The 72,089-nt window shown below is 47.8% G+C and overlaps 2 protein-coding genes across 2 annotated transcripts; both read left to right on the top strand.

Annotated features, from left to right (window-relative positions):
* Positions 1-32,783: 32,783 nt before the first annotated feature.
* Positions 32,784-35,491, top strand: LOC109738693 (monocopper oxidase-like protein SKS1). The gene is made up of 5 exons (XM_073495921.1): positions 32,784-33,361; positions 33,423-33,711; positions 33,785-34,245; positions 34,344-34,703; positions 34,803-35,491. Exons 1-5 carry the CDS (start codon positions 33,114-33,116, stop codon positions 35,092-35,094), a joined length of 1,650 nt encoding a protein of 549 aa, XP_073352022.1. The 5' UTR covers positions 32,784-33,113; the 3' UTR covers positions 35,095-35,491.
* Positions 35,492-53,595: 18,104 nt separating this feature from the next.
* Positions 53,596-57,295, top strand: LOC109775929 (beta-glucosidase 32). The gene is made up of 13 exons (XM_020334633.4): positions 53,596-53,742; positions 53,827-53,890; positions 54,035-54,093; positions 54,268-54,343; positions 54,420-54,491; positions 54,574-54,661; positions 54,745-55,000; positions 55,081-55,196; positions 55,324-55,538; positions 55,637-55,659; positions 55,782-55,875; positions 56,058-56,160; positions 56,754-57,295. The coding sequence occupies exons 1-13, from the start codon at positions 53,617-53,619 to the stop codon at positions 56,971-56,973; spliced, it is 1,512 nt and encodes a 503-aa protein (XP_020190222.1). The 5' UTR covers positions 53,596-53,616; the 3' UTR covers positions 56,974-57,295.
* The last annotated feature ends 14,794 nt before the right edge of the window (positions 57,296-72,089 follow it).

The following is a 72,089-nucleotide window of genomic DNA, read 5'->3' as shown; positions in this document are numbered from 1 at the left end:
GAGACAAACATTAAATCTATTTTAAATGCTCAGTCCTAATTGCCTGAAACCCAGAGAAGCCAGAACGACCACCCGACAGTCCAGGCGCGCGTGGGAACATGGAACAACTTCCAAAGTGTTGCATGTTTGCCACGTGTCCCTCAGATGTGAACCGCCAGGGGCACCTGCGTAATTGCACTGTGTTGTCCCTCTCCCTATAAATGCACATCACATCGCGGTCAAAATCTTTCTTCCACCTCTCCACCTCGACAAACCCTAGCGCCACCGCTAGCTCTTGACGACGCTGGCGACGAAGCGCTTAGCTGCCGCGACCTCACCGACGTCGTCCTCACGCCGGCCGCGGACATCGTCTTCTCCGCCACCGCCGTAGGTGTCCTCCGTCGCCAAGTTAGGGCACAGAAGATCGAACTGCTCGGCCTCCTCTCTACTCCGTCTAGCAGTTCTTCGTGTGGTAATTAAAACTCACTTTTACTGCCTTTTTGATCCGATTGATTCATCCTTTTTCACCGAAAGTGGTTTCTATGGCTACATCGTTAGATCTATCCTGTTCTGCATCTCATAATATGCCTAGTATATTCACTTATGCTTCACATATAGTTAGATTCCTCACTTGTACCTATTCTTGGATTCGTACAAATCTGGAACCAACTCTCAACATATAAGTGAATGTCTTCGCGCTATGAGGTCAATGTCTTCTAAACTGATTTATCTTCAAAATCTTCTGAGAATGCATATGACCTCTTCCCCTTCCCTCGCATCTCTAATGCTGTCATAGGTACATGTCCGTGGGAGAATCCCTTGGTTCTCATAGTCTGCATTCATTTGCAGAATTCTTACAGCATCACATTAACTCTCCCGAAGCTAGTTCCTGTCTGGCCAGCAGACGGAAGCCATTGCCAGTTTTGAAGCCATTCAGTCTTAACTTCATGGCAACAGAAAAATCAGCAAGGAAGGGAGGCAGACAGCGCCGTGGGGGGGACATCAAGAGATTTGCCACCAGACCTCTATGAGCTATACAAGGCAGATCCAAAAGAGGATTACAATCAACGCAAAACAGGAATCCAATGGATTCGAAGATATTGGGCTGAGCAATGGTTCAAATACAGGTTCGTGACCCAGGAGTATGCTGAGAAGAATGCCATCAAGCGACCCTGGGGAGACATCTTGTACAAAAATCTTCCACCCAGGTCCAAAACTGAAGCCATTGATCAAGGCTTCTATCCTTGCATGGTTTGTGGACCACAGCCAGAGAATGCTGACCCATCTTCTCTGCTATGGTGTCGTGACGACAATCTGTTCAAGCGCAACTACAAGTTTGCCAAGGACTCTGCCGCGAAGAACAAGAAGTCGCTGGGATTATACTTCAACCCCGGTCCGTCTGCTCCTCGTGTCGATGGCTCACGTGATGCTGAACCCAATATCGCCGGGCCCTTCTATAACCTTGAAGGTCTCATCACTCACATTAAGGTTCAAGGGGCAGCCCTGGAGCCCTCCGCAGATGACGCTGATTCTGATGAAGCGCCTGCTCCACCGAAGCCTCAAAAGCAGAAGAAACCCAAGGCTTCAAGGCTCTCCACTGCACCAAGAGCTTCGCGTGCGAAGCCGCTGGCAACTGCTCCTCCTGCACCAAGTGTGCATTCTGAAGATCTCTCTCGCATCTCCAAGTCTGAGAAGAAGAAGAAGAAGCCCATGCAGACTACTGGTCAAGCACTGACTCTAGCTGCCGTTCTGAGGAATGAGAACGAAGCCATTGATCTGTCTAGTGACAACGATCTTGGCGACGATGCTCTTGAGCTGCTAATAAAGAGCAAGCAAGAGGCAGAAATCTTCAATGTTCTTCCCCTTTTTGATGTGGATATCCTGAACAAGTTCATTGATGAGTGGTTTGATAGCCCAAACCTCAGTTTTGATGATCTTCAGCTTCCTGTTGGCCTAAGCGTCTCCTTCCATGGAGCCATTGCTCCTGAGCTGGCTCTTGCTCAGAGAATTGTTGAACAGAAGCATAAAATTGACTATGAGAAGGCTCAGTTCAAGAAGCATATGGCCAAGCTCAGTGTGACTGATGTCCAGAACTTCAAGCAAATGATGCATGAGCTCAAGGAGGCGTTTCAGAAGAAACATGACGAAGCTAAAGGATCACGCGAGCGCATGAAACTCCTCGCAGCCAAATGTGTTCAAGCTTACAATGAAGCCGAGAAGTGCAAGGCACTTGGGCGTCCCGGCATCGACCCCAAGATGGCTGCCAAGAAGAAGAAGGAGCCTGCTGTGGACCAAGCTGAAGCATCCAGGCGGGAAGAACCTCGCATTGTCTTCCCCGCCAGTATGACAGGCGTGAAGCCTAAGGTCCCCACAGTGGCTTCGGAGCTGAAGAAAACAAGGGCAGCCGAAGCCGAAGCCAGAAAGCGCAAGACCAAGAACACCTCTGATGATGCTCCACCAACCAAGAAGAGAAAGACTAAGAAGAAAGATCGGGCTGCTCCCACAGAGCCCCTTGTCGTCGAGCCAAATTCAGTTGCTCGTCCTGCGTCAGAACACCGAGAGCGTCAGTTGATTGTTCACGAGCCTGCTACCACAGAAGCTCCTAAAGCTCAAGAAGATCCAGCTGTTGACCACACCGCAGCTAAAGACATTGGCCCCCATGACAATGTAGATGATGATGAAGTCCTTCCTCAGATCGAGCACAACATGGTATCATTGCCTGTTCTCACGAACAGCGAACTCATCAGCATTGGTCGTCCTTTGACGCCAATCGCTCAGGATGATTCATGCGCTGATCACCCTCAAGCCTCTCCCCGTCAAGAAGAATCACCACGTACTCCCCCAACTCAAGTCACCACTCCGGTGCTTGATGATGAAGACTTTGTGGCCCAGACAACTCCATCTCCACAAGCGTCGCCAGCGTCTCGCAGGCTTTGTAAAGGACCAAGGCCACAAGTCACTCTTTCGAGTGTTCCAGAAGGAGAAGAGCACCACCACTCAGTATCACGCCAAGTGTTTCCTGAAGCCAATCCAACTGTGAACATCTCGAAATCTGAAGCCAAAGCTGCTAAAGACATTCCGGCTGCATCAGCCGATGAACAAGAAGAACCTCGTCAAGAAGAAGAACGTGTTGCTACACCCCCGTCCAACCCTGAAGTTGTTCTTGAGGAGAACGTGTCCGACCCTCCAGCTACTCAAGTGAAGGTTAACAATACTGAGGCGGCAACAAACAACTCGACTGAAGGCAATGACGTTGTCATCGCCGAAGCAAATGTGGCGCCTAAAGTTAATGTGGTGCCAGAAGTAAATGCACCTGAAGCCAATGCTGCACCTGATGCAAATCTGCAGCCTGAAGTTAATGCCAATGCCACTGCTCCTGTACCGCCTCCAAGGCCACACACCATTGAGCAAGCATTTGATCGTGGTCAGCTGGTTACTGTCCGATGGCCCATTCTGGTTCCTCCACCTGCTGCCGGTCCACAATTTTACTATCATGTAGAGCACAGGCCTCAGGTCCAGAAGCCTAAGCCAAGGTTTCCAGGTACTGCAACTTCACCAGGATCTTTCAATGCAAATGGCTTCATTGCACACAACACCTTCTTTGATAGTGCCAAGAACCCCTACTCCAAGCCAAGAATTTCATCTGATCGGTTCTGGAGCTATCAGCAGCGCAGTTACTATTCATGTGTTCTCTGTGATCAAGGGCGCATCTTTCCCCATATGCGTCTAGACTGTGAAGCCATTGCTGGACTGCCCTGCTTAGAAGAAGCTCTTGATTGTTTCCGTGATGCTGGTCTTCTAAACTTTGTGACTGTTAAAGAGAATTGGAATGAAGAGCTTCTGCTACAATTCTACGCTACCCTCCACATTCGCGGCTACAACAGGGATCTGAAGACTTGGATCCTTGAGTGGATGACAGTCAATACACACCACGAAGCTAAAGCTCTTGATATCATTGAGCTAACTGGCCTGCCCACTCCAGGTGAACTCTTCGAGCCTGGTTGTCAGCTTCACCGCAATGCTTTGGAGAGCATCTTTCAGAAGCCAGAGCCCAACATGAGCCAAATGTTGAGCATGATGAAGCCACTACCTCGCGACGCTGAATATCCGAGGGAATTCTTCATTGAAGACCTAGAGTATCTTCCCCGCACTATTTATCATATTATCAGGCAAACTCTATGGCCTGTCAAGGGACATTCTTCTGCAGCGAAGCTAGAAGGAGCAATGAAGACATTGGTCTTTTATATCTTCAATGGCATCAGCTTCAATGCTCAAGACTTCTTTATCAGGCAATTGGCTGCATCCAGCTCTGATCTTTTTGGATTGAAATTCTATGCTCCATGGGTTATGCGCCTTATCAAGCTTCACTCTGCCGTCAACTATCAGCCGTCTGCACGCAACCATTTGATATTCTTGCCAGAGGTTGATATGTCTGTCGAAGCCATCTATCCAGAGCCTGCCAAGGAGCCAATTTATCTTCAAAATGCTGATCACCAAAGCTTCACTCAGCCCATTGAAGGAGTTCTGGCTGCCACTCGTGTTTATCCTTTGGCTGGCAATACTCGTGCACCTCATCATGCCCATACTGAAGCCACTGAAAGCACAATAGCTCAAAGGCCTCGAAAGCGTTCTCGTGTTCTCAATGACCGAGAGCTTGTCGTTGCTTTGCATCAAAAGCAAGATAAGCATCACTACTGGCTGAAGCATCAGATGCAAAGCCTCTTGGTGGACGTCAATCGCATTCGCAACCTTGCCACCAAGAATGCATTTGTCACTCACGAAACCTGTCTGAGCTCATGGAAGAGTCTGACATTGCTCAGTGCTGAAGCTGATCTTCAAGACGATGGCTTCACAGAGGGATTCAAGTTTGATTCCACTCCTCCCAGGAACGCTGTCTTGCGTCGGACTCCCTCTCTTGAAGACTCTGACTATTCATCCTCAGCTGCAACTGTTAATGCCAGATTCATTGATGACAAAGATGATGCTACTTCACCACCTCCAACTTCGGCGCGTATCGACACTGCACCAAGTTCGTCTGCACCACCAAACCTCAACGGCGACCCTACTGCTTCACCTACTCCTCATGGGAACGAGTAGAGGCTCTATGTCTTCAAACCTTTTTGGTCCTTACTGACAAAAGGGGGAGAAGCATATGAGTTGATAGTCTTCAAGCGGGTCCTTATGGGTGGTTGCTATACTTTTGACAAGTGTTTACAACTCTCACTTTCGATACTTTTGGTTCTTTGAGTTGTAACACTTAAACTTGATAGTCGTCTCTACTTTTTCTGCAATTCTGTGATGCGATGATAAATTCCGCATATGCGAGGATAAATCCCGCACGAAGTCATATTGCAGACGTCCATTTTTCATTATGCATGTCATTATCTTCGTTATATCCTTTCATGCATGATGAGTTGCCTTCATAAGTTGAAGAGGATCTCCACAAGTACAACCTGCCATGTGTATTTGCATTCAAAAAGCAAAATACGTATATACACATCTTCAGGGGGAGCCTTTTGCTACTTATGAAGACAATACCTTAATCCTTTACAATTTAACATACTTTTATCCCCGCTGAAAACTTCAACCAGTTTGTCATCAATCACCAAAAAGGGGGAGATTGTAAGTGCATCTAGTGCCACCCCTAGTTGGTTTTGGAGTATTGACGACAAACCTGGTTGAGGGACTAATGTGTTTGTGAGAATGGCAGGATAACACAGGTAGTAGTCCCTCATTGATTCGGTTTACCTACCAGAGATGACCCCTAAAAATGTGTGAAGACATTGAAGATAATGGTGGTATGTGAAGACAATCACATCGAAGCTTATGACTCGAGAAGACATTCACGTGAAGACCCCGGAGTGCGAAGACATAGTTGTTTCGAAGTTTCCTTTTCTTCTTTGTTGAGTCATAGGAACCACCGTACTGTTAAGTGGGGTCCAAGTGCACAAAGTCAGAGTGACTGAAGTAATGCTCAACCAAATCCTATGTCTTCGAGCGAAGACAATGAGAGCAAATCTTATCCAGAGTTGGATGAGTCAGCTTTACTTGTAGCCCAAGTCAAGCTGCCGCGTGTGTTTGAAATCTGATCGTTGGAACACGTGTCACTTCCTTAGTGACCCAGGGTCATTTCGGACAAATCAGCTCGGGTTGCCTAGTGGCTATAAATAGCCCAACCCCTACACCATAAATTGGTGGCTGTTAAGAGTTAGTGCACGACGTTTGTCGTTTGAGAGCAACCCACCTCGAAGCTTTTGAGAGAGAGAAATCCTTGCGAGGACAAAGCCCAAACACCCAGAGCCAAAGAGTGTTAGGCACCACTGAAGTCTTTCTGTCTGCGTGACCTAAAGACTTGTTACACTTGAGGACTGTGAATCCTCCAGCCGGTTAGGCGTCGCGTTCTGAGCATCCAAGAGTCATTGTGGATCACCGGTGAACGAAGTCTGTGAAGGTTTGGAAGTCTACCTTGAAGACTTACCAGAGTGATTGGGCGAGGACTGGGTGTCCTTAGCTCAAGGGGAATAAGGTGAAGACGTGGTCTTCTGAGTTGAGTCTCAGCCTCCCTAACCAGACGTATAGTTGTCACACCAACTAGAACTGGTCCAACAAATCCTTGTCCTCACCAAGCTACTGGTTCTATCCTCTCCCTCTCTTTACTTTCAGTTTGTCTTCGTGAAGTCATTGCCTGTCTGTGCTACCTATTTGACTTCACTGTTTGACATCTATTATTGTTTGGCTTCATACTATCTTCCATCCTGATCATTACTACCTAGCTGCTATTAGTCTTCGTGCTTTCACTTCATTGAATACTTGACTATGGCTTGCCTAGTGTAGTCTACCTTCCGCTGCATCTTAATAGGTTCATTTCTATCGTTTGTCTTCGAAACTTTCATGTTTTGAAGACTTTCATAAAAATCGCCTATTCACCCCCCCCCCCTAGTCGATAACTAGCACTTTCAAGGTGTCATCGTTCTGCCACCTCGTATTGTTGTGAATTTAGATGCACTGGCGGATGCATCTCCACAAAGGCATATCCAAAGTAAAATACACTGCGCTTATGAAAATAATTTCTTATTATTATCCATTGACGGTGATATAACTGAAAGCGCGCTTCACATGCACATATTCTGACTTTGTTTGGAAGGAATTGATGGCACAACAGCAAGAAAGTTTGTCTTCTTCAACCGAGTTGCACAACAAATTGTTGGAAAAAATGTGATGTCTCTCCTAAGATCATCTTGCCTACCTTGCGAAATTGCGGTAGTGGTCTCGCAGAAATACACCCTTGCTGATTCGGTCATATACAAGAGCCTGTCAAAGAGTAATATATCGTTCCAGGTCACTAACATCGAAACTTCCTTTGGTAGATAGAACATTATGGCGCACAATGCTCGTACTGCCACTATCATGCCTCTGCTCACTACACCTGAATCTTCCACTGTTGCTACACCCGCGACACCAACTAAGTGTAGTTCCGTGCAAAAGGTGCCTGACTTGTTGATACGTCTCCAACGTATCTATAATTTATGAAGTATTCAAGCTAATATATTGTCATTCTAGGATGTTTTACAATCATTTTATAGCAACTTTATATCATTTTTGCTGTTTTTTGCTTGTTTTTTACATCGCAGGAAATCAATATCAAATGGAGTCCAAATGCAGCGAAACTTTTTGGATATTTTTTTGGACCAGAAGACATCCAGTGGGCCAGAGAAGCACTTGGGGGCTGCCCCGAGGGGGGCACAACCCACCAAGGCGTGCCTGGGGCACCAGGCGCGCCCAGGTGGGTTGTGCCCACCTCGGTGTCCTCCCGTACGCCCTCTTCACCCTATAAATTGTCAAATATTCCAAAAACCCGTGCGGGGACCCTAGATCAGAAGTTCTGCCGCCACAAGGCTCTGTAGCCATGAGAAACTAATCTAGACCTCGTTCCGGCACTCCGCCGGAGGGGGGAATCATCACCGGTTGCCATCTTCATCATCCCGGCGGCCACCATGATGAGGAGGGAGTAGTCCACCCTCGGCGCTGAGGGTTTGTACCAGTAGCTATGTGTTTAATCTCTTTATCTCTCTCGTGTTCTTGAGATGGCACGATCTAGATGTATCATAGACTTTGTTAATATAGTTGAATCATATGGTGTTTTCCCCTCTCTATCTTGTTGTGATGAATTGAGTTTTCCCTTTGAGATTTCGTTTTATCGGATTGAATACTTCTATGAATTTGAGAACACTTTATGTATGTCTTGCTATGAATACCCGTGGTGACAATCTGGTATCGTATTGATTCACTTGATATATGTTTTGGCAGTCAACTCGCGGATTCCCGAGGTGGCATTGGGGTAATCTATGCATAGGGGTTGATGCACATTCTTGTCTTTGTTTCTCTGCTAGAAATCTTGGGGCACTCTTTGAGGTTCTTTGTGTTGGATTGAGTATTATGAATCTGAAATTATTTGGTGTTATTTTAGTACGAACTCTTGGATAGATCGATCGGAAAGAATAACTTCGAGGTGGTTTCGTACCCTACATACAATTTCTTCTTATGTTCTCCGCTACATAGGAACTTTGGGGTGATTCTTCATCGCACTTTGAGGGATGGTTATGTGATCCAATTATATTAACATTGTTGAGAGATTGCACTAGCGAAAGTATGGACCCTAGGCCTCATATTCAAGCATTGCAATACCGTTTGTGTTCACTTTTATCGATTGCTACCTTGCAGTTTTTATTTATTCAGATTATAAAAAAAATATTTCTACCATCCGTATGACACTTTTATCACCATCTCTTCGCCGAACTAGTGCACCGATACAATTTTCCATTGTATTGGGTGTGTTGGGGACACAAGAGAATTCTTGTATTTGGTTGCAGGGTTGTTTGAGAGAGACCATCTTCATCCTACGCCTCCCACGGATTGATAAACCTTAGGTCATCCACTTGAGGGAAAATTGCTACTGTCATACAAAACTCTGCGCTTGGAGGCCCAACACGAGTATACAAGAATAAAGTTGTGCAGTAGTCATCAAGCTCTTTTCTGGCTCCGTTGCTGGGGAGGTTAGGTAAGCGGCACTCGCTTCCCATCAACGAAGCTCTTTTATGGCGCCGTTGCCGGGAAGGTGAGTGCATGAAGGTATATCTTTAGATCTTGCAATCGAATCTTTTAGTTTCTTGTTTTATCACTAGTTTTTTTTATAAATAGAAAAGTACAAAAAAATGGAATTGAGTTTGCATCATATTATTCATCTTTATATTATCTTTCGTGAAAATGATGGAAAGGAAAATTGTGCTCAATTGTTAGAAGAAGAATGCTATAAAATGTTTGGCATAGAATCCATGAATGACGAGAATGATTGCAATGTTGCTAGTACTAATTCTTTGAGTATCTATGATGCTAGTGATATGCAAAGCCATAAGCTTGGGGATGCTATGTTTGATGAAGATGATATTTTTATCCCCCCAAGTCTTGATGTGCAAATTTGTTATAATGGTAGCATGCCCCCTGTTTTTGATGATTACAATGATGAATGTGGGTTTGGAAGAGTGTCAACACTAGGTAATCATCCCACTATTTTGGAGGGTGTTGAATCTTATCACAATGATGAAAGTGGATTTGGAGAGGTCATGACTTTATTTAGTGATGAATCCACCATTTTGGACCAGGCTTCAATTGACTGTGATAACAAAGTTCCTATCTATGATGATTGTGGTGATGACATGTATGCTATAAAGAATAATGATAATCATGAAACTTGTCATCATGATTTTAATTTTCAATCTCATGATAGTTATTTTGTAGAGTTTGCTCCCACTACTATTGATGAGAATAAATTTACTTATGTGGAGAGTGAAAAAATCTCTATGCTTATGCATCATAAAAAGAGTACTTTATGTGATAGCTATATTGTTGAATTCATTCATGATGCTTGTCGTGGTGGGCGCACGGTAGATGCCAAGGGATGGCTAAAGAGAGGAGGAGGCTCAAGGGCGCTGGTGGACTCCAGAGGCGAGGTTGGCATGAGTGGGTGCGGGACGCCGGACATACCCAGGTTCGGGGCTCTCCGGAGAGATAATACCCCTAGTCCTGCCGAGTGTAGTTGGATGATCGATAGTACAATGTTGCTCCTGGAGCTGTATGGAGGAGGAAGGAAGCTGGCCAAGGCTTGGGCTGCTCCTTCTCTCCGGTGTTGCTGTTTTGTGGCTAGTCCTCCCGCTCGCCCCTCGAATGATCATGGGCTCCCGGGGGGTTTTATAGTCCAACCCCCCGGGGGTACAATGGTAATGTTACAAGTCGGTGGGTCCGTATTGTCGGTGTCCGGGGACCCGGGCTGGGTCCCGCTGAGGGCTTGTGGTTCGCCGGGTTCCCCTAGGTGCGGGCCCCGCAAGCCTAGGGGGACTGTGCACCGTCTTGTCGATCGTCAGGGCGTGGCCGAGTTGAGTCGCGTACAGTGCTCTCCGTCAGGTTGCCGCTTGCTGTCATCAGCGGTGAGGGTGGGGGCACTGTAGCCACGCCGGCCCTGGTCAGCGGGTAGGTGAGGGGCACTGTTGCCACGTTCCTGCTGACCAGAGGCATGGGCGGGGCACTGTTGCCTCGGTCATCGTTGATTGAAGTCTCGTCCCCATCATACGCCCTGGATGGGACGGGAGTTGACCCGCGGCTGGATTGCGTAGCACGCCATGGGTGGCGCTGGCTTGTTGAGAAGGCTTTGGCCGTGCCGGGTTCGGCTGTCTTGCGCTAATTGTTGAGGCCGAGTCGACATGCCTTGCCGGGTCGGCTAGTCTGGCCGGCTTGTGGGGCTTGGCCGAGTCGAGCGACCCGGCCAAGCGCGTGCCGGTATTGAGGGGCGGTGCCAGCCCCGTTGTTTTTTCAAGAGGATCCGGGTTCCGTTGCCTGCCCGGGGTCCATCCCCCCGACAGTAGTCCCCGAAGCTGTGAAGGTCTGCCGTCTTCAGATGAGTGGGCCTTCGCAGTTTCCCCCTTAAGCAAGGTGGATTCTGCGAGCGCCGGGTCCGGCAACACCCACTGTGTGTCGGTTGTCTCGGAAACCGGATCGCGGCATCTCAGCCGTGGCGGGGACCGAGAAGTCCGCCAAATCTTGGGGCAATCCCTCGGGCTTTGCGCGGGTGCCACGTGGTGCTCGGAAGTCGGAGGGGCCTGACAGGCCACGCGCGTGACACGACTGGGCGACGGGCTGGGGCCCACCGCCGCGCGCCCTCGGTTTTGGACGAGGCACCACGGGCGGCGGTGCCGGAGGCCACCCCGGCAGTTGGGCCGGAGACGGCGACGCAGGGCGTCCCGGCGTCCGGGTCGTCGTCGGCGTTGGGAGGGGCGTCAGAGGAGGTGCTAGCCGCGTCGCGAGCGGCCAGCGGGGAGTACGCATTGGTGCCCCGGCAGGGAGGGCGCCGAGCTGCCGTGCCGCAGCCGGCGCGGAGCGGGGGCGCCGTTGTCTTCGGGCCTCAGACCCAGGAGGAGGCGGTGCTGGACGCCGCCAGTCGCCGCCTGCGAGGCCGGACGGAACGGCTCGAGGCCTTCGCCCAGGCCGAGGTGGAGCGGACGCGCGGCCTGGAGCACGCCGTTCTGGTAAGTCTTCTTGTAATTTCTTCTTTGTGGGGGCGCACCAGCGCACCCACTGGGTGTAGCCCCCGAGGTTCGGGCCAACTACGTAGTAGTTGGGTCGAATCTTTAGAGTGTTGGCCTTGTTCTGATTTCTGCTTTCTTCAGCATCTCGACGCCTTCCGGGTCACCGCCTACAATCGTCTCCTGGGCAAGCACCGGGAGCTCATGGAGCAGCTTACCGCCAAGGAGGAGGAGCTCCGCGTCGCTGCAGGTATTCTTGTGCTCTTTTCTAGTGGGGGCGCGCTAGCGCACCCACTGGGTGTAGCCCCCGAGATTCGGGCCAACTGTGTAACAGTTGGGCCAAATCTTAAGTCTTGCTTTTTTCTTCTGCTGAGTTCTTCTTTTTCGCAGCCGAGGTGCTATCCTGGCGGACTCATCTGCTCCGGGCCGGTCATCACTACGACCGGCTCGTTGCCGACACCGGCCGTCTTGGCGTCGAGGTGACGCAGGCGAGGGCGGAGGCGGCCGCGGGTCGGCGGTCTCTCGACGAGGCCAACCGGCTGCATGAGCAGCTGGCGGGTCACAAGAGCCGCCTCGAGGCCGAGGTGGAGCTCCTTAAGGCGGAAGCCGCCAAGGTGGCAGAGGCGCAGCAGGCCCTGGTGGAGGCAGACCAGCAGCGCGGCCAGCTGGCCGACGACAAGGGTCGGCTCCAGGCCGAGGTGGATCGCCTGCGGGGGCAGGTCACCATGGCTGAGGGGGCCCATCAGGACGAGGCCCGTCGCCGCGAGGCGGCCGAGAAGGCGGCCGAAGACAAGGATGCCGAGCTGAAGACAAGAGAAGGCGCTTGAGGAGCGCGACCGCGCCATCGAGCGGGAGCGGCGTGGTACGTTGCTTGAGGCGCAGTACTTGGAAGAGTCCTTCTCCAGTAAGTGCTTTTTCATGTCGTTTGCCGGGTCGGGATCCGGCTTTTCTTCCTTGTTCCTCTGCTTCTAACTAGCTTCTTCCTTTGCGGCAGGGGCCTTCCCAGAGATGCAGCGGCTGGCGGAGGAAGCCGCCCGCTATCAGCGCGACCCGACCGGCGTCGTTGGGTCCGGGACGGATCCTCGGGTGGCCTGGACCTTCCCGGAGATCATCGCCGCCGCTGAGGCCCGCCTGCAGGTCCTGGGAACGCAGTTGGGGCGGCTGTCCCAGGGCGGCACCGCATTGACGGTGGCCCTATGGCCGGACTCCGTCCAACCGAGCAGCTTCTCGCGCCTGGCGCGTTGGTTGGAGATGGGGCCGGACCGGCTTGGCGAGTGGCGTGTCTCTGCCGCTCATGCCGGTGCTGAGATGGCGCTCCGATTCGCGCTGTCCTGGCATCCGTACCTGCAGCTGGACGCGTTGATGGGCCAGCGGGCCGGTTCGGAGCAGCTCTTATAGGAGCAAGCTGGCCGGATCGCCTCCCGGGCCAGCTACATTGCCGAGTTCACCTTCCACGACGAGTTCCATCCGGAGCGGACGGAAGACGGCAGGGCCGTGGATGGCGACGACTACGGCTTGCTCCTCCATGATCCGGAGGGGAGCTCGGAGGAGACGGACGTCTACCGCGACGCGGGTGCTGAGGAGGACACCGGCACCTCGCTGGACCCGGAGGCCGCCAGGGGAGAGCCGTCGATGTCGCGACGCGGTGCTCGAGATGCCTGAGACACTTTGTGTAAAATCTGTTAAATAGCAGGTCCACCCACCCACTGGGGGCTTTAGGGTGTAATGAACTCGGGCCGTGGGCCTTTTCTTAAATACTTGTGTAGATGTCATGGGTGCTTTTGCTTTTTGCCTTCCTTTTTTTGGAATGCGCTTTTCCTTTCTCAAACCTCCCCCCCCCCCCCCCCGCGAGGCTCCGGTCCGTGACAAGGAGTTCGGTTCTTTGAGAGGAGCGCGCAGGACTTGGGTCCCTCGAAACGTTGAGCGCGAGCGAAACACCCACTGGGCCGGCTGGCGGCAATCCGGCGAAGCCGGTTGGCGAGCAGCCGGTCATGCGGCTGTTCATTTGATGAATGGTGGGCCGGGTCGATCGACCCGGCAGCCTTTGACTTAGTGTATGAAGCGCGAAGGAGCTTTGGCCTGTTGTGCTTGCCAGCCGACAGCCAAAGCTGGATTTGTGGCTTTAGGGCGAAGTGGGGGACCGCGGCATCCTAACTTTATCAGGAATCACCAAGTAAGGCGGTGGGGTGGCGACCGAGCCGGCCAACCCCCGGGTCGAGCGAGTCGGACCGGTGGCCGGGTTCAGTGGTATAGTGATGCAAGGAAATAGGGATACAATAAATTGGTCGACAAAAGGCAGCCCCCGAGATTCGTTCGGGGACCCCATGGTTTCATGCGTTCACAAAAGGCGATGATACATATGCTCGTGCGGCTAACTGTAAAATGGGCGGAGGAGTTCCGCGTTCCACGGCCGGGTCGTTTCTTCGCCGGCGGTGTCCTTCTTGCGCTTCCTTGACTTGCATGCGTCAATGAGGTAGTAGGCGTTGCGGTCGCGCAAGGCCCTGCTCACGATGAATGGGCCCTCCCATGGAGGGGATAGCTTGTGCTGGCCTGCCTGCTCTTGGATGAGTCGCAGGACGAGGTCGCCCTCGCGGAACGCGAGGGGCTTGATCTTCTTGCTGTGGTAGTGCCTCAGGCCTTGCTGGTAGATGGCTGAGCGATTGAACGCCAGGAGGCGTGCTTCTTCGAGCAGGTCAACGCCATCTTGGCGGGCTTCTCTGGCTTCGGCTTCGGTGTACATCGCGACGCGCGGCGAGTCGAACTCGACGTCGGTCGGGATGACGGCTTCGGCTCCGTAGACGAGGAAGAACGGGGTGAACCCGGTCGACCGATTCGGCATGGTGCGTAGACTCCAGAGAACGGCTGGCAACTCGTCAAGCCAGCTGCCGGGTGAGCGGATGAGTGGCTCGACGAGTCGCGGCTTGACGCCGGATAGGATGAGTCCATTGGCCTGCTCGACCTGCCCGTTGGACTGCGGATGCGCAACGGAGGCCAGGTCGAGGCGGATGCCGGAGACGGAGCAGTATTGCTCGAGCGCGCCCTTGGCGAAGTTGGTGCCGTTGTCGGTGATGATGCTGTTCAGCATGCCGTAGCGCACCGCTATGTCCTTGATGAACCGGACGGCTGTTGGCCCGTCCAGTTTCTTGATTGGTCTTGCCTCGATCCACTTGGTGAATTTGTCCACTGCCACCAGCAAGTGCGTCATGCCGCCTCGAGCTGTTTTGAAGGGTCCCGCCATGTCGAGTCCCCAGACCGCGAAGGGCTAGGCGATCGGTATGGTGCGGAGTGCGGACGCCGGCTGGTGGATGCGTTTGCTGAAGCGCTGGCATCCCTCACACTTGAGGACGAGTGACTCGGCATCTTGGAGGGCCGTGGGCCAGTAGAAACCGTGGCGGAACGCCTTGGCCACCAGGGATCGTGATGCGGCGTGGTGCCCACACTCGCCCTGATGTATGTCGAGGAGGATGTCGATGCCCCGTTCCTGCTCGACGCAGCGCTGGAACACGCCGGTGGAGCTGCGCTTGACAAGCTCGTTGTTGATGATGCTTTAGGCGGACGCCCGGCGCTGCACTTGCCGAGCTTCGGTCTCGTCCATGGGGAGAACCCCGTTCTCCAAAAATTCTGATATTGGGAGGGCCCAAGATGGAGCCGTGACCACGGCGAAGACGGCCGCCGGGGTGGGTTCCGAGCCGGCAGCCCCCAGGTCGGGGATGGCGACGGCCGGGTCCGGGACGATGGTGGCCGGGTCGAGCTGAGCAGCCCCTGGGCCGGGTTCAGCAGTCCCCGGGCCGGGTTGAGGTGCGGCCGGGTCATCTGGAACGTGGATGGACTCGGAGTCCGGCGATGGCTTGACGGACGGCCTGTGCAGGTGCTCGAGGGAGACGTCAGACGGGATGGCTTGTCGTGATGAGGCGATCTTGGCGAGCATGTCGGCTGCTTCGTTCTCTCACGCGCGGGACATGGAGGAACTCGCGGCCCTCGAAGGATCTGGACAGCTTCTGGACGAGGAAGTGGTAGCTTGCCATGTTGGAGTCGCGGGCGTCCCATTCGCTGGAGCACTGCTGCACCACCAGGTCTGAGTCGCCGTAGCACAGGATGCGCCGGATGCCGAGTTCCTTGGCAAGCCGGAGGCTGTGCACAAGGGCTTCGTACTCGGCGATGTTGTTGGAGGCGGCGAAGTGGATCTGGAGAGCGTAGCGGAGCCGGTCGCCCTTCGGGGATGACAGTACGATGCCGGCCCCCAAGCCGAGTCGCATCTTGGACCCGTCGAAGTGCATGCGCCAATGCGTCGAGTCGGGAGGCGGCGGCAAGTACTGGGTCTCGGTCCAGTCAACGAGGAAGTCGGCCAGGGCTTGAGACTTGATCGCGATGCGGGGCTCGTAGAGGATGGTGTGGCCGGCTAGCTGGATCGCCCACTTGGCAACCCGGCCAGAGGCATCCCGGCACCCGATGATTTCTCCGATAGGCGTCGTGCTGACCACGGTGACGACGTGCTCTTGGAAATACTGCTTCAGCTTCTTGGCGCTGAAGTACACGCCATAACACATCTTCTGGTAGTGCGGGTAGTTCTGCTTGGAGATGGAGAGCACCTCGCTCAGGTAGTAGACTGGGCGCTGGACGGCTTGGATCTTGCGCTTCTCTGGTCGCTCGACCACTAGCACCGTGCTGACCGCCCGCGAGGTCGCGGCTATGTAGAGAAACAACGGCTCCTTGTTGGTCAGTGCGGCCAGGACTGGTGCGGTGGAGAGCATGCGCTTGAGGTCTTGGAAGGCCTCGTATGCCTTGCCGTTCCATTCGAACGGGCTCGTCTTCTTCATCAGCTCGTACAGGGGTAGCGCCCTCTCGCCCAGCCGGCTTAGAAACCGGCTGACCGAGGCCAAGCACCCGGTGAACTTCTGGACATTGCGCAGCCGAGCCGGCTTGCGCATGCGCTCGATGGCCTTGATCTTCTCCGGGTTCGCCTCAATGCCGCGTTCCGAGACAAGGAAGCCGAGTAGCTTTCCGGCCGGGACGCTGAAGACGCATTTTTCCGGGTTAAGCTTGACCTTGTATTCGCGGAGGTTGGCGAAGGTTTCCTTCAAATCGTCGAGGAGCGTGAGGTGCTGCTTGGTCTTCACCACGATGTCGTCCACGTATACGTGGATATTGCGGCCGAGTTGCGGCAGCAGGCATTTCTGCATGCAGCGCTGGAAGGTGGCACCGGCGTTCTTCAAGCCAAACGACATGGTGATGTAGCAATACGCCCCAAAGGGCGTGATGAAGGACGTCTTCAGGGCGTCGGCCAGGTCCAGCTTGATCTGGTGGTAGCCGGAGTAAGCGTCTAGGAAGGACAGGAGCTCACACCCGGTGGTCGAGTCGATGACTTGGTCGATCCGCGGGAGGGCGAACGGATCCTTGGGACAGGCCTTGTTGAGGCTGTTGTAGTCGATACACATGCGCCAGGTCTTGTTCTTCTTCAGGACGAGGACTGGATTGGCCAGCCACTCAGGGTGAAACACTTCCATTATGAAGCCGGCCGCCAAAAGCTTGGTGACCTCTTCACCAATGGTTCTTCTCTTCTCTTCGGAAAATTGTCGTAGGGGTTGACGGACAGGCTTGGCGTCCTTGCGGACGTGAAGTTTGTGCTCGGCGTACTTCCTCGGGATACCCAGCATGTCCTTGGGGGTCCATGCGAAGATATCCCGATTCTCACGGAGGAAGTCGACGAGCTCGCCTTCCTATTTGTTGTCGAGGCGGGCGCCTATGACAACGTACTTGCTGCAGCTGGGGTCTTCTGGGTTGAGCTTCACTTTCTTGGTCTCCTTAGAGGACTTGAAGGCGGCCTCGTCGGCCGGGTCCGGGGTCCGGATCGACGTGGCGGAGGCCTCGCCTGCCAGGGCGCCGATCCGGTCGAGCTGGCGCTGCTCCTCGGCAATGACCAGCGACTCGGCCAACTTGGCGCCGTCTCGGGCGCACTCCAGGGACTTGCGGTAATCGCCGGTGATGGTGATGAGGCCCTTGGGACCCGGCATCTTCATCTTCAGGTACGCGTAGTGGGGAACCGCCATGAAATTGGCGAGCCCGGGCCGGCCCAGCAACGCGTGATACGCGCTGGACAGGTCCACCACCTCGAACCAGATCGGTTCACGCCGGATGTGGCTGCTGTCACCGAACAGGACATCTAGCCGGACCCGGCCAATGAGGGAGCAGGAGAGGCCGGGCATGATGCCGTGGAAGATCGTTCGGGTTGGCTCCAGGTCCTCGGCCTTGAGGCCGAGCTTGGTCATCGTGTCGCGGTAGAGGATGTTGATGCTGCTGCCGCCGTCGATGAGGACTCGGGAGAACTTGCATGTGCGCCGCGCGACGATGGTGGGGTTGAGGACGAGGGCGTAACCACCCGGGCTCGGCATGACTGCCGGGTGATCCTCCCGGGTCCAGGTGACCGGGCGATCCGACCAATGCATGAAGGAGGCGCTCATTGCGCTTGTTGTCGCCGAGGCTGGTGAAGACGACGTAGGTCGCGTTCTGGTCCGGGTAGGCATCGTCGCGCATCGCGCCGTCAGCTGGAGGCGGAGGCGGCTGTCCCGCGCCTGGAGCCGGAGCCGGAGGGGGTGGGACGTCGCCCCTCATGATGCGCTTGGTGATGGCGCACTGCCGAAGCGTGTGCGTGGAGGGTCTTGCGCCGCTGTGGTGCTTGCAGGGGGCGTCGAGCATCTGCTCGAAGCTCATGGCGGGTTGCCATGCCGTCTTGCCGGTTTGCCGGCGCTTCGCCGCCGGGTCCGCCGCGGGCTCGGTGGCCGCGACGAGCCGGTTGTCGTGACGCGGCGCCGGCTGGTCGGCCTTGCGCTTGTTGTTCTGGTGATGCTGCTGCCGGCTGCTTTCGCCGGCCGGCTTCGGAGGGGGAACCGGCTTCACCTTGCCGGCTTCATCCAGTGCTACCTGGATCTTCATGGCGGAGTCGGCGTTGGCGTACTTGTCCGCCGTCACCATGAGTGCGGCCATGGTGGCCGGCTCGGAGCGTAAGAGCTTGTGCTTGAGGAGGGTGCCGTCTCGGCACCCGCTGATGAAGTACTGGATCTCCTGGACTTCATGGACGCCCTCGCAGCTGTTCCGGAGGTCGGGCCAGCGTGCGAGGTACTCGCGACCGGTCTCCGTAGGCTCTTGCACGCACATGGCGAGCTGGCTAGGGCGGTCGGGTCGCTTGTAGGTCCCCGTGAAGTTGTGGACGAAGGCTTCCTCGAAGTCCACCCACGTGTTGATGCTTCCCATCGGCAGGCTGTTCAACCACGTGCGGGCCGTCCCTTGGAGCATGAGTGGTGCGTAGCGCACGGCGAGACGACGATTGGCACCGATGATGCCAATGGCCGTGGTGTAGTCGGTGAGCCAGTCTTCTGGCTTCACCGTCCTGTTGTACTTGGGGGTGTCGCGGGGGAGCATGAATCCTTTGGGAAAGGGCTCCTCCCGGATGCGCGGGCCGAAGCACGCCGGCCCGATAGCGCCGCTCTCCTCCACCTCCAGGGAGCGAGTGAGCTGATCGAGGCGGTGGCGAGCGTCGGCGTCGTCGATGGCGCGCGGGCCGAGTCGACTTGCGGCCAGGCCACAGGAGCGCGGGTCGGTTGGAGCCGGACGCCGGCCATGCTGGCCGGGTCCGCGCTGGATCTCTAGGACGGGCTCATCGCCCAATCCGCCGCCGGCTGTAGCGGCCGGGTCGCGCCGAGTCCGGGCGCAGCCGGAGTGCGCCTCGCCGGGTGGCGAGGAAGCGGTGTGTAGAAGTTCGTCGGGCCCGCCAAGGCGGGCGGAGCCGGATCCCGCCGGCTTGGCGAGCTGGTTGAGGCGGTCTTGCTGGGTGCTGGCGGCGTGGAGGAGTTCACGCATCCGCCCGATGCGCTCTTTCAGCTCCTCACCCGCGAGCTGGTCCAGGCCGACTGCGGCTGCCTGGGTAGCGCGCATGTTCTTCGCTGCGGTCTCGTAGACGGTTGGGACGGTGCCGAGGGCCCGGCCGATCGCTCCTTCCCGGGCACGCACATCGGCGACCCGGCTTGGCTTGGCCGCGGCGGGCGTGAATCCGTAGGCGGCGTTGCGCTCCAGCTGAGCGGCGTCCAGGCGACGCTGAGTGGCGATGAGCGTCTCAGATAGGTCCAGCATCTGCTGGCGCCTTTCCACGAGCTGGGTTCGGGCCTCAGCGACGTCGGTGGCGTCGACGTCGATGCCGATGGGGGTGCGGAGGCTCTGCATCGCAGCGCCCAACGGATCGGACAGCTCGATCCGATCCGCAGCGGCCCTGGCTTCGGCAGCCTTCCTCGTCTTGCTCGACGAGGAGGAGGCGCCGTCACCGGTGACGAAGACCTCCACAAGGACGTCCATTGCCCCGGCGGAAATGCCACCGCCGAGGGAGAGGGGAGAGTCGGAGTAGCTGAGCACCTCGCTGGGGTACTCGTCGGCCACGAATGCATCGGAGATGCGCAGCGCGGCGAAGGAGGCGGCAAGCGCGCCGACGACGTCGTCCGCCAGCGCGACGGACTCGTCGGTGTAGGAGAAGGGCCCCGTCTGAAGCATGCTCCCGGCCAGCTCCTCGAGCTGCCCCATGGTGGGCGCCAACTGTCGTGGTGGGCGCACGGTAGATGCCAATGGATGGCTAAAGAGAGGAGGAGGCTCGAGGGCGCTGGTGGACTCCAGAGGCGAGGTTGGCATGAGCGGGCGCGGGACGCCGGACATACCTAGGTTCGGGGCTCTCCGGAGAGATAATACCCCTAGTCCTGCCGAGTGTAGTTGGATGATCGATAGTACAATGTTGCTCCTGGAGCTGTATAGAGGAGGAAGGAAGCTGGCCAAGGCTTGGGCTGCTCCTTCTCTCCGGTGTTGCTGTTTTGTGGCTAGTCCTCCCGCTCGCCCCTCGAATGATCGTGGGCTCCCAGGGGGTTTTATAGTCCAACCCCCCGGGGGTACAATGGTAATGTTACAAGTCGGTGGGTCCGTATTGTCGGTGTCTGGGGACCCGGGCTGGGTCCCGCTGTGGGCTTGTGGTTCGCCGAGTTCCCCTAGGTGCGGGCCCGGCCAGCCTAGGGGGACTGTGCGCCGTCTTGTTGATCGTCAGGGTGTGGCCGAGTTGAGTCGCGTACAGTGCTCTCCGTCAGGTTGCCACTTGCTGTCGTCAGCGGTGAGGGCGGGGGCACTGTAGCCACGCCGGCCCTAGTCAGCCGGTAGGTGAGGGGCACTATTGCCACTTCCTGCTGACCAGAGGCATGGGCGGGGCACTGTTGCCTCGGTCATCGTTGATTGAAGTCTCGTCCCCATCATACGGCCTGGATGGGAAGGGAGTTGACCCGCGGCTGGATTGCGTAGCACGCCATGGGTGGCGCTGGCTTGTTGAGAAGACTTTGGCCGTGCCGGGTTCGGCTGTCTTGCGCTAGTTGTTGAGGCCGAGTCGACGTGTCTTGCCGGGTCGGCTAGTCTGGCCGGCTTGCGGGGCTTGGCCGGGTCGAGCGACCCGGCCAAGCGCGTGCCGGTATTGAGGGGCGGTGCCAGCCCCGTTGTTTTTTGAAGAGGATCCGGGTTCCGTTGCCTGCCCGGGGTCCATCCCCCCGACAATGCTACTGAAAATTATTATGAGAGAGGAACATATGCTTGTAGGTATTGCAATAATATCAAGTTTCCTCTCTATGTGTTGAAAATTTTGAAGTTGCACTTGTTTTGTCTTCCTATGCTAGTTGATTCTTGCTCCCAAAAGTTATTTGCTCACAAAATCCTTATGCATAGGAAGTGGTTTAGGCTTAAATGTGCTAGTCATATGCTTCATGATGCTCTCTTTATATTTTGATTCTTATCTTTTATGTGAGCATCATTGAAATCATCATGCCTAGCTAAAAGGCATTAAAGAAAAGCGCTTGTTGGGAGACAACCCAACGTTTAGCCCTACTATTTTTATGTGTTCACATGATTATTCTACTGTAGTAATCATGTTTTATTGCTTTTGTTTCAATAAAATGCCAAGTAAAGCCTTTGGGATAATGTGGATGATAGTTGACTTGAATCTGTGCAAAAACAGAAACTTTTGCGCTCAGTCCAGAAATTTTGAAAATTCACTTGAACGTGATTTTGATCTGAATTTTTTACAGGTGATATATAAACAAATTATATACGTTGTCCTAATTTTTCAGAATTTTTGGAGTAGCATAAGTATGGTTGGAGTACAGATTACTACACATTGTTCTGTTTTTGACAGATTCTGTTTTCAATGCATAGTTTGCTTGTTTCCTAGTTTCTATGGCTTATATTGCTCAATATAAATTGTGGAAATGATATGCTACAGTAGGCATTGTGTGGAAACAATCATGAATCTTGTCTTTGACAGTACCAAAAGTGAATGGTTTGCTCTTTATCATACTAACATATCTCACGAAGTTCCGTTAAGTTTTGTGTGATTGAAGTTTTCAAGTTTTGGGTAAGATGTCGATATGAGAAGAATAAGCAGTGAGAAGACCCTAATCTTGGGGATGCCCAAGGCACCCCAAGTTAATATCCAAGGAAGATCCAAGCAACTAAGCTTGGGGATGCCCCGGAAGGCATCCCCTCTTTCGTCTCCAACATTATCGGTAACCTTACTTGAGGCTATATTTTTATTCATCAAATCATATGTGTTTTGCTTGGAGCGTCATTTTCTTTTGCTAGGATTTGCGTCCTGTTATTTAGAATAATGTTTTGCATCTTTTATTTCAATAAAAGTGGCAAGGATACCTTTACCATGCTTATCTTGCAAGTATATGAGCTGCTGTTTCAAAATATAAAGTTTATCGATGTTGCAAAAATTCCCGAGAAAATTTAGAATGTGATAAAATGCTGAAACTTTTTTGCACAATAAGCTCTGATAAATTTTCTATAATGTGGTAAATTTTCATAATTTTTGGAGTTAAAGAAGTATTGATACTCTTGCATTCTTACAGACTGTACTGTTTTGGCAGATTGCTATTATGTTTGCATTGTTTACATATGTCTGCTTGTTTAATGATCCTATTTGAGGATAGGAGTATTAAATATGCAGAGGCATTTAGTATGCAATGTTGAACAATAATTTTGGTGATTTTATACAGTAGAGAATGATAAGGTTTTGCATTGATTTATACTAACTTATCTCACGAGTTCTTGTTGAGTTTTGTGTGGATGAAGTTTTTGAGATTTAGGAAAATAGTGATATGAGAGGAATTAAGGAGAGACAAAAGCTCAAGCTTGGGGATGCCCAATGCACCCCAAGATAATATTTCAAGAAGTCTCAAGCATCTAAGCTTGGGGATGCCCCAGTAGGCATCCCACCTTTCTTCTTCAACAATCATCGGTTAATATCGGTTGAGCCTAAGTTTTTGCTTCTTCACATGATGCGTAATATTCTTGGAATGTAATTTTGTTTTGTTTTGCTTGATGTTTTAATAAAATACTTAGATCTGAAACTTTTAAATAAGAGAGAGTCCTCAAATACCTACCCATTTACATAACTACTCGCTTGATCTTCCCTTATATCTTTTTGGAGTAGCTTGTCATTTACTCTTGTGATTCACTTATATCCTATGAGTAAATTGTTGAATGAATTGAATATCATGAAGATGAAATTATATGTTCATATCATGCCTAGTAGCAACTTCATATTGGGTTTAGAAAGTGAAATCTTTTGAAGCTTGACAATCACAATATTGGTCATACAAGCAATTCATGAATGATTACTATAAGGAAGAAAACTTTCACATGCAAATATATTATCTTGGACATCTTCTATGATTGTGAATACCCATTAATTATTTTCAAACTTAAGCAAATTAATTGAAGTTGGACAAGGAAGACAACGTAATGAGTTATGTTTGGGTATATTTGCATAGAATTTATATTGGCATGGATCCTCCAACATGTGGTGTTTGCCTAGGATCTTTTGCTAGCCAAAAATGCATACTAAGTAGAGATACTACTTGTGCATCCAAAAACCCTTAAACCCAGTTTCTTGCCATGAGTGTCCACCATACCTACCTATGGATTGAATAAGATCCTTCAAGTAAGTTGTGTCGGTGCATAAATCAATAAAAATTGCTCCTAAATATGTTTGATATTTTAATGTAAGGGAAACTTGAGCGTTGTACGAACTTGTGATGGCAAAGAAATAAAAGTGACGGACTGCATAATAAAGGTTGCTATCATAAGGGGCAATATAATGTGATGTTCTTTTGCATTAAGAACTTGGGCATCCAAATAAAAAGCACATGGCAACCTCTGCTTCCCTCTGCGAAGGGCCTATCTTTTACTTTTCAGTATTTACTTTTATGCAAAGAGTCAATAGTATAAATTCTCATTTCAACCTCAATTATTCTCTAGTTGGCAAGCATCATGTGGTGGGGAAAGATCTAGGCACATATGACCAGTCAAATATATTTGATCATGATTTATTATTGTTGACAATTATCTCTATGATAAATGAGTCGGGAGGTGAAATATTAAGCCCCTATCTTTCTCTGTGTTCGATGGATGCATTTGTTCTAAGAATATGCTTTCAGCAGTAGCAATCATGGAAGACTATATGATGATTGAGTATGTAGAGCTCTTACTTAGACTTTGTTGAATAAGTTGAATTGCAATTGCTTGGTGACTGAGAACATAGGTTGTTGAGTTTCAAGAGATTTTGCTGTTACCTTAACATGTGAATTGGTCGCTACTTTAATATGGGAAGTTTTATAAGAAAGAATTGCTGTTATGATGCTAGGAAAAGTGATTGAAATTATCATTGATCAAACTTGTGCACTTTGCTAGCATCCACACTTCATAAATTATTTCTTTTATCATTTACCTACTCGAGGATGAGTAGGAATTAAGCTTGGGGATGCTGATACGTCTCCAACGTATCTATAATTTATGAAGTATTCATGCTAATATATTATTATTCTTGGATGTTTTACAATCATTTTATAGCAACTTCATATCATTTTTTGGGACTAACCTATTGACCCAGTGCCCAGTGTCAGTTGCTGTTTTTTGCTTGTTTTTTACATCGCAGGAAATCAATATCAAACGGAGTCCAAATGCAGCGAAACTTTTTGCAGATTTATTTTGGACCAGAAAACATCTAGTGGGCCAGAGAAGCACCTGGGGGTGCTCCGAGGGGGGCACAACCCACCAGGGCGCGCCTGGGCCCCCAGGTGGGTTGTGCCCACCTAGGTGGCCTCCCGTACCCCCTCTTCGCCCTATAAATCATCCCAAAAACCCTCGCGGAGACCCTCGATCAGAAGTTTCGCCGCTGCATGGCTCTGTAGCCACAAGAAACCAATCTAGACCTCGTTCCGGCACTCCGCCGGAGGGGGGAATCATCACCGGTGGCCATCTTCATCATCCCGGCGGCCACCATGATGAGGAGGGAGTAGTCCACCCTCGGGGCTGAGGGTTTGTACCAGTAGCTATGCGTATAATCTCTCTCTCTCTCTCTGTCGTGTTCTTGAGATGGCACGATCTTGATGTATCGCGGGATTTGTTAATATAGTTGGATCATATGGTGTTTTCCCCTCTCTATCTTGTTGTGATGAATTGAGTTTTCCCTTTGAGATTTTATTTTATCGGATTGAATACTTTTATGGATTTGAGAACACTTTATGTATGTCTTGCTATGAATACCCGTGGTGATAATGGGGTATCTTATTGATTCACTTGATATATGTTTTGGCACTCAACTCGTAGATTCCCGAGGTGAAATTGGGGTAATCTATGCATAGGGGTTGATGCACGAGGTGACATTGGGGTAATCTATGCATAGGGGTTGATGCACGTTCTTGTCTTTGTTTCTCCGGTAGAAATCTTGGGGCACTCTTTGGGGTTCTTTGTGTTGGATTGAGTATTATGAATCTGAAATTATTTGGTGTTATTTTAGTACGAACTCTTGGATAGATCGATCGGAAAGAATAGTTTCGAGGTGGTTTCGTACCCTACAAATAATTTCTTCTTATGTTCTCCGCTAGATAGAAACTTTGGACTGATTCTTCATCGCACTTTGGGGGATGGTTATGTGATCATTAGCATTGTAGAGAGATTGCACTAGCGAAAGTACGGACCCTAGGCCTCATTTTCAAGCATTGCAATACCGTTTGTGCTCACTTTTATAGATTGCTACCTTGCTGTTTTTATTTATTCAGATTATAAAAATATATTTCTACCATCCATATTACACTTTTATCACCATCTCTTCATCGAACTAGTGCACCTATACAATTTGCAATTGTATTGGGTGTGTTGGGGACACAAGAGATTTCTTGTATTTGGTTGCAGGGTTGTTTGAGAGACACCATCTTCATCCTACGCCTCCCACGGATTGATAAATCTTAGGTCATCCACTTGAGGGAAAATTGCTACTGTCCTACAAAAATCTGTGCTTGGAGGCCCAACACGAGTCTACAAGAATAAAGTTGCGTAGTAGACATCACTTGCCCATACCTACAGAAGGCTTATCGAAGAAAACACCTGCAACATGTATGGTAGGTCATGTACTCTATGAATTATGTCTCGCATAAATTATGCATATCAAATGGTTTTCACTAACATCTATTCCCCGCCTCTGTCGTGCAAACTATTAATAGCCCATTCGACTTGTCAAGATAAAAGGTATTATTAATAGCGCTAACAGCAGCACTTCACTCGCTTTGGCTACACACCTGCCACCACCAACTGTCAGGTACTTTATGTTTAAGTTTCGTTACACTTATATCAATCTGTACTTTGTTCACTATCTTGACAATTAGTAGATAAAAATATCATATTGAATACTCTTGTACAATTCTGATTTCACATAGAACCACCTACCATTGTTGCGAAAAAAGATTCGATTGGATTGATCATTAGAACATTGGTAGACATACATATCATGTTAACTATGGACATACAACATTCACTTGAAAAACCATGATCATCCATTATTTTATGAATAATAACCTATACAAAAAGATAGGCGAATAACACATCTTTTGCTTTGTAATATATATATTGTTTGACTCGAGCATGAAAATTTCATGGTATTTTTCAAATTTCAATGCCATTGAATTTAGTTTCTTCCATACATGTTGATTAAACCTACTATGTGCACATTTTCTTATTTAGAAATTATATGTTGCTGAGATGAGCATAACAAGGACCACTTGACTATGGGATGTTGACGTATAAATGTATTGCCTAGTCTCTTTCATCAGATCGGTCTTTTGGTTGCATTGGCTAGAGCATGCACTTCTACATGGTATCGGAGCCAAGATGTCTTAAGTTCAAGACCCGGCTAGCGCAATTAAATTGCAGCCCACTTCCGGTCCATGTTTAGGCCTGAGGGAGCCATCCGTGAGGGGGAGTGTTGACATATAAATGTATTGCCTAGTCTCTTCCATCAGGTCAGTCTTTTGGTTGCATGGGATAGAGCATGCACTTCTACATCGGAGACCTCAAAGAGACCATAGTTACTATTGAGGATGTTGTCACTGGCAACGAAAGGTAACACTTTCCTACCTCGTTGCTTAACTTTGAGCTAAATTGTTCAAAATGCATCTGACTAGACTATTAAAACTCCATCTCAACTCTATAAGCAGCAACATCATTGCTGATCTTCCAACTGAATCTTAAACTCTAGACGAGCATGATGCCACTGTTAAGAAAAAGTAAGCATGCCTACATCTAACAAAGCTTCACATTGTATATATCATCTAACACATTGTTCAGTGACACAAATAGTAAGGTGAGTAGTATGTTGTCTCTGGATCTGCACTTTTTCAAAGCATGTGCTTGTTCCAAGCCGCAAGAAAGGCCCTGGTGGTTCAAAGGGAAAGTAACTAGAACTAAAGGTAAGTTGTGTCAACATGATTGGGATGTTCTGGGGGAAACCCTGGATCTGGGTCTACTGGATCGGATGATGACGGCGCCTTCGGTGTCGTTCTCCCTCCCGGGGGCATCGTTTTGGAGCAGGAGCTAGCTAGAGGGGACAAGGAAGGAGCGGTGTTACATCTACCGCAAGGCCAACAACGGATCTCGACTGCATGGCGCTGCGGAGTTTCGGTGATGAGCGCGTGTGGATGGATATGTGCAGGATGGTGGCGTTGTCTGGCGCCGTGGTGGCGTTGACAGCAGGCCTGTCAAGGTCAGTGCATTGGTACCTGCTCTGGAGATGGATCGGTGGAAGATGGCGGCGGTGGCCTCTAAGAGTGCGCCAGATCGGTGTAACCTAGTCCCAGTATTATGGCCGGGCTAGGGCATCCGGCTTTAGATGTTAGGCTTTGGTGTGATGTCTGTTTGGTATTAGGCTTGGACATTCGGCACCCCTTCAACAACGGATAGGAGTAGCGACATGTGTTGCCAAGATGATGGCTTCAGGCTTATTGTTGTATTACTTTGTAAGGTCATTGTGAATAATTAATGAAATGGCTGATGCATCGCCCATATGCAGAGGCCAGGGGTATATCCTCCTTTTCTAAAAAAAGCTAATTGAAACTTAACACAAGTGTTTAATTCCTTCATGGGTGCATCAATTAGCAATTAACGTAACACACTTTAAGTTACACATTCTGATGTAGGAGATCTACTCACTTCCTGGCTATGGCTGACGCAAGAGCGTATGATCCTCTGACTCATGGGTTCTTCGATTTTCAATGTCACCATTTGTGCCAGTGACACCCCTTTATATTGTGTAATATATGATGCCTTTAAATATACCTATGAAATCACTTGGCCATAATGTTCAAGCACCTGCTTTTCCCTGAAACACAACTACTCCCTCTGATCCATATTACTTGTCGCCTAGATAAGTTCATTTGAGAGACAAGTAATATAAATCGGATGGAGTAGTTAAGTTAGAATTAGGGAGGATTCCCCACCCTTCCCCCCACCTTATGTTAGGGCAGGGGGCTATGGCCCCCTCCCCTCTGAAACCATTATATTTTTCCAATAGTTGTTTACATTGGTACACATGGATGATATAATCATTGCTGGGGCTATGACACAAGAGAGGATAAACAAGATGTGTTGAGTTCTTTCATAAAGGGTAAAAAATATTACCTTGTAGAAGTAATGAAGCATCTATCCTCGTTCTTCACCATTAGGTGTATATATGAAGATACTGCAGCAGCTATCTACAAATGTGAGACATAATAGTTTCATAATGTAAGTAGGACACATACTTCTCATAATAGCTAAGAATGGTTTAAGTATATCACTAGTATAACTCCATCAACGAATGGGTCAAAAGCACCATTTGCAAGGTACGCCAGTGTAGTTCCTGAATCCACAAAAGTTCTTTGTCCGATAAAAACCGAGGGATCAAATGGAAGAACTTGACCATTCAGAAAAAAGCTCTCCAAAATCAGTTCAAAATATTCCCTATATTTTAAATAAAAAAGTTGGGGCATGAACTTTGGCAAAATATAGGAGTACCCAAAATGGTTGGTCAATAGTTAATTGAACTAGAGTTACTCTCAGGGTCAGAACTTGCGAGTACACTATTCTACACAAGCTTACTTAAATACAACAAAAAATTTATTGCCAAGTGATACAACTAATTTGAAGACATACTACATATCTTGTAAAATGTTAGTCACTCTCACTTTTGGACAACCTGTCATTCATGTATCGTGCTATTGCTTCATATCCTGTGCCCACATATGCATATACCGATGAATGATCTATATTGAAGTGTGCATTGGACTAAGAAATTTACGGAGAAGACACCAGTGGAGTGTACACAATTCCTGGCTCCAAAATTTCGCCGAAGACAAGGATGCCACCACCCTCCGAACTCTCCATGCATAGAGAGAACACACCAAAGGATAATTCCAAAGAGTGCAACTGGAACTGAAGGATGTGCTACAGATGTCGTCAAATGCCTCCCTGTCAGTTCACCTGAATTTAATGTGCTACATGTGCTGCAATGAAAATTGATTAAACAAATCAAACCATTATTCAATGCGCTAATCCAGCTAAGGTATTCTTGCATTTTAGTTATCTGAAAAGGGCTCAATATAATGTATGCGGTTTAGTGTCGGGCACAATATTTTAACGTTGAGAAATCATATCATAACTAGTTTAGTTAGAATTAGGGAGGCTTTCACACCATTCCCCCACTTATGTTAGAGTAGGGGGCTATGGCCCCCTCCCCTGATACCATTATATTTTTCCAATAGTTGTTTATATTAGAGTACATGTATGTTATGATCATTGTTTGTATCACATAGACATGTTGCATCAAGATATTATTTGATAATTAAAATTGCATTTTTGATGTTTATGCTTTTATAATGACTTTCATGGTATGCAATATATATCTGTGAAAGTACTTTTACAATGTACAGGGCAAACAAACAAAATGCTTAAAATTTTCTTCCGGAAAACACCCCTCTAGTATATCTAGCCCATGAAAGTGGAAATGGGTGACTGATGGAAATTCAAAGAAGATTTGACGGCATGGGACGCGCCAACTTTATACATATTACCAAAATTGGTTCTTACTCAGATAAGTAGACTTTCTAGTAGATGGATTAAAATTGTGATCATGATCACGTACATTGTTATCAGTCATGTTGATGTCAGCATTCTGGTATAGATTAACTTTAGTTTGGCCTCCGCAAGAGCTATCACCAAAGCGTCTGAATTTAAAGTGCTCATAGTACAGTTAAGTTTCTTTGTCAATGGATCATCTCCATGATTGTATCAACTCATTTACTTTTTCTACTTTTGTCTATGTCGGGTGAGTACTTGCTAGATGACACAAAAGTGCTAAAATTTAAAGAAACAATCAGTAAATAATTTTTAGTGCAAAGATACATGGCTGCAAAGTACTAGATCAACTAAAATGGAACATGTACTCGTGTGTGGATGGAGCCAGGCAAAATCTACTCAAAAAACTATTTTTCAAAAGATTACAGGATCATAATCAAACTTGCCAATGGGAGGGGAAGACAACAAGGATAGCATGTATCTAAACTAGGACGAAAATCGTACACATTGAATGACCGATACATCTCAATCATATCTGTAATTTTTTATTGTTAAATGCTACTCCATCCATTCTAGAATATAAGGTGTATTTATTTCTGTGCAAGTCACCATTTGAATTTTTAACCAAGGTTTTAGAATATTTGATCGAGGTTCTAGAATAAAATAAGAACATTTGAGATACCTAATAGATAAAATATAAAACTATTTTTCATGATGAATCAAATAATATAAATTTCGTATTGCGGATATTGATATATTTTTTCTAAATATTCACTCAAACATACACTTATTTGACTTTTGAAAAAACAAACACGCCTTATATAAAGTAACGGAGAAAGTATTATATTACCACTTTTGTCTGATTTATATGTTATTTTATATTATTTTTCTATACTAACCTATTTACATCAAGATCTCGCTCGGGAAGATGGCCTGCCAGACCGCTGCCACCGAGCAGGCCCCGTCCGGCGCCCTCGCCGTGGTCTTCTCCACCTCAGCCTGGCTCAAGGAGCGACTCACGGCCACGCCCTCGCCCCTAACTCGCTGCCTTCCCACCGCTTCCACGCCGTTCTAGGCCTCCGGCGAACTATCCCCTCCCTCCTCTTATTACTCATCTCATCTTCGATCTCTCCCAGCAATTCCGACGAGAAGACACCAAAGCGAGTATTCGAACCCACGAATCCACACATCGCAATTGCCACTTTCCTTGCAGTTAAGCCGTAGTTCGCAGAAGCGGAAGCCATGAATCCCGACAAGTTCACGCACAAGACCAATGAGGCGCTCGCGGCGGCGCACGAGATGGCGTCCGAGGCTGGCCACGCGCAGCTCACGCCGCGGCGCTCGTGGCGGACAAGTCAGGCATCCTCCGCCAGGCCATCGCCCACGCGTCTGGTGGCAACGACGCCGCGGCCGCCGCGCTCAAGAGGCTTCCCTTGCAGTCCCCGCCGCCCGACACCGTCCCGACGTCCACCTCGCTGGTCAAGGTCGTCTGCCATGCGCAGTCGGCACAGAAGTCGCGCGGTGACTCGCACCTTGCCGTCGACCAGCTGCTCATGGGCCTCCCCGAGGACCCGCAGATCTCCGACGCACTCAAGGAAGCCGACGTCTCGGCCGCGCGGGTGAAGGCCGAGGTCGAAGCTCCGGGGAGGCGACAACCGTCGCGTGGAGTCCGCATCGGGGGGCACCAATTTCCAGGCCCTCAAGACGCACGGCCGCAACCTCGTGGAGGTGGCGAGCAAGCTGGACCTGGTCATCGGCCACGACGAGGAGATCCGGCGTGTGGTGTGGATCCTGTCGCGGCGCACCAAGAACAACCCCGTCCTGATCGGCGAGCCCGACGTGGGCAAGACCGTCGTCGTGGAGGGGCTCGCGCAGTGCGTCGTGCACGGCGACGTGCACGACAACCTCCTGGACGTGCGCCTGGTCGCGCTGGTCGCCGACGCCAAGTACCGCGGCGAGTTCGAGGAGCGGCTCAAGGCCGTGTTTAAGTGTAGTCGTTAACTCCGAATCACCATGCGAGCCAAACTACCAAACATTGAGTGAAAATTGTTTTCTTCAGGATGCATAGCCTACGTCTGCAGGTAACCAAATAATATGCAAATGTAGTATTGTACCCTGTATTGTCTCAACCAGTCTTCACTCAGTCTGGCTCATTTTTTCGGTGCAACCATCGAAAATCGGTGCAATCAATCAAACACGCCCATAGCGTATCGCGTGCTCCTGTCCTGATCGACCGATCGTGAAGACCAAGGGGTCCTCTCCCACAGGTATGTGATCCTCTGCTCTCTAGATCCCTCTCTTCTCTGTGGATTCAATCCTCCTATCCATCAGAATCGCCGCCCCGGATCCGGTCAGGGATCGCCATCCAGTCGCCCCGACAGAAGGAGCGGTAATCGCGGCCATTTTGCTTAGCAAATTTCCATGAGCAATGCTGCAGTTACGCGGTTTTTACAGGAGTTTTACGGGCTGTGCTGAGGTGGGTTTGTTTTGATTGAGTAATTAGGATGAAGCGGGGCCGCGTTTCAAAAAGGATGAAGCGGGGCCCACTCTGAAATTCGGGAAGGAGGAGGGGTTATCAAAAATGCTACACCTACCTACCACGTTACGTAAAGCTACGTTCCCTTCCTTTCTAAAATCAACCCTCCCCCGCGTATGTGAAATTCGGGAAGGGGGAGGGGCCTTATTTTCTTCCAACTAAATCAAGCCGCGTGAGCTCGTACGTAAGTTTCACAACAGATTTTACATAGATGTAGCAAAGCTCGGGGGATTAGTGAGGAAGAAGGGCAGTCTGTTGATCCCATAAAAAGTCGCCCGTATGTGTAGCATTTTTGAATTTCCATATTATGAGCTAGCGTAATCTCCTTGTGAGAAGTTGACCGACAAAGGGAAAAACTGAAACATCCATGTATCTCGTGTGTGCCACGCCCAAGCATTATTCCACAGCAACAAGCCGCCAGACTCCCACCAGTTTCAGAACAACCACGTAACTCACACTAATACACTCCTCATGCGGGAGTGGTTATTTTTGCACCAAACTAATCAGGTACATCTGCTTTGCCTTGTGTGAAATAACTAGATCATCGCCTCCCCTGTCGTGGTAGCGCCATGCACCGCGGGCGCCTTGTCGCCATTGTGCTAGCAGGCATCCTGCACTCGGCCCTCGTCGCCGCCGAGGACCGGCACGTTTTCCTGAACTGGGAGGTGTCCTACTCCCTGCGATCCCCGCTGGGCGTCTCCAAGAGGGTGATCGCCATCAACGGCCGGCTCCCCGGGCCGCTGCTCAACCTCACCACCAACGACGTCGCCCACGTCAACGTCGTCAACACCCTAGACGAGCCTTTCCTCCTCACATGGTACGTGCACGTGCGTGCGCCTGGGCAGTTCTCCTGGCTAGACATGCATCATCTTCTACAGCTCGAGTATTGTGTGCAGGAACGGTCTGCAGATGAGGAGAAACTCGTGGAACGACGGTGTGGCGGGCACGAACTGCGCGATCCAGCCCGGGGAGAACTGGACCTACGTGTTCCAGGCCAAGGACGAGATTGGCAGCTTCTTCTACCGGCCGTCGCTGGGGCTGCACGCCGCTGCCGGCGGCCACGGCCCCATCCGCGTCAACAACCGCCCCGTCATCGACGTCCCGTTCCCCCAGCCCGACGGCGAGTTCGACGTCCTCATAGGGGACTGGTACAACATGGACGCAAAGGTTAGATCAGGACGTGTACTACCCATCCAAGTTAATTGCTTCGATTGTAATCCCTGTGGTTTGGCTGGAGCAGGAGATGAAAGAGCTCCTGGACAGAAGCCGTGGACTGCCGCCGCCGGACGGCATCTTGATCAACGGCTTGGGCCCTTACGAGGCGGAGGTGACGTTCAAGGCAGGGCGCACGTACCGGCTTCGCGTGTCGAACGTGGGCACGAGGACGTCGCTCAACTTCCGGCTCCAGGGCCACAAGCTGCTGCTGGTGGAGGCGGAGGGCACCTACACACTGCAGAAGCACTACGCGTCGCTGGACGTCCACCCCGGCCAATCCGTCTCCGTCCTCGTGGCGGCCGACCAGGCGCCCAAGGCGTATTACATGGTCGTCAGCTCGCTCTTCGTCCTCCCGGAGATCTTCGGCGTCGCCACCGTCCTCTACGCCGGCTCCGGCGAGCAGCCGCCTTCCGGCGACGCCCCGCTGGACGACCGGTCCTCGCATACCAACTACAACCGTTCCATGGAGCAGGCCATGTCCATAAGGTATCTATCTGTTCCAGGCCAACAAGTCCATGGACTAGAATAATGTGTTAGAAATTGAATAAAATTGCCGGACGGCCGGGTGCATATGTGTCACTCAGGATGAACTTGACGTCCGGCGCGGCGCGGCCCAACCCGCAGGGCTCCTTTCACTACGGGGATATCAACGTCACCCGCACCCTGCTCCTCCAGAACGACGAGTCCGACATCGGCGGCCGGCGGAGGTGCACGGTGAACGGCGTGGCCTTCGCCAACGCGGGCACGCCACTGAAGCTGGCCGACTACTTCAGGATCGCCGGGGTCTTCAAGGTCGTCTCCGGCAGGCCGGAGAGGAGGAACCCGTTCATCGGCACCACGGTCATCGACGCCTCCTACCGGGACTACGTCCAGATCGTGTTCGAGAACAGGCTGCCGTCCATGCAGACCTGGCACCTCGACGGCCACAGCTTCTTCGTTGTCGGGTAAATTATTCAATCTGGAATTAGTGGTTGCGCCGTGTGAGTTTGATCTTTACTTTTGTGCTAATCATAAACAAATTGATGTGGCTGTGAATTTGACAGGATGGCGTGGGGCAAATGGAGCCCGGACGCAAGGTCGACGTACAATCTGGTTGACGCCATGTACCGGTCTACCGTGCAGGTGTATCCCACGTCATGGACCGCTGTGCTGGTGTATTTGGATAACGAGGGCATGTGGAACCTGAGGTCTCAAGATGTGGAGAAGAGGTACCTAGGCCAAGAGCTGTACCTGCGAGTCAGCCAAGGCGACTCCGGAGTCCCTGATCCCAGAGACGAGCTGCCCATGCCTTCCAATGCTCTCTTGTGTGGGAGAGCTACGAGGCTTAAAAGTTGATACAGCTACAAGTTACGGCTAGGGCCAGGGCCAGCGTGGCGTGACCCTCCAAGTGGTTGTTTGGATAATGAGTATCATAAGTTGCAATCACATCTACTTAAAATAGGGAAACTTAGTTAATAGAAAATCACAGATAATCATCTCACCTACTTGAAAAGAACTTAGTTTTTCCCGTTGAGCTCAGGCTTTGCCCGTCGCACCCACCCCGAAGGCCCGAACCACGAACGAACAGAGAAAGAAAAACAGAGGTTCCACCCCACATCAACTTGCTAGGTTGGCTAGATTTTCTGATACCGTTGATTGGTGTGAGAAGCCATTGAATGAAATTTGTACCCTTCCTCTTAAACGATGTATCAGTTATTTCGATTGAATAAAGTTAGTTTTTTTAAAAAAAAAACCAGCATGACCACGGAAAAACAACTGAAGTTTCTAGTTTCATCGCTTCTAACCTGGATTTGACTGGATCACACCAGAACTGGACCTCCTTCTAACTTATGATGGCCAATCAGAATATGTTGATTATCCAGCGGACCCAGCTTTCCGCCGAACCGGACCGAATCACTTGGAAGTGGACCAAGAATGGGAGGTACTAGGCGAGCTCCGCTTATCAGGCCCTGTTCCGCGGATCGACCACCGCCCCTCACTGGTGCTTTATCTGGCGATCGTGGGCACTGACCGAAGCCAAATTCTTCCTCTGGCTTGCATCCATGGACCGATGTTGGACTGCCGAGCGCCGAGCGCGCCATGGCTTACTGCATGACTCTCTCTGCAAACTTTGCTGCCAGGAACCGGAAACCCTAGACCACATACTCGCACAGTGCGTCTTCTCCAGGATAACTTGGCACGAGATCCTCTATTGGTGCCGCCTACCAATACCCACCCCGAGCCCGACCAACGGTTTCTTCACCTGGTGGTGCACGATCATCAGCTCCGCTTCGGCACACCTTCGTAAGGGAACCAACTCCTTCATCGCCCTCACTCTCTGGTCCATCTGGAAGCATCGCAACGCTGCCGTCTTCGACAATACCCAACCACCGAACAATGATCTTGCCTGCACAATCAAAGATGAGGCTCGTTTGTGGGCTCGTGCAGGGGCAAAAAGGCTTGGACCTCTTATTCCTGTAACCTGAGAACGTGTGTTGTGAGGCTGAGCACCGTCATTTATGCTCTTCTAGCACCCTAGGGGACGCCGTAGCGCGCACGCCGCCACCTAGAGCTGCACCCTGTATCCCCCATCCATGCGTATTCACCAAAAAAAGAATATGCTGATTCCAGTTACTCCCGAGCGCCCCGAGCGCCAATCAAAGAATGAAATAAAGGCCTAGTTTATTCTACATAAAAAGGGGAGACTTAGTTAATAAAAAATCTCAGATCATCTCACCTACTGGAAAAGAACTTAGTTTTTTCCGCTCCGCTCTGGCTTTGTCCGTCACACTCACCCCGCACCACGAACCGCACCATGAACGAACATAGAAAAAACCGAGGTTTTACCCCCGCGTCAAACAGAGAAAAACCAACAATGACCATTAGAAACGATAGCGTAGGTTTCTAGGTTTGTTGCTTCTAACCTAAATTTGGCCGGGCCACACCAGAATTGGACCTCCTTGTAACTTTTGATGGCCAATCAAAATCTGTTGATCTCGTTTGCTCTCAAGAGTCAATTCACAAATGAAATAAAGGCTCATATCTATTTTTGTGGCTTATGACACAAGCAGTTTCCTCCCCAGCTTATTTTAGAAGTCGCCCCTCCTATTCGAGGAGGGTAGCTTATTTTAGAAGCCTTCTAAAGAATTAGGCCTAAGCATCTTACTTTGATTTCCTTCTCTTTAATCTCTGACATGTAGATGGATTATTACACATAGCTAGATAATCAGTTTTACCAAAATTTGTTTGAAGAAGATTTTCTACAAAATTAGTGTTGCTAATAATTCAATTAGGAATGCGCTTACAAAGATTGTTTTTGTACTTAAAAAACTTTAAACAGTGTTGGTATAAAATCATGTTTGGTTAGTTGTTTGTAAAAGGAGGAGAAGTGTGGAGATATTTACATGTACATGGCAACGTATTTGGGCTAGGAATTATGAACTAGTTTGTTGGATAGGATAAACTGATTATAAAAAAATTACTAGTAATCGTTTCACTTGGTTTTTGGTAGTATAAAAATAGTTTAAGAGGTAGGCCAGGAGTAGATGCAGATTGTGGTATGCATCGACGACATCTGGAAGACGGAACGTTGATACGTCCATTTTGCATCATGCTTTTATATCGATATTTATTGCATTATGGGTTGTTATTACACATTATGTCACAATACTTATGTCTATTCTCTCTTATTTTACAAGGTTTACATAAGGAGGGAGAATGCCGGCAGCTGGAATTCTGGGCTGGAAAAGGAGCAAATATTAGAGACCTATTCTGCACAACTCCAAAAGTCCTGAAACTCCACGAAAGTTATTTTTGGAAATAATAAAAAATACTGAGCGGAAGAAATACGTCAGGGGGGCCTCCACCTATCCACGAGGGTGGGGGCGCGCCCCCTGCCTCGTGGGCCCCCTGTGGCCCTCCGGTGCCCATCTTCTGCTATATGAAGTCTTTCGTCCGAAGAAAAATCATAAGCAAGCTTTCGGGACGAGACTCCGCCGCCACGAGGCGGAACCTTGGCGGAACCAATCTAGGGCTCCGGCAGAGCTGTTCTGCCGGGGACACTTCCCTCCGGGAGGGGGAAATCATCGCCATCGTCACCACCAACGCTCCTCTCATCGAGAGAGGGCAATCTCCATCAACATCTTCACCAGCACCATCTCCTCTCAAACCCTAGTTCATCTCTTGTATCCAATTCTTGTCTCCAAGTCTGGGATTGGTACCTGTAGGTTGCTAGTAGTGTTGATTACTCCTTGTAGTTGATGCCAGTTGGTTTATTTGGTGGAACATCATATGTTCAGATCCTTTATGCATATTAATACTCCTCTAATTATGAACATGAATATGCTTTGTGAGTAGTTACGTTTGTTCCCGAGGACATGGGAGAAGTCTTGCTATTAGTAGTCATGTGAATTTGGTATTCGTTCGATATTTTGATGAGATGTATGTTGTCTATCCTCTAGTGGTGTTATGTGAACGTCGACTACATGACACTTCACCATTGTTTGGGCCTAGAGGAAGGCATTGGGAAGTAATAAGTAGATGATGGGTTGCTAGAGTGACAGAAGCTTAAACCCTAGTTTATGCGTTGCTTCGTAAGGGGCTGATTTGGATCCACATGTTTCATGCTATGGTTAGGTTTACCTTAATACTTCTTTTGTAGTTGCGGATGCTTGCAATAGGGGTTAATCATAAGTGGGATGCTTGTCCAACTAAGGGCATCACCCAAGCACCGGTCCATCCACATATCAAATTATCAAAGTACCGAACGCGAATCATATGAACGTGATGAAAACTAGCTTGACGATAATTCCCATGTGTCCTCGGGAGCGCTTTTCTCTATATAAGAGTTTGTTCAGGCTTGTCCTTTGCTACAAAACGGATTGGGCCACCTTGTTGCACTTTATTTACTTTTGTTACTTGTTTCTCGTTACAAATTATCCTATCACGAAACTATTTGTTACCTACTATTTCAGTGCTTGCAGAGAATACCTTGCTGAAAACTGCTTATCATTTCCTTCTGCTCCTCGTTGGGTTCGACACTCTTACTTATCAAAAGGACTACGATAGATCCCCTATACTTGTGGGTCATCAAGACTCTTTTCTGGCGCCGTTGTCGGGGAGTGAAGCTCCTTTGGTAGGTGGAATTTGGTAAGGAAAAATTTATATAGTGTGCTGAAATTTACTGTCACTTGTCACTATGGAAAGTAATCCTCTGAGGGGCTTGTTTGGGGTATCTTCACCCCGACCAGTAGAGCAAAGAGTAGCTCCTCAACCTACTGAACCTACTGAAAATGAAAATGTCTACTTTGAAATTCCTTCGGGTATGTTAGAAAAACTGCTAGCTAATCCTTTTGCAGGAGATGGAACAAAGCATCCTGATGAGCACCTAATATATGTGGATGAAGTTTGTGGATTATTTAAGCTTGCAGGTATACCCGATGATGTTATTAAGAAGAAGGTATTCCCTTTATCTTTGAAAGGAGATGCATTGACATGGTATAGGCTATGTGACGATACGGAGTCATGAAACTACAAACGATTGAAATTGGAAGTTCATCAGAAGTTTTATCCTATGCATCTTGTTCATCGTGATCGCAATTATATATATAATTTTTGGCCTCGCGAAGGAGAAAGCATCGCTCAAGCTTGGGGGAGGCTTAAATCAATGTTATATTCATGTCCCAATCATGAGCTCTCAAGAGAAATGATTATTCAAAATTTTTATGCTTGGCTTTCTGATAACAATCGCACCATGCTCGATACTTCTTGTGCTGGTTCTTTTACTATGAAGACTATTGAATTCAAATGGGATTTATTGGAAAGAATTAAACGCAACTCTGAAGATTGGGACCTCGACGAAGGTAAGGAGTCAGGTATGACACCTAAGTTTGATTGTGTTAAATCTTTTATGGATACTGATGTTTTCCGTGAATTTAGCACTAAATATGGACTTGACTCTGAGATAGTAGCTTCTTTCTGTGAATCATTTGCTACTCATGTTGATCTCCCTAAGGAGAAGTGGTTTAAATATAATCCTCCCACTGAAGTAAAAGTGGTTGCACCTATTAAAGTTGAAGAAATGACTATCACTTATAATGATCCTATTGTTCCTACTGCTTATATTGAGAAACCACCTTTCCCTGTCAGAATAAAGGATCATGCTAAAGCTTCAACTGTAGTCAACAAAAGTATTATTAAGACACCCAAAACCCCTGAGCAAATTAAAGTTGAACCTAGTATTGCTATGGTTAAAGATCTCTTGGCTGATAATATTGATGGGCATGTTATTTACTTCTGTGAGGAAACTGCTAGAATTGCTAGACCTGATACTAAAAATAAACATAGACCTGTTGTAGGCATGCCTGTTATTTCTGTTAAAATAGGAGATCATTGTTATCATGGCTTATGTGATATGGGTGCTAGTGCAAGTGCAATACCTCATTCCTTATACAAAGAAATTATGCATGATATTGCACCTGCTGAGATAGAAGAAATTGATGTTACAATTAAGCTTGCCAATAGAGATACTATTTCACCAGTTGGGATTGTTAGAGATGTTGAAGTCTTGTGTGGGAAAGTTAAATATCCTGCTGATTTTCTTGTTCTTGGTTCCCCACAAGATAACTTTTGTCCCATTATATTTGGTAGACCCTTCTTGAATACTGTTAATGCTAGGATAGACTGTGAAAAGGATGTTGTTACTATTGGTTTGGGGGATATGTGTGACGCCCCCGATTTGACCGTACAGTAATCATGCACGCAAATGTGTACGATCAAGATCAGGGACTCACGGGAAGATATCACAACACAACTCTAAAACATAAATAAGTCATACAAGCATCATAATACAAGCCAGGGGCCTCGAGGGCTCGAATACAAGTGCTCGATCATAGACGAGTCAGCGGAAGCAACAATATCTGAGTACATACATAAGTTAAACAAGTTTGCCTTAAGAAGGCTAGCACAAACTAGGATACAGATCGAACGAGGCGCAGGCCTCCTGCCTGGGATCCTCCTAACTACTCCTGGTCGTCGTCAGCGGCCTGCACGTAGTAGTAGGCACCTCCAGTGTCGTAGGAGTCGTCGTCGACGGTGGCGTCTGGCTCGACGGTGGCGTCTGGCTCCTGGGCTCCAGCATCTGGTTGTGACAACCAGATAGAAAGGAAAGGGGGAAAAGAGGGAGAGAAGCAACCGTGAGTACTCATCCAAAGTACTCGCAAGCAAGGAGCTACACTACATATGCATGGGTATATGTGTAAAGGGGCATATCAGTGGACTGAACTGCAGAATGCCAGAATAAGAGGGGGATAGCTAGTCCTGTCGAAGACTACGCTTCTGGCCATCTCCATCTTGCAGCATGTAGAAGAGAGTAGATTGAAGTCCTCCAAGTAGCATCGTATAGCATAATCCTACCCGGCGATCCCCTCCTCATCGCCCTGTTAGAGAGTGACCACCGGGTTGTATCTGGCACTTGGAAGGGTGTATTTTATTCAGTATCCGGTTCTAGTTGCCATAAGGTCAAGGTACAACTCCGGGTCGTCCTTTTACCGAGGGACACGGCTATTCGAATAGATAAACTTCCCTGCAGGGGTGCACCACATAACCCAACACGCTCGATCCCATTTGGCCGGACACACTTTTCTGGGTCATGCCCGGCCTCGGAAGATCAACACGTCGCAGCCCCACCTAAGCACAACAGAGAGGTCAGCACGCCGGTCTAACCCTATGCGCGCAGGGGTCTGGGCCCATCGCCCTATGCACACCTGCACGTTGTGTACGCGGCCGGAAGCATACCTAGCCTAGTGGCGTTCCAGTCCAATCCGGCGCGCGCCACTCAGTCGCTGACGTCACGAAGGCTTCGGCTGATACCACGACGCCGGGATACCCATAACTACTCCCGCGTAGATGGTTAGTGCGTATAGACCAAATGGCCAGACTCAGATCAAATACCAAGATCTCGTTAAGCGTGTTAAGTATCCGCGAACGCTGACCAGGGCCAAGCCCACCTCTCTCCTAGGTGGTCTCAACCTGCCCTGTCGCTCCGCCACAAAGTAAACAGTCGGGGGCCGTCAGGAACCCAGGCCCACCTCTACCGGGGTGGAGCCACCTGTCCTTTCAGCCCCCTCATCAGAATCACTTGCGGGTACTCAACGAGCCGACCCGACTTTAGTCACCACATGTGTCATGCATATAATGTATATAGTATATACCCATGATCACCTCCCGAAGTGATCACGGCCCAGTAGTATAGCATGGCGGACGGACAAGAGTGTAGGGCCACTGATGGAACACTAGCATCCTATACTAAGCAGTAGGATAGCAGCTAAGGGTAACAATTATAGCAACAATGACAGACTATGCATCAGGATAGGATTAACGAAAGCAGTAACATGCTACACTACTCTAATGCAAGCAGTATAGAGAAGAATAGGCGATATCTGGTGATCAAGGGGGGGGCTTGCCTGGTTGCTCAGACAAGAAGGAGGGGTCGTCAGTGACGTAGTCGACCACAGGGGCATCAGCATCGTCACGGGGTCTACCGAAGAGAAGAGGGGGGAGAAACAGTAAATACAAAGCAAGCAAGTGCATAACAGGACAACAGGCAGAGCTAGACGTGTTCTAACGCGGTATGAGGTGATACCGGTGAAGGGGGGAAACATCCGGGAAAGTATCCCCGGTGTTTCACATTTTCGGACAGATGAACCGGAGGTGAAATGTTGCAGGTTCACTATGCTAGGGTCGCGTGGCGAACGAACGGACTGCGTATTCGGATTCGTCTCGTCGTTCTGAGCAACTTTCATGTAGAAAACATTTTCATCTGAGCTACGGTTTATTTTCTATGAATTTCTAAAGGTTTAAACATTTTCTGGAATTACTAAATTAACAGAAAAGGAATATGACGTCATCATGATGCCATGCTGACATCAGCAAGTCAACAGCAGCTGTACAGGTCAAACCTGACATGTGGGTCCAGTGGGACCCACATGTCAGCCTCTGTTAGTATTAAATAGAGTTAAACTTAAACTAATTTACTAATTAAGCTACCGGGCCCACCTGTCATAGGCTTATTAGGGTTTTTAGTTTATTATTTTATTATTTACAGAAATCATTTAGTTAACTAGAAGGGCCGGTGGGACCCGCGTGTCAGTGACACCGGATGGCCACGTCAGCGCGTTGACTGGTCAACCCAGCCAACGGGGCCAGTGGGGGCCACTGGCAGTGACCCAGGGGTGGTCCCCACGCATTGCCACGTCGGCGGCCGGCGTTTAAACGCCGGCGCACGCTCCGGCGACCACCCGAGACGGCGGCGTTGCGCGGAAACGGCGCACAGGGGGCCATTTGGCCCGCAGTTTCTTCCTACGGGACGGGCGCGACGTGACGCGTCCGTTGGTGGCCGCGAAAAGCATGGGGAAGGCCGGAAACGGCCGCTACCTCGACGGCGGCGGGTGGTGCATTCGGGTGAAGCTCGGGGTCGGCGCTACGGGGCTCGACGGAGTGCGTGGATGGGTGCATCTGGCCCGCACAGACGTGCTGAGCACGAAGCCGGGCTCAGCTAAGCTCGACGGCGAGCATGGCCGCGACGGTGAAGCGCCTGGCGGCGACCGGAGCTCGGCAACGACGGGAGCTATCTACGGAGCGCTAGGGGGCCAACGAGGAGCAGCAGTGGGAGGAGAAGCTCACCGTGCGGCACTCACGTAGGCCCTCGACGGATTAGTAGCTGCAGATCGGCGCCGGGGAAGAAAGGGATCGCCGGCGACCGAAGTTGAAGACGAGCTCGGTGTGCTCGTTGCAGGGGCTCCCAGGTCCAACTGGTGGTGGCAAGCGGTGTAGGGGACGGTGGCGGAGCGAACAGGCATGTTGGAAGGACGCGTGGAGGACGGTGGCTGCGAGGGCGACGGCGGCCATGGCGGCCGTGGCGTTCGGATGCGATGGGGAGGGGATCTGGGGTGCGAGGGAGAGAGCGAAGCGGGCGAGGGGAAAGGACTGGCGCGAGTGGGGTGGCAGAGCAAGTGGAAGGGGAGCCCGAGGCGTCGCCCTTATCCTCTCCCGGCGAGGCCTGCGAGGTGGTCGGGTGTCGCCGAGGTGCCCGGTCGGTCGAACAGTGGGAGGTGGGAGACGAAAGGGGAGGGGTAGTGGGCCACATGGCCTGTTGGGCTTAGCCCGGAGGGTTAGGCCGAGGGGTGGGGGTCAGGGGCCTTTTCTCTCTCTCCCTTTTTCCTTTCTTTTGCTCTTTTCTTTTCACAGAAAAATGCTATGCAATATTTGTGCTGCCAAAAGGAGTTCTGAAAAATGTGGGACTAGGCCAAATAAATACATTACAATATTTGGCACCTCCCACAAAAAGTTTTGGAGGAGTTTGAAATGATTTGGATTTTTCACAATTGGAAAAACATTTAAAAATGTTGATTTGGAACTGCTTTCATTCCCAGGGGAAATTAGCTACCTCAAATGATGTTGAATCACTCATGACATTTAGTCAGTGAATATTTTCAACCCAATGAACATTTTTGTTTTACTGTTTGGAGGAATAATTTATTTGACTTTATTTTAAAATTGAATTTGAATTGGTTTTGAATCAACGTGAGATTAGCAACAGTAACAGTGATGACATGGCGCCATTAATAGAGATTACTGTAGCACGACACTGGGGGTGTTACAATATGTCTCATGAGTTTAATTTTGCTAAATTTCGTAGACAACCCCGTGACGAGGAATTGCCTAGTAAAGATGAAATTATTGGTCTTGCTTCTATTGTCGTACCTCCTAGTGATCCTTTAGAACAATATTTGCTAGACCATGAAAATGATATGTTTATTAATGAAATAAGGGAGATAGATGAAGTATTCTTTAAACAGGAACCCATCCTGAAACACAATTTGCCTGTTGAAATCCTAGGGGATCCTCCTCCACCCAAGGGTGATCCCGTGTTTGAGCTTAAACCGTTGCCTGATACTCTTAAATATGCTTATCTTGATGAAAAGAAGATATATCATGTTATTATTAGTGCTAACCTTTCAGAGCATGAAGAAGAGAGATTATTGAAAACTCTGAAGAAGCACCGTGCTGCTATTGGATATACTCTTGATGATCTTAAGGGCATTAGTCCCACTCTATGTCAACACAAAATAAATTTGGAGAAAGATGCCAAACCAGTTCGTGATCACCAATGATGGCTGAATCCTAAAATGAAAGAAGTGGTAAGAAAGGAAATACTAAAGCTCCTTGAGGCAGGTATAATTTATCCCGTTGCTGATAGTCAGTGGGTAAGTCCTGTCCATTGTGTCCCTAACAAGGGAGGTATTACCGTTGTTCCTAATGATAAAGATGAATTGATCCCGCAAAGAATTATTACAGGTTATAGGATGGTAATTGATTTCCGCAAATTAAATAAAGCTACTAAAAAGGATCATTACCCCTTACCTTTTATCGACCAAATGCTAGAAAGATTATCCAAACATACACATTTTTGCTTTCTAGATGGTTATTCTGGTTTCTCTCAAATACCTGTGTCAGCCGATGATCAATCAAAGACCACTTTTACTTGCTCTTTTGGTACTTTTGCTTATAGACGTATGCCTTTTGGTTTATGTAATGCACCTGCTACCTTTCAAAGATGCATGATGGCTATATTCTCTGACTTTTGTGAAAATATTTGTGAGGTTTTCATGGACGATTTCTCCGTTTATGGATCCTCTTTTGATGATTGCTTGAGCAACCTTGATCGAGTTTTGCAGAGATGTGAAGAAACTAAACTTGTCTTGAATTGGGAAAAGTGCCACTTTATGGTTAATGAAGGTATTGTCTTGGGGCATAAAGTTTCTGAAAGAGGTATTGAGGTTGATAAAGCCAAGGTTGATGCTATTGAAAAGATGCCATGTCCCAAGGACATCAAAGGTATAAGAAGCTTCCTTGGTCACGCCGGTTTTTATAGGAGGTTCATTAAGGACTTCTAAAAAATTTCTCAGCCTCTGACTAATCTATTACAAAAAGATATACCATTTGTCTTTGATGATGATTGCATAGAAGCATTTGAAATACTTAAGAAAGCATTGATCTCTACACCTATTGTTCAGCCACCTGATTGGAATTTACCCTTTGAAATCATGTGTGATGCTAGTGATTATGCTGTAGGTGCTATTCTAGGGCAAAGAGTTGATAAGAAATTAAATGTTATTCAATATGCTAGTAAAACTCTAGACAATGCCCAGAGAAATTATGCTACTACTGAAAAAGAATTCTTAGCAGTTGTATTTGCTTGTGATAAGTTCAGACCTTATATTGTTGATTCTAAAGTAACTATTCACACGGATCATGCTGCTATTAAATATCTTATGGAAAAGAAAGATGCTAAACCTAGACTTATTAGATGGGTTCTCTTGCTACAAGAATTTGATTTGCATATTATTGATAGAAAAGGAGCTGAGAACCCCGTTGCAGACAACTTGTCTAGGTTAGAAAATGTTCTTGATGACCCACTACCTATTGATGATAGCTTTCCTGATGAACAACTGAATGTCATAAATGCTTCTCGTACTGCTCCATGGTATGCTGATTATGCTAATTATATTGTTGCTAAATTTATACCACCTAGTTTCACATACCAGCAAAAGAAAAAGTTTTTCTATGATTTGAGGCATTACTTTTGGGATGACCCACATATTTATAAAGAAGGAGTAGATGGTGTTATTAGACGTTGCGTACCTGAGCATGAACAGGAACAGATCCTACGCAAGTGTCATTCCGAGGCTTATGGAGGACACCACACTGGAGACAGAACTGCACATAAGGTATTGCAATCCAGTTTTTATTGGCCTACTCTCTTCAAGGATGCCCGTAAGTTTGTCTTATCTTGTGATGAATGTCAAAGAATTGGAAATATTAGTAGACTTCAAGAAATGCCCATGAACTATTCACTTGTTATTGAACCATTTGATGTTTGGGGCTTTGATTATATGGGACCTTTTCCTGCCTCTAATGGATATACACATATTTTAGTTGCTGTTGATTACGTTACTAAGTGGGTAGAAGCTATTCCAACTAGTAGTGCTGATCATAACACTTCTATTAAGATGCTTAAAGAAGTTATTTTTCCGAGGTTTGGAGTCCCTAGATATTTAATGACTGATGGTGGTTCACATTTTATTCATGGTGCTTTCCGTAAAATGCTTGCTAAATATGATGTTAATCATAGAATTGCATCCCCTTATTACCCACAGTCTAGTGGTCAAGTGGAATTGAGTAATAGAGAGCTCAAATTAATTTTGCAAAAGACTGTTAATAGATCTAGAAAGAATTGGTCCAAAAAACTTGATGATGCATTATGGGCGTATAGAACTGCATATAAAAATTCTATGGGTATGTCTCCGTATAAAATGGTTTATGGAAAAGCATGTCACTTACCTCTCGAACTAGAACATAAGGCATATTCAGCTATTAAAGAGCTCAATTATTATTTCAAACTTGCCGGTGAGAAGAGGCTATTTGACATTAGCTCACTTGATGAATGGAGAACCCAAGCTTATGAGAATGCCAAATTGTTTAAAGAAAAATTTAAAAGATGGCATGACAAAAGGATACAAAAGCGTGAGTTTAATGTAGGTGATTATGTATTGCTATACAACTCTCGTTTAAGATTTTTTGCAGGAAAACTTCTCTCTAAATGGGAAGGCCCTTACGTTATCGAGGAGGTCTATCGTTCCGGTGCCATAAAAATCAACAACTTCGAAGGCACAAATCCGAAGGTGGTGAACGGTCAAAGAATCAAACATTATATCTCAGGTAATCCCATAAATATTGAAACCAATGTTATTGAAACCGTAACCCCGGAGGAATATATAAGGGACACTTTCCGGAACGTTTCAGACTCTGAAAAGGAATAGGTATGTGGTCCGATAAGTAAACCGACTCCAAAACAGTTCTAAAGTCAATTTTCTCCGTTTTGGAATATTTAGAAAAATAGAAAAATAAGAAGCAGTCCGGGAAGGACACGAGGCCTCCACGAGGGTGGAGGGCGTGCCCCCTGCCTCGTGGGCACCTCGTGTGCTCTCCGGACTCCGTTTTCTTGCACGATACGTATTTCGGTCGATAAAAATTCATTATATAACTCCCGAAGGTTTTGACTCCTGTATCACGCAAATATCCTATATTTTCGTTTCGAGCTGTTGCTGCTGCAGATTAGAGCAAGATGTCGTCTCAAGAGTCGGTCGGGGAGAGCCGGGTGTCTCATCCGGCACCGAGATCAAGGACAAACAGCGACGCTGACCACTTCGGGCCAGCAACGGAGGAAGAGATGGAGGCTGATTTGAAGAGGATAGACGCCATGGAGGAGGATCAAGAAGTCACTTCTCGCTTCCGAGCTGGATTCACAATGGGGGAACTACATAGCTCGGCTATTCCAAACTCGGTTATCCCTTCCAATGTTAGATTTCTTTCTTATGAAAATATGAAGAAGAGTGTCACTTGTTCTCCCGCAGCTATGCAACACCCTTGGGTGCAAGGAGCTTTGGCCGTTACAGGAAAGCTTCGTAAGGAGATAATGGATCTCAAGCAGCAACTCAATAAGCTTGAAGAAGAGAATCGTATCCTGAGGAGTATCATCGCCAAGAATATCACACCATCACCTCCGAAGAATGAAACATAATCACATGGGTATGGGCACTCCCCTTGGCAACTGCCAAGCTTGGGGGAGGTGCCCCGGTATCATATTACCATCACACTCCTATCTTTATCATTTTTCTTAGTTTGATCCTTTTAGTAGTATCTTGATCTAGTAGAATAAAGTTTTGGTATGATCTAGTTTTGAGTTTTGCTTTATGATCCCTCTATGTAATCGAGTCCGTGAGTTATATAATAAAGATTAGTGTTGAGTCAAGGGCTTGATTATTTTGCCATGATCTTGAGTGAATAAAAGAAAGAGAAAAGAATAAAAAGAAATAAAGAGATCATATTGATCTTATGGAGAGTAATGACTTCACATAGAAAGAGTATGATGATTAAAAGTTGTTGAGAGTTGACAAACATAGCTTTGGTCATCGTTGCAATTAATAGGAAGTAATAAAGAAACAGAGGTTTCACATATAAATATACTATCTTGGACATCTTTTATGATTGGGAGCACTCATTAAAATATGACATGCTAAAGAGTTGATGTTGGACAAGGAAGACAACATAATGGGTTATGTTTTCTTATATCTGAGATAAAGTATATTGTCATGGATCATCCAACATGTTGAGCTTGCCTTTCCCCCTCATGCTAGCCAAATTCTTTGCACCAAGTAGAGATACTACTTGTGCTTCCAAAAACCCTTAAACCAGTTTTGCCATGAGAGTCCACCATATCTACCTATGGATTGAGTAAGATCCTTCAAGTAAGTTGTCATCGGTGCAAGCAATAAAAATTGCTCTCTAAATATGTATGATTGATTGGTGTGGAGGAAATATGCTTTATACGATCTTGTGATGTGGAAGAAATAAAAGCGACGGACTGCATAATAAAGGTCTATATCACAAGTGGCAATATAAAGTGACGTTCTTTCGCATTAAGATTTTGTGCATCCAACCCTGAAAGCGCATGGCAACCTCTGCTTCCCTCTGCGAAGGGCCTATCTTTTATTATCTTCTACCTTATGCAAGAGTCATGGTGATCTTCACCTTTCCTTTTTACATTTTATCCTTTGGCAAGCACAGGATGTTGGAAAGATCCTGATATATATATCTAATTGGATGCGGGTTAGCATGAATTATTATTGTTGACATTACCCTTGAGGTAAAAGGTTGGGAGGCGAAACTATAAGCCCCTACTTTCTCTGTGTCCGATTAAAACTCCGTAACCACAAGAATTGCGTGAGTGTTAGCAATTATGAAAGACTAAATGATAGTTGAGTATGTGGACTTGCTAAAAGGCTCTGACATAGACTCTTTATGATGTTATGATAAATTGTAATTGCCTCAATGACTGAGATTATAGTTTGTTAGTTCTCAATAATGTTTCTGATTCATACTTTGCATTGTGAATAGATTATTACTTGAGCATAAGAAATCATATGACAATATCCATATATGTTGCTGTTATGAGAATAATCATGATGCTCTCATGTCCATATTTTATTTTATCGACACCTCTACTTCTAAACATGTGGACATATTCATCGTTATCGGCTTCCGCTTGAGGACAAGCGAGGTCTAAGCTTGGGGGAGTTGATACGTCCATTTTGCATCATGCTTTTATATCGATATTTATTGCATTATGGGCTGTTATTACACATTATGCCACAATACTTATGCCTATTCTCTCTTATTTTACAAGGTTTACATAAGGAGGGAGAATGTCGGCAGCTGGAATTCTGGGCTGGAAAAGGAGCAAATATTAGAGACCTATTCTGCACAACTCCAAAAGTCCTGAAACTCCACGAAAGTTATTTTTGGAAATAATAAAAAATACTGAGCGGAAGAAATACGTTAGGGGGGCCTCCACCTGTCCACGAGGGTGGGGGTGCGCCCTACCCCCCTGGGCGCGCCCCCTGCCTCGTAGGCCCCCTGTTGGCCCTCCGGTGCCCATCTTCTGCTATATGAAGTCTTTCGTCCGAAGAAAAATCATAAGCAAGCTTTCGGGACGAGACTCGGCCGCCACGAGGCGGAACCTTGGCGGAACCAATCTAGGGCTCCGGCAGAGCTGTTCTGCCGGGGACACTTCCCTCCGGGAGGGGGAAATCATCGCCATCGTCATCACCAACGCTCCTCTCATCGGGAGAGGGCAATCTCCATCAACATCTTCACCAGCACTATCTCCTCTCAAACCCTAGTTCATCTCTTGTATCCAATTCTTGTCTCCAAGTCTGGGATTGGTACCTGTAGGTTGCTAGTAGTGTTGATTACTCCTTGCAGTTGATGCTAGTTGATTTATTTGGTGGAAGATCATATTTTCAGATCCTTTATGCATATTAATACTCCTCTGATTATGAACATGAATATGCTTTGTGAGTAGTTACGTTTGTTCCTGAGGACATGGGAGAAGTCTTGCTATTAGTAGTCATGTGAATTTGGTATTCGTTCGATATTTTGATGAGATGTATGTTGTCTATCCTCTAGTGGTGTCATGTGAACGTCGACTACATGACACTTCACCATTGTTTGGGCCTAGAGGAAGGCATTGGGAAGTAATAAGTAGATGATGGGTTGCTAGAGTGACAGAAACTTAAACCCTAGTTTATGCGTTGCTTCGTAAGGGGCTGATTTGGATCCACATGTTTCATGCTATGGTTAGGTTTACCTTAATACTTCTTTTGTAGTTGCGGATGCTTGCAATAGGGGTTAATCATAAGTGGGATGCTTGTCCAACTAAGGGCAGCACCCAAGCACCGGTCCACCCACATATCAAATTATCAAAGTACCGAACGCGAATCATATGAACGTGATGAAAACTAGCTTGATGATAATTCCCATGTGTCTTCGGGAGCGCTTTTCTCTATATAAGAGTTTGTCCAGGCTTGTCCTTTGCTACAAAAAGGATTGGGCCACCTTGCTGCACTTTATTTACTTTTGTTACTAGTTGCTCGTTACAAATTATCTATCACGAAACTATTTGTTACCTACTATTTCAGTGCTTGCAGAGAATACCTTACTGAAAACTGCTTATCATTTCCTTCCGCTCCTCGTTGGGTTCGACACTCTTACTTATCGAAAGGACTACGATAGATCCTTATACTTGTGGGTCATCAAACGTGTGATGGGTTCGTGGTTCGTGGATGGCAGGTACGGTTTCCTCCTTCGGCGCTTAATCGTGGTGGGGTGTCAGATCTGGAGTTCGATGGCGTGCCCGGGGTGTTGCCCCGGTCTGATTCGTTCAATGGCAAGGGCTTCACTTTTGGTGAGCCACCTTAGAGATCCGCAAAGCTGCATATTAGTGATGGAGTCGCGTCGAGCTCGGGTGAGGAGGTAATCCATCATTCTTTTCTCCGATGGCTGTTGGTGGTGCCGGAGGCAGGTGACGGGCGTTGGTGTCAAGCTCAGAGATGTTCTGCTATCTTTTCAGTTTTGTCATGTCTGTTCTTACGTGACTTGTATTTTATTTTTTATGATATGAATGAGACACGCATTAGCATGCAAAAAAATTAAGAGTTAACCTACAATTAGCCTTTCTTCGAATGCTTTAGCCCCTAAAAAATGAGTTTTTCTTACAACCCTTAAAAAGTTGAGTTACCATTCAAGCTCAACCTATTCTACCTAAACCTGAGCAACCACTCAAACACCTAAAAATCGAACAACCACACAGGAAGCACATCCTCCTCCCATCTGCGTCACCACTGCCACCCACTGACTTCCCAGTTGTCGCAGGAAGCTCGTACCCCTCACTATCGGGCATTACATTGAATCCTAGAGAAGGATCCCGCCATCCCCGTTGGATCCAACAGATCCTGGGGGGCCCGAGGTTGCGAATAGAGCAAGAAAGGTCAGGCCTAAGAGTAGGAATCCCAGCAGGCCCATTTAAGGCCCGCACGTCCTGGCTTCTCCACACCACTATAAATCGCTTACCGCGAGACGGTATTCATGCTCGACTACACAGTCTTTGAAAGTTGGTCAACCCAATAACCGGTATGTAGCAGTCTTGGGAAGCTTCTCTGGACCGCTTCACGGAAACTTCCGCCCAGTTTTGGAAAGGTTCTATGTGATTTTTCTTTTTTCTTTTCTTTATTTTTCTCTATTGGTTTTCTATTTTAGTTTTTCCTTTTATATTAGTTTTTCTTTTTATTTTCTTGTCTTATTTTCCTTTTTTTATTTTAAAATATATGACGAGTTTTTCTAAATACATGCTAAAAAAATCGTATACAGTGTGAATTTTTTTATATGTTAATGAACATTTTTTATATTGCATGGACATATTTCAAAATGTGTAAACATTTTTTTTAAGTTACAGACACTTTTTTGGAATGTACAAACATTTTCCTAAAACCACTAGTACAAAACCTCTACATTCTTGGAACATTTTTGTAATATGCCGCGCATTTTCTAAAACTGAACAAAGTAAAATTTCCATATGTATACTTCCTCCGTATCTAAATATAAGACGTTTTTGCGAGCATTAGAAATATAAATATAAGGAAGAACGAAAAGAGGAAAACGCAAGCCTCACACTGGAAAAAAAGGAAAAAAAGTATTTTTTTAGGACAAGGAAAAAGAGCTAAAACAATCCTACTGTGCGGGCCCACTACAGTCATCTATCCTCGCAGTACGGAGTCATCAGAATCTGCTAGCTACATGTACTGATTTCTTATCGTTGGTTGTTGTTTTTGAGTTGTGACTGTTGCTCCAGATTTCTGTGATGAAAAATCAGTACTAATTCTTTGACCTGTTGCAAAGCGATGCTGCATTGAATGAATTGATTATGACTGAAGAACAATGACCATGGTACTCCTACCTAGTACCTGCCCCTTCTGTGAAAGCAACCTCGAAGAGGGGGAAAAAATCAGCAAGCTTGAAGACTTTGACTTTGGTCCATGCATACCCTGACCCTGACTCCCTGAGGGACCCAAAAGGCTACAGACGTGGAGAGACTGGGATCACAGGCCTAGCCATAGTGGGGAACATAAGTAGTATCATGCACTTGAGACTCACAAACATGTTTATGTGGCAGGCAATTAAAGAAAAGAAAGATGGTTATAGTAACATAGATAGATACCGTAATATAATAAATGTGATGTTATTATGTGTCATGCATGGCAATAAATGAAACCACCTATGATACTAATCTATGATACTATACATTATAGAGGTAGTAATATAGACTAAGTTACTCCCCGCTATGACCAGCCTCATCTCTTTGTCTATTTCCCCACCTAGGAGTTCGCGGTGCCGTGTGCCGTGTATCAGTTGCTAGTGATTATGGCGCCGCTGCTCTGGTTTCTGCTCCTCCTCCGAGTCGCCGCCCTGCCGGAAGACGCCGCCGCGCTCACCCGCCGTGACTTCCCTGACGGGTTTATCTTCGGCGCAGGCACCTCGGCCTACCAGGTACCTTCTCTCCCTCTCTATATGTCAATATGTGTGTTGCAAGCCAAGTGAGCATAGTCTCATGGTTGAGTGAGCAAACTTCAGGTGGAAGGGGCGGCTGCAGAAGATGGAAGGAAACCTAGCATCTGGGACACCTTCACTCATCAAGGTCAATTCAGATTACCATATTCTTATCATATATCTACAGAAGATGGAGAAATTCTTATCAGCGCTATTCATCCATATGACATTTCAACACCCGCAAAACATATCTTGTTAATTTCTGAAAGTTGTAATGTACTGATGATGACAGGTTATTCTGCCGACAAGTCTACCGGGGATGTTGCAGCGGATCAGTATCACCATTACAAAGTTAGTGTCGACAACTAGCACCAGTTACTCTGCTTACAAAGGAAAACACAGTGGGATTTTTTCTTTGAAACAAAACTAAAAAGACAGTGGGATGAGGCACGTGCATGTTAACTAACTGAACAAATTTTTCTGTCAAAAAAAACTGAACAAATTTAATTTCTCATTTCACATTAGGATGATGTGAAGCTTATGTACGACCTGGGTCTAGATGCGTACAGATTCTCCATCTCATGGCCGCGGCTTATCCCAGGTACCAAGCACGCATAGATAGAGTAGTCAGTGCAGTCGTACGTCTCTGAACTGTGAACTGACACTGAACTGTGTAGATGGAAGAGGAGACATCAATCTGAAGGGCTTGAAGTACTACAACAACTTGATAGATGAATTGATACAGCATGGTAAAGACCAATTTCTCTACCTGCACTTAATAGCCTTTGCTCGATCTTGATTAACCATCACTGACAAAAACATGCTCTGCAGGCATACAACCTCATGTGACAATCTACCATTTCGATCTCCCTCAGTCCCTTCAGGATGAGTACAACGGGCTGCTCAGCCCCAGATTCATGTAACTCCAGAATGAAAAATTTAAGGTTCAGAAATTTTTAGACCCTCTTCGTTCTTAATCTGAATGTGTTGCCATATGTCCAGAGACGATTACACCATGTACGCGGACACCTGCTTCAAAAGCTTTGGGGACAGGGTGAAGCACTGGGTCACCATCAACGAGCCCAACGTCGAAACTCTAGGCGGCTTTGACAGCGGCACTTGGCCACCGCGGCGTTGTTCTCATCCTTTCGGCACAAACTGTACCGGAGGGAACTCCACGACGGAGCCGTACATAGCTGCTCACCACCTCCTCCTAGCACATGCCTCGGCAGTGTCCCTGTATAGAAACAAGTACCAGGTATGTCATATCAGTATCTTCCCTATTACTCCAATAATTATCAATTTATCATGACCATGCAATGAAATGCTCATCTGTAGGCAAGTCAAAAGGGGCATATAGGAATTACTCTCTTGACCGGGTGGTATGCGCCTGCTACCAATGCATCCCAGGATGCTGTTGCTGCAACAAGGATGAATGACTTTCACATTGGATGGTTAGTGCTAGTAGCTAGTACTAGCTCCAGGGTCCTTGAAAGTTGTTACCAACATGGTCTTCAAAGCACAACCTTTATCATTAATTTGTATAGACAAATAGTAAGAGCTCGTGCCCTCTGTGGATAGGTTTATGCATCCTTTGGTGTATGGGGACTACCCACCGGTAATGAAGATAAGGGTTGGTGCACGGTTGCCGAATGTGACGGTGGAGCAGTCGAAGAAACTCTCCGGGTCATTTGACTTCATCGGCTTGAACCACTACGCTGTTTTTCCCACGGTGGCCGACGAGACCGCCTTCAATCTGAAGCAGAGGGACTACTTCGCCGACGGAGGAGTTGCAAGTAACTAAACTAAGCAGCTGCTAATTATAAGGCTACTCTACTCATACAATGCCATTCAGCCTTACTTATACTGTGCAAACCTTTCTTGCTTGATTCAGATCCAACGAAATACATCCTAGAGGTAAGCACCGAAGCGGAGTATCTCTTCAGCAATCACAGCACACATCAGCTGTGTCACGGTAATTATTTCCTTCATTTCATTCTCAATCGTAAGATGTAATTTTATTGATGTAACATGTGCAGGGCCAGAGTGAGTATGCTCCTTGGGCTCTAGGGGAGCTACTGGAGCACGTAAAACTCAAGTATGGAAACCCTGCAATCATGATCCATGAAAACGGTAGGCAAATTAAAATTAAAAAACGATCTTGCTTGCTGCATATATTGCCGTTTTCTGAAGATGAGCTGACAGCCCGACACTGTGATACTTGCCAGTGTAGTGTGAACTGAAAAACAAAACATGCTGACCTCTGTACAACAAAATCAAAGACATGAAGGATCTTTTGTTTGATGATGATTCAGGATACGGAGACGCCCCCAAAACCCCAGGCAAGATCGAATACGATGACGATAACAGATCAAAGATTCTGCAAAATTACTTGGAAGTTCTCTACCTGTCCATAAGGTGAGTTCATCTAAAACGGATTTTCAGAACATGGGGGCAATGGAGCACTTTATTTTGAACTGCTCCAAAAGGTGCTTAAAAGATTTGAATTTATTTATTTATTTTACATGAATATGCATGCATGTGGTCTAAAATAGAAATACCTGTAAAATTTCGTTCAATAATACGTTGTATTACGTGCTGCACAAAAAAGACAAAATTTTGGCCCAAAAACAACAAAAAACAAGCCCCTAATTTTCATGTATTTTGTCTTTTTTGTATCTTTTACATGTAAGCATGTATATTGCTGAAAATTTGGCCCAATATACTGCATTGCTATACGTTCATGCACACAAAAATTTTAAAAAAATTGAGTCGTAAAAATCTGTTTTTTTGAACTTCAAAATAAAGTGCTCCATTGCATCCGCGCTCATATGTCAATTTTCGGAGTTCATCTTCCTATACATAAATGCCAACCAGTGCCATACCCAAGTAGTAAAAGAATAGCGTACGAATTCAGATGAAACTCTTGGGTTGAGGAACAGAGAATTGACTTGGGATCATGTCATTCTTGATCTGGATTAGCTTCTGAGAGAGCTGCTTACTGGTTGCAGGAACGGATCAAATGTGCAGGGATACTTTGTGTGGTCGTTCGTTGATGTGTTCGAGTTTCTGTTCGGCAACCGCATGCGCTTCGGGCTGTGCGGTGTCGATATGAGCACGGCGGGGAGGAAGAGGTACGCGAGGAACTCTGCCCGCTGGTACTCCGGCTTCCTCAACGGTAGTGAGCTGCGGTCGGTGTCGCCATTGAGCAAAGCCTACGGGGCCGCATGATGTATGTGGCTTCTTTGGCAATGACACGGGAGTCGCTTTCATTTCGGGGCTGTTCGGCAAATCTTCCCGCTCCGTGAAATCTCAGGATCTATGGAGCACCTCTGTCCCCACTCCCCGATTTTGAACTCCTGCTCCACCAGCTCCGGGAATGGAGTTGTGGAGGGGAGGAAATCCGAACAGGCCTTTCATTTTGTAGCTGGTATCATAAGAAACCTGCTGATAGCATACAATACACCAGCACCCTCGGTCAAAAGTGAAGGCCTGCCTGTGTATGCATGTAAAGCATTTTTTTCCGATAAAGGACGATTTTATTATCTCAAAATGTAGCATCAAGCGGATACAAAGCATTATGAGTAACACCCAGCCTCTGCATAATTAAAATGCACATGGCCAATATGAAAGTCTGCATGCAAAGCATGGTTACAGCCTACAGTGAACAGCCCAACAAAACTGCAAATTATGGTTACAGCCTACAGCGAACAGCCCAACAGAACTGCAACGTTCACCTTCACCCGTTAGGGCATGTATAATGATTGATAAGATAGTCTTATCTTAGGTCTTTCATGTAATTTAGAGATGACAAAAAAAAGTCTACAATGGGTCATCTCTTAGCCTTATCTTTAATAACTAGTCATTCCTAAAAATGTGGTGAAACATATTGTGCTAAGAGATCATCTCTTGTCTTCTCTTAAATAAGAGAAGACAAACTTTTTCTTAAGAGTTCTCTCTTCTTCACCTCATCATTTATCCTACATGGTGCTCCTAAGATAGCACCATTTATTAGCCTTCCCAGGAGTTGAACAGCCTCATCGAATGTTCTACGCGCATCATTAAAAGGCTCTTTACCAGAACAGAAGATATTTCATTTCATCCCGTAGAAGCTCGTCAGTACCCACATAAGAAATCCAAAAATTATATGCAATCCTACTACATTTTGTTCCCTAATCACTCACAGGTCGCCCTAAAACGTAGGATCTTTTTTGAACCATGTAGGAGAACTGCAAGTACTAATAAATATATAAAGAAGAAGAAGAGTAGGATCAAAGGACCCCAAAGAAAACAAATTACATAAACTATAGTCCGCCTAGTACAACACCCGGCGAAAGACAGTTTAACCAAACAAGCAAGACCTAAAGAGGTACTACATTTTTCTGAATTATAAGTTGTGGGTGGGAATGGAAAATCAGTGTGACGAAGAGGACCTCAACTTCTTTTATGCTTCCACCCCCATCTCGGTGGGAACCGACATGAAGAAACACTTTTCAGACTCGCCATGGCTTCTTGGAAAGAAGCCCAAGGATATTGCTCCACTCATTTTTAATCATCCTCGAAAACGAATTGGAAGGTACGCGAGGTACTAAAAGACAATGCTTCGATCTTCAAGATCAATCCTTCTACATACGTCTCTATGAAACACATTCATGAATTTTTTACACTTTGGATGCTCTTCCATGACTTCCACCTTGATAGGCTCGCCGAGGATGGCATTGTGTGGAAGCACATGTCTAGTGGGTGCTACTTGGTTGTCTCCGCTTACAAGGCACAATTCTTCTCCCATGTAGCATATAGTTTAGAAAGTTTTGGCACTGTCAAAAGTTAAGTTTTTTGCTTGGTTGACGCTACAACATAGAATTTGGACCGCCAATAGGTCGGCCAAGCGTGGGTGGACAAATTGCCATCTTTGTCCCTTTTGCAAGAGGGAGGAGAATCCCGGACACATCTATTCTTCAAGTGTCGATACACTCTTAGGCTTTGGAACTTTGTTATTGAGAGGATCCACGCTGAGAACATGGATACATCTTCTTGGCATTTCGAGGCATCATCAAGGATTGGTGGGCTAGTAGAACCGACATGAGGACCCCAAATAGAAAATCCATGTTCTTTCTCACCAAGCTTATCACTTGGACAATTTGGAATGAGAGAAATGCTCGAGCTTCAGTCACCAGAGCGTCCGGCCAGCAATCTTACTCGACATCATCGTGGCTTAGGCAAAGTTATGGATCACCGTGGGTGCCAAGTAACTAGGGACAATTGTATTGAGAGAGTAATCATTCAACTTTTGTATGAGGGGCACTTGTAAAACAAGTAAACTCTATCATCACCTTAATTAATAGATGAGGCAAATCTTATACTTGCGTCTCGGAAAATATAAGTAGGGGTATGCTTTTAGATGGTTCACGGCTTGCAGGATGGGCGTGACTTTGTTGTCGAAGACACGAGCATTCCTTTCATGCCAGATTTTTCGAAAAAGGGTGGATTTTATTGGCTTGAAATGGAGTATCAAGAAGACACAAAACACAATGAGCACACACATGGCCTCCTCATAGTTAGGATGCACACAGCCAATACCAACTAACACACAGGAAAACATGTCATTAATAGCAAAGTCATATAAGACTGAAGCTATGCGTAGGCGGAATTTTTTTTCCCAAAACGACCAGATCTGCGATTGGCAAATTAGAACAATGATTGATCATATTCGCACCAACCATCTCATGACATACATTGACGACGAGGTTCTTCAACAGCAACGCCTTCAGGAAGGGAGCGACACTCAAAAGGCCAGAATCTAGGTTTCCACCCTTAAGAATCAGTCCGAACATATCCGAGCAATGCCTTCAACAAGGCTAGAACGTAATAAATACATCGCCATTGCGAGGTAAAACCATTCGGGTCTGACCAAGGCTTTCACCCTGGAGCTCGAGACCAGGTGCTTGAGTAGCACCACCATCAAAGTCACTGATGTGTTGTTGCCACCACTTTTTTATGATCCCCGCAGCTACATGCGATGCGATCGTGGCCACTGCACAACCATCCCTTCGCGTCAAGTCGTTGTCCATAATTTGTATCTCACCGCCGAAGTCAACCATCGAATCAAGAGAGATGAGCCCTCCCGAAGACCTTTGTTGACCATCGCCATCGCGGAGCCATAGGAAATTGCTGCATAATGTTTGCAGTCATCTCCAACCGACCGATCGGATCCAAATCACCACGTCATGGACCGTAGCGGAAAGCCAACACCTTGACGCAGAGGCTACCTGGTATCTCCTTATCCTTGTCGTCCCAAACAACAATCCATCGCGGGATAAGCTCCTAACCCATGGTGGTCGTGACCACCTGAAGGTTAGCCGACCGAACTAGGGAATTTCAAATGATGTTGGAAAGACAACGTGCAAACAAGTGACTACAATCCTCCAGCGAGGACTTACACATGATGAAGAATTCGTTATTGAAACTCTCACTTAGCTTGTTGGTCGGTCATCCAAATATGATCGCGCACAATGAGGCACAAGTGGAACTTGCATTTGAGGGGGGTGTTGGCACTCCAAATGGCTTCATTAGTGCAGCTTCTTGGAGAGCCGACTAAATGAGTAGTAAAAACCAATTTCGTAGAAAGCTTCTCATTGGCTTCCCACGACCACGACCAAGCATTTTCGGAGCCCGGACTAGAGTGGAAGTTGCCCGACCTTTCCCAAAGTGTAATCAATTGCAGAAAAGCTTGAATATGCATGGGCCTCTAATGTCCCTTATGATGGAAATATGCCCTAGACGCAATAATAAAGTTGTTATTATTATATTTCCTTATTCATGATAAAGGTTTATTATTCATGCTAGAATTGTATTGACCGGAAACTTAAATACATGTGTGGATATATAAACAAATATCATGTCCCTAGTGAGTCTCTACAGACTAGCTCGTTGATCAAAAGATGGTTAAGGTTTCCTAACCATAGACATGTGTTGTCACTTGATAACGGGATCACATCATTAGGAGAATGATGTGATGGACAAGACCCATCCGTTAGCTTAGCATATGATCGTTCACTTTATTGCTACTGCTTTCTTAATGTCAAATACATACTCCTTCGACCATAAGATCATGCAACTCCCGGATACCGGAGGAATACCTTGTGTGCTATCAAACGTCACAGTGTAACTGGATGATCATAAAGATGCTCTACAGGTATCTCCAAAGGTGTTTGTTTAGTTGGTATGAATCGAGATTGGGATTTGTCACTCCGTGTATCGAAGAGGTATTTCTGGGCCCTCTCGGTAGTACACATCGTAAGAAACTTGCAAGCAAAGTGACTAAGGAGTTAGTTACGAGATGATGTATTACGGAACGAGTAAAGAGACTTGCCGGTAACGAGATAGAAGTATGTATGAAGATACCGACGATCGAATCTCGGGAAAGTAACATACTGATGTCTACTATGCTACTTTATTCTTGTAGACACGTGTTGGGCCTCCAAGCGCAGAGTTTTGTAGGACAATAGAAATTTACCCTCAAGTGGATGACCTAAGGTTTATCAATCCGTGGAAGGCGTAAGATGAAGATAGTCTCTCTCAAACAACCCTGCAACCAAATAATAAAGAGTCTCTTGTGTCCCCAACACACCAAATATAATGGTAATTTGTATAGGTGCACTAGTTCGACGAAGAGATGGTAATAAAAGTGTAGTAATGATAGTAGATATTGTTTTTTTAATAGGAACAATAAAAACAACAAGGTAGCAAGTAACAAAAGTGAGCACAAACGGTATTGCAATGCTTAAAAATGAGGCCTAGGATCCGTACTTTCGCTAGTGCAATCTCTCAACAATGCTAATATAATTGGATCATATAACCATCCCTCAAAGTGTGATGAAGAATCACTCCAAAGTTCCTATCTAGCGGAGAACATGAGAAGAAATTGTTTGTATCTATTCTTTCTGATCAATCTATCCAAGAGTTCGTACTAAAATAACACCAAGTTATTCTTTCCGACCGATCTATCAAGAGTTCGTACTAAAATAACACTAAGTTATTCTTTCCGATCAATCTATCAAGAGTTCGTACTAAAATAACATCAAAGAAAATTCAGATTCATAATACTCAATCCAACACAAAGAATCTCAAAGAGTGCCCCAAGATTTCTACTGGAGAAACAAAAGACGAGAACGTGCATCAACCCCTATGCATATATTACCCCAATGCCACCTCGGGAATCTGCGAGTTGAGTGCCAAAATACATATCAAGTGAATCAATATGATACCCCATTGTCACCACGGGCATTCATAGCAAGACATACATCAAGTGATCTCAAATCCATAAAAGTATTCAATCCGATAAAACGAAATCTCCACTACAAAAAAAAGACACATCCGTGATATTTTGGGCTGAACGAAAAAAAATTCTGTCATACTTATGACACTTCTATGACGATAATTGTGACAAAACCCGGTATCATCATAGATGTGGTGGGGTCCTACTTCTATGACAAATTCATGACAGAAAATGGGCTTTTCGTCCTGGGCGGGCCGGAGACGCAGCTGCATGACATTCTTTGGGCCGTCCATGACGGAAAAAACCGTGATAGAAGCGAGGGCGAGGAAAATATTGGGGTGTTCCCGGTTACGGTGGGTGGTCGGGGCCGAGCGATGCATGTTTCTCTCGTACACGCACGTGCGTGGGTGCAAGGCGTTGGGCTCTAACTGAACCTGAGCGATTGCACTGCAGGCTATGCGTTACTGAACCCGAGCGATCGATCGATGGCTGTTAATTGAACCCGATCGAGCGATTCCTTCGCTACTGCTGCTAACTGAAGCCGATCGATGCTGCCTCTGGATGAACAGTGAGCGTTGCTGGGGGGGGGGTTGGATGAACAGTTCCCGGTGGGGGTGGATGAATAGGACCCCGTGGTGTTGCCTCTGGATGAACAGGACCCCGATCGATTGAGCCGGTTGGGGCTGGATGAACAGGGCCCCGTGGAGGGCAGGATGAACAGCACCACCCCGTGGAGGGCTGGATGAACAGTAGACAGTGGAGGGCTGGATGAACAGTAGCCCGTGGAGGGGTGGTTGAACAGGAGCCCGTGGAGAGGGCTGGTTGAACAGTAGCCGTTGGAGTAGAGCGCGGTGGAGGCTGGATGACCAGGAGCCCGTGGATGAACAGTCGCAGGTGGAGGCTGGAGGAGGTCGACGGTGGATGAATAGTAGCCTGTGGAGGCTGGAGGGGGTCGACGGTGGAGATGAACAGTATCCCGTGGAGTCCCGTTTTGCGGTACGCCACACCCCTCCCGATGAACAGGACCCCCGTTTCGACCGTAGCGCTCCAACACAAGTCCGTTTCCTCCATTTTACGGTACGCCACACCCCTCCCGATCAACATGACCCCCGTTTCGACCGTAGGAGGTCCGTTTCCTCTGTTTTGTGGTACACTAGACCCCTCCCGATGAACAGGATCCCGTTTCGAACGTGGCCGGTCGAACACAAGGCCGTTTCCTCCGTTCTGCGGTACGCCAGGCCTCATTTCCATCGGCTGTTCCGTCCAAGCCCTCCCGATGAACACGACGACGCATTCCGTTCCGCCCAGCTGGTTGGCTCCCCATGAACACGATGACGACGCTGTTTCTCCGTTCCGACCCAGCCATGTACACGAGCCCTGGCCATACGTATGCGCGAGTAGGCATTCGAGACCCCTCCCGTATGTACATACGTGACCGTATTTACTTTCTTGCACCCTGGCTGCTGTACGTACGTGTACATGCTACGTGCGCGCCTCTACTACGACACGCGCGCGCCTCTACATTGACCAGTATGTACGTACACGTTCGCGACCAGAATGACAACGCTACGTACGCTTCGACCAGGTGGGTCCCGACTGTCAGTCACTTCCTTGCGTGCGAAGATGTAGCTGGTGGGTCCCAGCAGTCAGGGGGCGAATCTTTTTTTTGTTTTTTTGCCCGGACGCACTTCCTTGAGTGCGAAGATGTAGCTGGTGGGTCCCAGCAGTCAGGGGGAAACATTTTTTTCGCGAAATACGGTGGCCCGTCCGGTGGGTCCCCGCTGTCAGGTGGAGGAATAATTATTTTGCGCGTAATAAGGAGGCACTTCCTTGCTGCGGCCATGGACCCAGCTGTCAGCCTCTCCACGTACAGTCGACGTCTGATGGAAGCCGTTCCTTGACCACGTTGACCACGCCGCGCCGAGAGCACCAGGGCGGTGGACGACGGCGAGGCCTAGGAAGGGGACGACGCGGAGCCGGGGAAGACGCGGTAGTGGATGCCCACGCGTAGAGGAGTACGAGGGTTCACTTGTTCGCTGCGGTGTGAGGCTGCCGTCGCCGCAGAATAACAGGGGGTGTGGGTGAGTAGAGGGATGGTCTGGCCAGCGGTGGGAATAGTAGGGGGCGGTGAGGCCTCCGCGGCAACACAGCCGGCCACGGGAGGCAGGAGCATGCGGCACGACCGGCGCTGCTTTGGGCGGCTGGAGCAACAAGACCAGAGGTTGAAGAAGCACTACGGCCGTTGGATGGACATCGTACGGTCACCGGAGCTAGAATCGTTCATATTGACTAAGTTGACAAAGCACTCCGTCCCCGTCAACTTAGTAGGCCCACAAGTCAGCCTCCCACCAAGGTGGGTCCCAACCAGCAGGGGGAGTATTCATTTTTTTGTGCGTAATAAGGAGGCACTTCCGGTGGGTCCGAGCTAATAGCGGGGGGAACGTTTTTTCGCGCAATACGGTGGCCTGTCCAGTGGGTCCCAGCAGTCAGGGAGGAAACGTTTTTTCGCAAAATACGGAGGCCCGTCCGATGGGTCCCTGCTGTCAGGTGGAGGAATCATTATTTTTTGCGTAATAAGGAGGCACTTCTTTGCTGCCGTGGACCCAGCTATCAGCCTCTCCACGTACAGTCCACGTCTGATGGAAGCCGTTCCTTAACCATGTTGACCACGCCGCGCCGAGAGCACCAGGGCGGTGGACGATGGCGAGGCCTAGGAAGGGGACGACACGGAGCCGGGGAAGACACGGTAGTGGAAGCCCACGCGGAGAGAAGTACGAGGGTTCACTGGTTCGGCTGCGGTGTGACGCTGCCGTCGCCGTGGAATAACAGGGTGTGTGGGTGAGTAGAGGGATGGCCTGGCCAGCGGTGGCAGTAGTAGGGGGCAGTGAGGCCTTCGCGGCATCACAGCCGGCCACTGGAGGCAGGAGCACGCGGAACGACCGGCGTTGCTTTGGGCGGCTGGAGAAAGAAGACCAGAGGTTGAAGAAGCACTACGTCCGTTGGATGGACATTGTACGGTCACTGCAGCTAGAATCGTTTATATTGACTAAGTTGACAAAGCCCTTGGTACGCGTCAACTTAGTAGGCCCACAGGTCAGCCTCCGAAACGGTGCGCCCCAGATGTCAGGGGGAGGAATCATTTTTTGGATGGCTGAAGTAAGAATATCCGAGATTAAAGAAGAAGCACAACATCCGTTGGATGGACATCCAACGGCCACAGCTGCCAGAACCGTGTGTTGTTGACAAAGCCTTGCATACCCGTCAACTTAGTTTTTTCTAGGGATGCGTCAACTTAGAAGGCCCACAAGTGTGGCAGAGAACATATAGCCCATTTGCGATTTGTAAGAATGTACATCCCATTTTTTAATTCTAATGGAATTTACTACAATCCATTTACAGTTTGTTAAAAGTACAACCCATTTTCTAGCTAGGACAACGATTAATAATTTCAACCAACCGCTCAAAACAGAATTCAAAAAAGTTCCCACATTTTTATGGGATCCGAAATTTGTAGTCAGATTAAATATAATTTCAAAATAAAGTTGTATTATGTTAAAATACAACGAAATATTGCGCGCGCAACAAGTAATGAAATTAAAAATTTCAAATTCCGAAAATAATATATTTTTTAAACTAATTACGCGTTTGGTGCATTTTTTTATTGTTATTATTATAATTACATCCCATTTATTATTTCTTAAAGTCTATTTTCTTGTTAAGCCTAATGCATACCTCCTAGGAAAGTTTGCAGCCTAGCAGGGCGGAGAATAACAAGTTGACCCGGATATTATGTACAACTATCGGCCCAGTTGCATTGCTGATGTTGAAAAAAAGGCCTGTGTAGTACAGTACAACCTAACATGGCTACTCATCCCACATTCAGCGACGCCGGAAAGGCCCAAACAAGGCTTCTGTACAACTTTTTGAAGTCACTGAGCTCAATTAATAACTTAAGAAAAAAGTTAGATTACAGTGGAACCTAATTAAAAGTTGTCACGAGCAAAGAAATAATTCAACGGGTCCTACTTGTGCGTGTGTGCGTGTGTGTGTGTGTGTGAGAGAGAGACCCATCGGTCGATGCTCGTAAATACATCTTTCAGCCATATGCATTGCTGATGCTCAGTAAAAACTTATATAGTTGACACAATCATATAGAACAACATAGCACACTGAACTTGCATACAAAAATTTCACGCAGGCGGCACAATCAGGATGGAAGCAGTGGATCGCTACGGGTAGGGCTATGTTGAAACCAACAAACTTGTACATAACGGTTCATCGTTTATCAATGACAGGGAAATATCTTGAATGCTGTGCAAAGAAAACAGACAGACAACACAATAAGTTCTGCTAGCACATTAAGTTGACGTACAACCCTTTCTAAAAAAAGTTCAGGTACAAAATTAGAACAGGTCACAATCAAATGTACTGGCACATCAGTGCTTCACACCCATAGCTCGGATTTAACTAGTATCTGACAAGATTCAATTGTTACCTCAAATTAGAGCACATCCAGGCAGCCAGCCCTGCCTCTTCTCCCAAAGAAGCAGTGGCCTCCGCTGCGCGATGGAGTAGGCCCTGTGCCATCCATCGTTCTGAGCAACATGGGGAAAGTCTGACGTTGACTCCTGTAATGGACGTCGTCGACGGACCCTGGCACCAGCGGCGGCGGCAGGACTTCGATTGATGGATTGACCACTTCTTCGACATGCACGAACATTCGATACAGATACATCCCTAACGTGGTCCGCGGCGGCCTTGGTGGCGACGAATAGTACAACCCCGGTTCCTGCACCGGTATCTCAACACCAATCACCTTCGGTATGGTGGACGGCTTCTTCATCCATGCCATAACCGTCAGAGCCCAGCTGTCTGGAGGAACAAACATACTTATGAGCTCACCTCCAAGGTCTTTGATAAGCTCATTCATGGACTCGCCGTTCCAAGCACGTCGAGGCATGCCGTGGAAGGTAAGCTTTGTTAAAAACTCAAGCTCAGAGGGCACCGAGCCCCATCCTGGGTGCCATCGATCAAAACTCACCAGCGTGCCATGGCAGAACAAACGTCGGGAAGATTCGAACACACAACTGCAGTCGAAAGTTGTCCGGAACCTGACGAAGAAATCTGCCGGTGGCGGACAGACTTTGATGAGCAAGTCACTTATTTGGATGCCGTGCGCAATGCCAAGAGCTTTGACAAGGTCGTCCGGCGCGACGGGAGGCCGGTCGCCGTTGATGGTTACCATCAGCACTTTGCCGGCAAACTGGTCGTCAAGCGCCGCCATGCCACTGTTGAGCGACAGCACGCAGCGACCGAAGGCAGGACGGACCTCAGGATCTCTGGCTCGGAGATCCACGTTGACCGGCGACATGATAGTGAGCTTGAGTACAGGGAGTATAGGAGGGGGATTTGGGGGAACTGGAGTAGGAATCGAGATTCCAGAGGTGGGGGAGGGGCGGGAGATTGGGGATGAAAAGGTAGCTTGAATTTCGAACACGCGCCAATATGCTCTCGGCGCGCAAGCGCACGAAAACACCGGTGGCGCCCACATGTCGGCCTAAGAGTCCTTATTCTTTCTTTTTGGAGAGCCCGGCCTTTTTTGTTGAGGATCTTTTGAGAGCCCGGCCTGAGAGTCATAATTGACCTGTTTGGCATTGCGTTACTACTCGGCCCATATTCAACGACACCTCACTGGCCCAAACAAGTGTACATCATCGAAAATACACTGAGCTCAAATTATATAACTTGAAAGAAGGAGATACACTCTGAACACTGGAGAATGGTGAGGCCCTCATTTAGCCCACGAGTAGTTCGAGACAATAAACAGTTCGAAAAAGCGATATATACAACATTCAAACACTGACTAGTGACTACTACTGACATAAACAACAAGGCATGATAGTTCATAAGAAGTCATGCTACACCACCAAAACACACCCATCTGCAGCTCTTAGACTCTCGTGATCCAGACGAGAATGACATTCTACATAGAGCCAACTATTACATAGTAAGAGTGACATAGACGAGGATGACCAAATGACAAGGAATATGCATAACAAAAGAAAGAACTACCCATCCAGAACAAGCAGCAAAGACAACAAAGTCATTCGAAGAGATAATCCAACACCATCATAATTTGCAGCCCCGCTTCAGCGACCAATGATCCGGAGACACCAATACTCCACCCTTTCGATGCAATAGCCCAATTACCTATCAACCTGAAGGCTTGAACCACATCACTGCCTGTCGTAATTGAGACATCCAAGGATCAAAGTTAATCCGGATGCCTTTGTCATTCTCACCTTCTTTTGGCTGCAGGCTCTATCGTTGACAATCAGGGGAGTTTGCTCCCGAACTCCTAGGGCTCGCTGTGTAGACACAGTTTTCCATAGCAAATAGAGCCTCTCTGCCATCAAGGTCCTTGCCAACGGTGATCTCCTGGTTAATCGGATAATTGAGTCCGAGAAACAGAGAGTGTGAACCAAGGCTGTTTACCCGCCTCCAACTAAAAAATCCTGAAGGCCCCAACAAGCTGGTATCCTGCTCATAGACGTAACATCCACTGTCCGGATACTCACTTATTTCACGGTGCTTGTATACAGTGGGGTTTTTGCAATATAACTTTTCCGGCTCATGTGTCCGAATGATCATCAGTCTTTTGCCGTCGTCTGATCGAGCGAGGAACCAGTTGTGCTTCCCTGTTTTTGGCAAAGGTGGTGTGATTACAAAGGGCAGTAACTGTAGGGACACCGCATCATATCAAAAAGGACAGGCATTGTTAATGTAAGATCAGCATTGTTCAGAGTATGAGTAGGATAATGCAAGAAACAACATTGTTAATGTAAGATCAGCATTGATATGTCCCTGTTGGAACTGGGAGGAAAATACAGGGAAATGTATACTGGGTTCGAAAATATAGAAGTGCCATGCATGGTTATACTCATGTTATCTCGCAATCGATTCTTCGTAGGAAACTACCATGTCATGCATGTTATGGAATCATGTTCTGTCCTCACAAACAAATTCTTCAAGGTAACTAACAGACTATGCATTGTTATATACTCGTGTTCTATGGGCAAATTTTTTGTGAGGATATTATTCTAGCCATTGATTGCTGAAGGGCGAATATAGGTATGTACACATGGTAAGCATTACATGATTTCACTACTTCCAAATATAGAGTTCTCCATATGCACATTTACTTCCCTAATGTATGGTTAGATAAAACCAACAGTGTGGTGCATGTTTCTACATCATGAAAAGGAGGAAACTAACATGGCCATTGATACACACTCATATTTAGTAGTATATAGATTACTGTAAAATAAGGAGAATATCCATATATTCCTAACTGTTTGATTATTCAGGGGTACAAATTGGCTGTAATGACATGATCACAATGGCATGAATTAACTCATTCCAAATATAGCTGATTTACGGCGTCTCTAATACATTGCCATAGTTCTACTCAAATTCTGCTCAAACAGGGATATGCCAATCATCACAAAAAGTTCAAACAGTGTCATGGCGTCATCATTAACATGAGATGGAAACAACTTACACGCGCTGTCCCAGCAATACGTGGTGCCATCTGCTTTGTCGACCGCGTAGATGATGCCATTGTGTTCAATAGCATCACAGAAGTGTGTATCAGCTTTGACGATGATCCACTGTGAGCTGAGTTGTCTCCAACTAAAGAAGGCACTGGCGTAAAGATAGGCGAGTCCGCGGTCGAACAAGGCAATTAGCTTGAAGTCTGCGTAATTCGCATGTCGTGTGGGCACTTGGCAGATTACAATCTTCTGCAAAACAAGGTCCGTCCAACTGACGTGGTAATCTAGATGACTAGGACCGCGATGGTAAAACTCTATATAATCCAACAGAGGAAGGATAATCTCATGGGAGAAGTTCACGAGCACCAACTTTTTACCGTCTTCTCTGAAGGCAGCCATCCAGTGGGAATTCATGCCGACCCAGTACATACCTGCCAAGAAGTTTTGGGCGATGGTGATCGGATCGAAGTCGAGGGAAATGATGTACGGCGACCCACTACATACCTGCAAAGAAGTTTTGGCTAATGGAGATCGGATTGAAGTCAAGGGGCATCATGTACGCCTCCGTATCATGGTGAGCCAATCTCGCAAGACCAGATAGTAGCAAGCAGGGTGTCTTGAAAAGCTTTGGCCTCGCTTCGATGATGGCCGTGTGCATGCCCCTCGAGCATGCAGCCAGGCGCAGGGCGCTCAACATATCCATACACGAACAACAGAGGTCGAGGACGTCACTAGGGAGATTGCTCCAATCGCGGCTCATATGGATCCTGCACGGTTCGCGTTCGGCCATGGTGGAGTTTGGAAGGTGGGGTTTTGGGGGGCTTGATTTATGGGGGAGAAGGCTGTCGGTGCTGGAGCGGCTAGCGAGGGAATAGTGGTACTGGGGGAGGCGAGCGAGGCGAGGGTATGCGGGGGCACAGTGAGATAATGAAGAGTGACCTCAGGATCTCCGGCGAGACGGAGATGGAGATGGAGATGGAGTGGTGCTAGGGGAGAGGGAGACGAGGCGAGGCATGCTATATAGCGGCGGTGACAGTGACTACACAGTGCACAAGGTGAGGCTAACTTTGGTAACCCGAACACGCCGCCTGGACTGGTGTCACCTCGGGCGCAGGGTCTTGTCACTTCACTGTGAGGACCGGATGAATAATAGTATTTTGACCATCAAGTGTACCACAGTTGTACTACTACTACTACTAGTAGGAGTAGTAGGAACATGAGTACACTCCCGTGCTAGCATGCCTCTGGGTTCACTTCATCCTCCAGCTATCATCCATATTGCGAGAAGAACCAAATTCTCGTGCATGCGGAAGCGCGAAGAAGGACTTTCCATTTTTGAGGATAACCTCATATTCCTTAACCGTAGTAGGAACATGAGTAATACTCCCTCCGGTCCTCTTTTGTATGCGCATAACTTTTTTCAGTATTTCTCTAATTAGTCTGCGTATATACCCTTTTGCATGCGCCCATTTCCCTCCATGCCCCGCATTCACAACATTAATTAGCGTATGCATGAGCAGCTGCAGCCAGACTCCAGCCAATAAACTGCAACATGCAAGTGGGCCACTCTGTGCGCCTGTGAGAGAGAAAAGGCAACCGAAGAGCCCGTCCAATCCATTGCACGTAGCATTCAAACCACCGCACCTCTCCTCATGCATGCGCATAACTTCTCCCATTTACCCCCATTTACTTCTCCATCGGGAACCGATTTTCCTCGGCTCTTTCATTACTCCTTGATCTTCATTTGCATCCAAACCACACTGCATTCACATTGTTTTAACCTCTTCACATCCTCTTGGAGTAATTCCGAAGCCCCTATAAATAATCATCTTCTTCAGTTAGACTAGCCATCTAATCCTAATTCTCCAAACCATAGCCCTCCGGTCCAGCGGTTCCAAGTGGCGAAAGAGATCGAGATGCAGGTTCTTAGCGTCCAACATGTCCTCGTCGAAGGCTCGTTGAGCATAGTTGCCACAGTCACCGACCACCCAAGGGTTGTTCGGAAGTGGATCAACAGCGTATCCAACTCCCTCCAAAAGGTGGAGATGAATGTCATCGGTCTCGACGCGGAGTACACGGAGCGTGCCACTGGGAAGATCCAACGCGCCACTGTCCTTCAGCTGTGCCTCGAAGATGATGTTTTGGTGTACCACATCATACACGCGCCCTCCATACTAGGTGAGCTTCATGATTTCTTGTATCGGGAGGACATATACTTCTGTGGGGCAGCCATCGCAGGGAACAAACAGAAGTTGGAGCCGTACAACCTTGATTTGAAAAGCATCGCTGACCTACAAACTAAAATAAAAATTCCTGTAGAAGATTGTGATAAACCGACACCATCCCTATTCGACATAGCAAATTTTGTGCTAGGAACAAATCTTCAGAAGGGTGACGAGACGCTGGCATTAAGGTCGTCTGGATGGGAGAATTATCCCTTGACGTACGAGCGGATAAAATATGCTGCCCTCGATGCCCGTGTGAGTTTCGAGATAGCTGCAAGGTCCAGAGAGCTT

This window comes from Aegilops tauschii, chromosome 3 (assembly GCF_002575655.3).
Source record: "Aegilops tauschii subsp. strangulata cultivar AL8/78 chromosome 3, Aet v6.0, whole genome shotgun sequence".
NCBI lineage: Eukaryota > Viridiplantae > Streptophyta > Magnoliopsida > Poales > Poaceae > Aegilops > Aegilops tauschii.
This window is presented reverse-complemented; position numbering and strand designations above follow the sequence as displayed.

Bases quoted from the DNA above. Each gene is read 5' to 3' on its own strand.
- LOC109738693 (XM_073495921.1), top strand. From the start codon at position 33,114: ATGCACCGCGGGCGCCTTGTCGCCATTGTGCTAGCAGGCATCCTGCAC. The intron at 33,362-33,422 runs GTACGTGCACGT...CATCTTCTACAG, and splicing joins GAGCCTTTCCTCCTCACATG to CTCGAGTATTGTGTGCAGGA. The intron at 33,712-33,784 runs GTTAGATCAGGA...TGGCTGGAGCAG, and splicing joins GGTACAACATGGACGCAAAG to GAGATGAAAGAGCTCCTGGA.
- LOC109775929 (XM_020334633.4), top strand. From the start codon at position 53,617: ATGGCGCCGCTGCTCTGGTTTCTGCTCCTCCTCCGAGTCGCCGCCCTG. The intron at 53,743-53,826 runs GTACCTTCTCTC...AGCAAACTTCAG, and splicing joins CAGGCACCTCGGCCTACCAG to GTGGAAGGGGCGGCTGCAGA. The intron at 55,197-55,323 runs GTTAGTGCTAGT...CTCTGTGGATAG, and splicing joins AATGACTTTCACATTGGATG to GTTTATGCATCCTTTGGTGT.